The following is a 72,089-nucleotide window of genomic DNA, read 5'->3' as shown; positions in this document are numbered from 1 at the left end:
CGCAGCTGACAATGACCCTAATTATGTAAACAAAGCCAGGGTCTCACGCGGCGGTGATCACCCTGACAGTCGATCTCTAGCTAGCTACTTAACGGCCTGGATAGCTGCTGTCCTCAGCTCTACTCAGACACAAGATTTAGCAAAAACTCAACACAATACTACAAGTTAAAGTCACTTACTTAGTCAGGAAACAGTCACGATGCACATTCAGTAAAACACTATTCGCTCTGAATCTGGTTACAGAAGTCAGGGCTATATAGCTACTTTCTACAATGACCCTAATTATGAAAACAAAGCCAGGGTCTCACACGGCAGTGATCACCCTGACAGTCAATCTCTAGCTAGCTACTTAACGGCTTGGATAGCTGCTGTCTCTCAGCTCTACTCAGACACAAGATTTAGCAAAAACACAACACAATACTACAAGTTAAAGTCACTTACTTAGTCAGGAGACAGTCACGATGCACATTCAGTAAAACACTATTCGCTCTGAATCTGGTTACAGAAGTCAGGGCTATATACAGTGCCCTCCAAAAGTATTGGAACAGTGAGGCGAATTCCTTTATTTTTGCTGTAGACTGAAAACATTTGGGCTTGACATCAAATAATGAACGTGAGACCAGAGATCAACGTTTCAGCTTTTATTTCCAGGTATTTACATCAGGATCTGATGCACAACTAAGAAAATATCACATTTTGTTTGAATCCACCCATTTGTCATGTGAGCAAAAGTATTGGAACAGATATACTTAAAACATATTTAAGTGAATAAGACTTAATATTTAGTTGCAAATCCTTTGCTTTCAATAACTGCAGCAAGTCTGTGACCCATTGACGTCACCAAACCTTTGCATTCTTCCTTTTTGATGCTTTCCCAGGCTTTTACTGCAGCCTCTTTCAGTTGTTGTTTGTTTTGTGGGGTTCCTCCCTTCAGTCTCCTCTTAAGCAGGTAAAATGCATGCTCTATAGGGTTTAAGTCTGGAGATTGACTTGGCCAGTCTAATACCTTCCATTTCTTGCCCCTGATGAACTCCTTTGTTGTTTTGGCAGTGTGTTTTGGGTCGTTATCTTGCTGCATGATGAAGGCTCTGCCAATCAGTTTGGTTGCATCTTTCCTTAAATTGGCAGACAAAATGTTTCTGTAGACTTCCGAGTTAATTTTGCTGCTGCCATCATGTGTTACATCCTCAATGAAGATTAATGAGCCCGTCCTAGAAGAAGCCATGCAAGCCCAAGCCATGACATTACCTCCACCGTGTTTCACAGATGAGCTTGTGTGTTTGGGATCATGAGCAGTTCCTTTCTTTCTCCAAACTTTAGCCTTTCCATCACTTTGGTAAAAGTTAATCTTTGTCTCATCAGTCCATAAAACTTTGTCCCAGAATTTTTGAGGTTCATCTCTGTACTTTTTGGCAAATTCCAGCCTGGCCTTCCTATTCTTCTTGCTAATGAGTGGTTTGCATCTTCTGGTGTAGCCCTTGTACTTTTGTTCATGAAGCCTTCTGCGAACAGTAGATAGTGATACCTTCACTCCTGCCATCTGGAGGTTGTTGCTGATCTCACTAACAGTTGTTTTAGGGTCTTTCTTTACAGCTCTCACAATGTTTCTGTCATCAACTGCTGATGTTTTCCTTGGTCTACCTGTTCGACGTCTGTTACTTAGTACACCAGTAGTTTTCTTCTTCTTCAGGACATTCCAAATGGTTGTACTGGCTATGGCCAATGTTTCTGCAATGGCTCTGATTGATTTTCCATCTTCTCTAAGACTCACAATTGCTTGTTTTTCACCCAAAGACAGCGCTCCGGTTTTCATGTTGTTTTCACCTCTGAATACAGTCTGCATAGACAAAACCTATCTTACCCAATCTGAACCTGAGTGTAGACATTCAGTGGTATTTATTGATTGAATAATGTATGTAATAGGACACACCTGGGCAACAAAACACACCTGTCAGTCATATGTTCCAATACTTTTGCTCACGTGACAAATGGGTGGGTTCGAACAAAAAGGTGATATTTTCTAATTTGTGCATCAGATCCTGATGTAAATACCTGGAAATAAAAGCTGAAACGTTGATCTCTGGTTTCACATTCATCGTTTGATGTCAAGCCCAAATGTTTTCAGTCTACAGCAAAAATAAAGGAATTGGCCTCACTGTTCCAATACTTTTGGAGGGCACTGTAGCTACTTTCTACAATTACCCTAATTATGTAAACAAAGCCAGGGTCTTACGCGGCGGTGATCACCCTAACAGTGTGTGTCCACTGCAGCGACGCGAATCGCTTGCCATCGCTCGCCTTCCCACAGTTCACCACGCTCGGGGGCGTTTCAAACAGATTAATGTAGAATGTAGTACTCTAAAGTCACTGTTGTAGTTGTCATGGCCAAGTGTGCAGACTTGGGTTTACGTAGTTGCAACATCGATCAAAATACAACTTGTATACAAAATTCAAAACTGTTTAACAGACATACGTTGACATGTGTAAAAAACGTTTTACTATATTCCTCAGTCTCTGCTAATATGTTGATACGATAGGGAGTTCCAGCTGGGCTAGCTTGCTAGTTACCACAGACCGAAGTTACGTAATGTGACTAAACTGAATTTGAAAGTACAAGCACCCACAACTTCGGCAAACCTTGCGCCATGCATCTTTTTTTTGTATTAACATCTCTGTGCGAATACAGCTATGTATCATACAGGACTGGGTAAGCGGCCACACAAACAATGCGTTTCTCCTCCACCTTGAAACCTAGAAAGCTAGAAATGTTTACCATGGTTGCTACGTTACAAGAAACAAGAAAACACTCCGATTGGCCATCGCTTGCGAAAATCGCTCCTCATTTGCATAAAGTTGAGAAAATCTCAACTCTGTCGCGTCGCTACCCACAATGCACCACGCAAGTGGACACGCACTGTAACAGTCGATCTCTAGCTAGCTACTTAACGGCTTGGATAGCTGCTGTCTCTCAGCTCTACTCAGACACAAGATTTAGCAAAAGCACAACACAATACTACAAGTTAAAGTCAATTACTTAGTCAGGAGACAGTCACGATGCACATTCAGTAAAACACTATTCGCTCTATATCTAGACTGGTATATAATCTGGGACAATGACTAGAAGTAGTTTCTTTGAAATGATCTCACTTTTGACATAAAACTGGTACCAAGAGGGCAAAAAGCAATAATTTACAAATAAAATGACTTTATAGAGTTTCTGCAACAATTCCTGGTTATAGTCTAAGCCTAAATGACTAAATAACTAAACATAAAGTTAATAAAAAGGTTCAGGACATTCAATATTGTATTCCTCAATACCAGGATATTTATTGCTGATGCGTTTTGTACAAATACAGTACACGTGTGTGAACATCACAGCAAACAGGCTCACACAGACATCAGCGTCTGACATCTTTATTGAATCAGGCTCTGCTATAGTGCTGGGAGATATTGCTCCCAGTGGTAACAGGAGTGAAAATCAAGTTAGCTTCACCCCCATGCGTAGAGAAGAGAGGGCCTGTGATTCTTCCCTTTCTAATTCCTATTTCTCATGGCTGCATTAGGCACATCCCTAACAGAGTTACCGTACACTTCTCGTTTTTCATCTGATTAAAAGGGGAGGAGGGCATATAGATTTGGACATGATGCCCAGTGGTTCATTAAAACTAACTACATCTGTCTCAGTGTTGGGTCATGCAGGACAGAGATTTCTGGTGTCTGCCCAGATGAGGTCTTGTCTGACATTTTGTGCCTCGTTGTCTTAGCGCACGTACCAATCATTAGGCTAATGTTCCAGTCCTTTCTTAATCACATCATCAAAAGAAGAAAGACGGTTCTAATGTTAACCTTTTATACAACTGTCCCATTTAAAAGGCAAATGAAACCAGTCCAAGTCCTTGATTACTTTGTAAATCTTGACATTTTGTTGCTGTACACTCTCTTGTCGCTATATCAGTTGACTGTTGCAAGCTCATGAACTACTACTACTGATTTCTTTATTGCCTAAATCCACAATGTATTTACCTGTTCAATTCTAAGCAACAAGTCTACAAATACATATATCAATTGATAACAATGTGAGTTAGACCTAGGTATTTCCATCATTAGGAGTAATAAAACCTTTCTTTGGCCTGGAGGTGGGTAGGTGAATGGGGACTGGGGGAGGAGAGATTATGAAATTAAATGTAATCTAACCTTGGAAAAAGAGGATGATTACAGCACATCCTCTGATAATAAGTTATCTTTTCATCATTGATCTGGACAATAATTTCTACACCATACATGCAAAACTTAAGTGTATTTGCAATGGAACAATATCACTATGGTACCAGCACACACAAACATGTCTGGAAACTGGACTGAACCTCACAATTAAAAGTTCTCTAATGCTATACACGTCATAGGTTTTCACTGAGACGTGTTAATGGCAGCATGTCCATTAGTCTGTTTTTGTGTAGTCTATTTTTGTGTATTCGTTGGTCAAACTGTAATGAAGTCATCTGTAAGCAGATTGTCATCTCGATCTATATTAATGTGTTTGCGTGTAAGTGCCAATGTATATGTACATGTAAATGTGCCTTACCATATATGGAAGACATGCTCAGAACTCTTTGGTTGTTGACTTCCGTGTGACAAAGAGTTTTTATACTAACCAATGACGTACTGACCAAATACAGTGATTGTAAAATTGTATTATGCATCAACGATTGCGTAAAGCCCTGGTACTCTTCCACAGTGTATTCTCCCCTCTTTGTGACAACAATATAAACCAGTAACTTCTGTTTCACTATTTATTACTTTCCAAGCCGCCCTCCTCAAATCCAACGAAAGATTATTATTTTTATTGTATAAAAAATGTGGCCTAGTTTTCAGTTGTGCCTTGCTATGTTTCAACTCTGCCACCTAGTGGACAATTGATGAGGTGGACCAACCAAAATATCAACAGGGCTTCAGCAACGTTGTTTATTCATAATATCTGAATCTGTCTTCTATTTTCTCAGTATTTCCATCTCAGCTCTAATGGTTCTTGTCTTGGAGGATCTCCGACAGTAAGCCTGGAAAGAAGACAACCACATCATAATCATCACCGTTATCATTATCTTCTTTGTTATCATAAAGTGCATGTTTGTGGCAAACAGATAATTACTAGTCACAGTAAGCTTGTTTCAATGTGTGAGTTATATGGAAGAATTGTTAATTAGGTTGAAACTTTGTTTTGCCAAAGAGGGACTTTATTTAATCATACGTAAAAATGGGTTTGGACAATGCCTATGGAAGTAGTTAGTGCCATCTTATGGATTCAAAAGGAAATTGCATGTAGATACACAACTTTGCACAGACTGCCCAGGGCTTCAATGGTCGGTGGATGAAACAAATGAAAATGTGTTGAATAATAAGCTTTTTAAAAACTGACATAACCAAAATGGGGAGGGAGGGGGGCAACATTTCTTGTGGTGTCCCTGCCTCTGCACAAGAGTTAAGGGCCGGGTGTCCCAGATTCGTTAAGAAGCTCTTAACGCTAAAAGTGTTCCCTGTGTGCTTGGGAAACGCTCTTAAGGCCAATTTATACTTATACGTTTTTACGGACATGCACACAGGGAACGCCCTCTCTGACGAGGAACTCCCTCTCCGTACCCTTGGAGAGCCCCTTGGAGAGCTCTACCTGCACCTCCTAATTTTCCCAACTATCCGTCCGTCCGTCATTTTACGAATACCCCTTGGCTGTGATTGGTCCGTATTATGAACCGCTTGCGTCAGGGGCGGGGTTGCCGTGACCAACAAGACAACAGAATCCTTTGACCGCTATTGTTGTAAGTTTTTACAATTCATATTTCAGCTAAACAGTACATGTAAATCAGCATCTGAATTAAAATGTGACGAGAAATGGGCAGTGTAGTTGCTGAAAATGTGTTTATTTTATTGATGAAACGGCTAATTTGTATATTTGCTCCGACTTTTCGATAACCTAGCTAGCATCGCAGTGCAGCGCCACCTACTGTTCTGGCGGTGAATTGCTTTCAGCACTGCAAAAAAATGAAAATCTGTTCTAGTTAAATTGCCTTATATTCAGTATATTTACCTTGTCACACTCATTTTTGGGTTTATTTACTCAATAAGGATGGAGATATTTGACTTGTTTCAAGAAAAATCTTCTTGACTTACCTAATAAAACTAGTTTTAAGCAGATTTATCTTAAATTACCGTAGAAAAATTCTGTAGCCATATCAACAGCTATACCTTAAGCACATTTTACTTGTTTCTATACTCACTAAAACTTGATTTAAGAATGGAGGCCAACTAACTAAGATAACAGTAAGAATTAAGGGCAAACAGAGAATGAGAGCCTTGCAAACTCTGTGGATTGCCTTTCTCCTGTGCACATAAACCTGCATCTGAGTAACCTGAGTCATTTCTATAACTTTACTGTGGTCTGCAAGAGATTTACAAATATTCTTGTAGTTTAATTTTGAAGCCCATTTTGTTAAAAACCTGTGTTTAGACTTGAATCTCATACTCATGTTATAGGGGGCCCAGAGCCGCAATTTGTGAAGAGAAATGGACCATATAATGTTGCTTTGGTGTTACATTGTTGTCAGGGAAAAGCTGCCTGAATTGTTTAAGGTGATTCTCTATCATTTCTTCAAGTTTGTTTAAATAATATTTAAATTTCCCTAAATAGAATAGGAGCAAAAAGGATATGAGATATCTAAATTAAATCCCTGATGAACTGCACGTATACATTGTCCTTGATAGCATTGAAAATATAAGGAAATATCAGCATCTGTCCTGAAGACTGTTTAAGTTTGTTGTCAAGTTCGTTCATTTTCTCAAAATGTATTCATTACAATTCCTTAGAATGAGCATAAGTCTATTAATTCCTAAATATATTAAACATAATCAATGAAAATATAGGCTACTATATTGTTTTAAATATGGCTAGCTGTGCAACAAGCAAGATTCAAAACTCGTATGAGGTTGGTTTACATGCAATTTTTAGGAAGTGAAATAGTTTTGAGGTGGAAATGACGTCAGATTTTGCGCTTTCCCGACCGTTTCTCTTCTCCACCTTTTCACCTCAGCACTGCCTCTCAGGATCGTGACTTTTGCTCTGTAACGGTAAACTATCTGCAGTCATCCAATTTAGCTGCTAGTAATCTCTGTGCGTACTTATGTTTTACTTGTGCCGTTAACACCGTACTTAACTGATTTGAATAATCAAATCCAGTAATTCCGTCATGATTGAAAACATTTTCGTCTAGTTTGATAGCTAGCTAGCTAAATCTCATATTAGGGAGGTCAAACGTTCTGCTCTCAATGTAATCAAAACGGAGAGTTCCAAGCGTCAACAAATGCCAAACTGAACTTATTGCTCATTTAACATTGTGATAAAAAAACACATTTGTGATATTTAATGTACAGTACGATGTACGCTGATATTATCAGTACATTTACTTTAGAAAACAGTAGTCAATTTTCGTTTGATGACTGAGTCGTTAGCGTAATTAGCCTCTGTTTAACGACATATACGATAGCGGTCTGTGATACATCCGTTTTCAATCGTTAAAATAATAAACATGCCTCACATATCGATGAACCTTTTATGATTTATTATGACATTATATTACTAGTAAACAATTCATGGGTACAATTGTCCTTATATACCTGTAGTTTTAAACCAGTGTAGCTCACTGTAATGCTGTACGCGACGCGGTTTAGAAAAACTTGTAATTCTACTGCTGTTTAGGAAGCCAAATGGCGACAGTAAAATCTCGGCACTCCCCTTACAAAAATCAAAATTCCCAGATGAGTTTTTCAATTGGTGAATCAACCTGTCACTCAAATTAGAGCCAATCCCTGTGTGAATACCATCCCGTATGTGGCACAGAGGTTTTCCCATTTTAAGAGGTCTGTAAATGGCTGAGAGCACTTTGAGCCATTGCCTACTAACCTGAACTTCAATGCCACAGCCTCAATTTGATGTCATTGTGTTCATGAAGGTCTCCTCTACAGGACTGTGAAAACCGCAAACATTTCCCAGCTGGGGGATTTTTTATAATCGAGCTTATGTCCTAGGAGTGCCCCTGTTTAAGAGCTACATTTTGAGGGCTAACAAACTCCCCATCGCTCTACCCAGCCAGTTAGCTTGCCACGAGCATTCCTCTCCCTGCTTCACTAACAAAATATGGACAGATGTGCCTTGTTTTCGCTCATTTAATCCGATCGCCCTTAAAATCGGTTAACATATAGTGGAAACGTGCATCTACGAATCTGTGGTCTCAAATATACATAAAGATGAACATTTTTTAATTCCAGCGCGTTCAAACAGTCCCCTCAGTAAAGGTTGGCTAGCAACTTACAGCAGCAGCCTGGCCCAGACAGGTGGGGGGAGGGGCGCAAAGGGCACACTTAATAGTTGTATTTTGTTCCAACTCATTTTTTAGACAACTTATTCATTTGTAGCAGATAAACATCTAAAAACATTCGAGCTAGTAGGCCCGAAAACTAGAATTGATCCAATGCCTGTGTGAATACCGTCCCGAATGTGGCACTGGCGTTTTAACAGTTTAAGACGTCTGTAATTAGCCGAGTGGTCTTTACACCCTTGGCTACTAACCTGAACTTTAATGCCACAACCTTAACTTGATGTCAATCTGTTCAGAAAAATGTCCTCAAGAGGACTGTGAAACCGCTAAAATTTTCCAGTTGGGACATTTGAGTTATTTGAGTTTAAGTCCGATGAGTGCCTGCAACCATTCACTGCAACGCTTCATGGAACTCGACTCGGAATCTGAGCTTCAGGGACGCTTGACAAAAAAAGACAACATTTGGCGTGTCAAGCATTTTAGAATTGTTAATGTGATGTGTTCCCTTCGTATTTAAGACAAAATACTTCACAAGCAAGAGGTTTGTTAATGTAACTGTATACATATCTCACTCATATTGGCTAATCAGCTAACATGTTAAAGTAGTTTACATCCAAAGTCGCTGTTGTAAAACTAGCCTCTTTTTCACAAACTGCTGATTAACGGAAGTAGCTTTGAGGTAAAATTCAAAACCTTTAAAAACGTCTACATTTAGCAAATATTGTTGATATTATTGTGCACACGTATTTTAATATCGTAAATATGTCATTTAATTCCATAATTTCACCAGGAATAACTAATAAAAACGTATTTCAGGAAAAACGCTCAAACGGGTTTGTCCTCCCTACTCATATGGTCGATGCCTCAGCTAGGGTGGCTAATTTGCGGCTGGCGTCGGTGAAATAGGAACAGAGAGTATGTTGCCTCAGCTAAAGATTCGTAGCAAGTACTGTTCAAATTATACATACAAATGTGTAGGTTTTTGCCAGCTCCAAATTTAGGATGAACTATTAGCTAACTCTGCTGTGGGTCAGCGCAAATGCTATTTTTATAGCTAAGTATTACCATTGGAGTGAACGAGTGTTGCACAGTAAACCTGTACTAAAAGAGACACTCTTACATAGCTTCAGTGTTCCCGTGCATACATAGGAGACAATCACTGCAAAAGAGCTGCAGTTCTGGTGCAGACAGGAGAACCTAGCAGAACGCCATCTCCGTAGCACTCCATCCAGTCCAGAACCCGGGGTCCTGAAGTCTTGACTCTTACGATACTCAAACGATGCGATGTTAATATACCTTTCTGATCTAACGAGTCTGGCTAACTGTCGTGACCTCTCAGGTGGGCTATGGCTGCGATGGACAGCTGGAGAGATGGTTGTTCTGCTAGGTTCTCCTGTCTCTGCACAGGAAATGCAGATCTTTTGTAGTGATCGTTAATGAGTCTAATGACGAATCATGGTCAGAATTATGATGGCCCATGCTACACCCCATCACCATGCCTTTATTGGCTAGATAACATATAGATGACCATATAGATCACCTTGGCTAGATGACCATGTTTCATGTCTTTGACCTTTTTTGTTTTTGAGGCTGCAAAGTTTGTTGCAATGTTTTTATTTTAGTATACCATATTTTCTGGTTTGAGCAAATAAACAAAATATTTCCGTGTTGAAATCAAACTTTTGAGTTATCATTACTAATAAGTGTGTTTTAGTGAAAAACGATCTCAGTACTAATACAGATTAGTTAATTGTAATATTTAGCTACAGAGATTCAGTGCACTGATCATGTTAAGCAAAGACAACTACAATGTTTTAAGTTTTGCAAGGGGAGGGGCTCGGAATTCTGCCCTGCAAGTATGAATGGAGAGACTTTTAGATTTAATGGCTGCCAGGAACAGGATAATTTCTCTTAACAAGTCTTCCTTATATAAGAATTATCTACTTATTATGAGATTCTCAATGTACTTAAAACAAGAATTGTCATCTGGTTTTCATCCTCTCTCGACTTATTTTGAGCAAATTTGCCTCAACCTGGTTTGTACTCAAGTTCTTATTTACTGAAAAAATAAATAAACATCTTAAAATGAGTCAACAAATCTTAACAAGAATGCTCAAAAACAAGTGGTCCAAGCCTATATTGAGATTTTGAACGGTCTTATTTTCTGGATTTCTTTCAAGAAATCTTAACAAGTGTGATTATCTTGCTGCACTGGCAGATAATTTTGCTTGTTAAAAGAACATTTTGCTAATTATTTGTATTTTTTTTCGTATTTTTTAAAAGTATTTTTTTTGCAGTGAGCACGCAGAGCCGTCGGAGTAGTATAGATTCAACCAACCTGTCCGACTCCGTGCGTGAGTCTGTCCGTAACGGAGTCGGAGAAGTATAAATCGCTCTTAAAGGCCGAAATATGCTTCTGCGTCTCCGTTTAAGGATGGGCGGGCGCACGGATACACACGATACACATGGATAGACTGCGTTTATGGTTCTCCGTAGGCTGTGGGTGCTGAAAACAATTCACCGCCAGAAGAGTAGGTTGCGCAACGGTTTTTTGTTTAGACGTCGTCGAGTGTTTATTTACCCAGGTTACTGAGAAGTCGGAGCAAATTTACATATTAGCAGTTTCATCAATAAAATACAGCAATTTTCTGCAATTTTCAGCAATTTTCAGCAATTACACTGCCCATTTCTCGTCGCATTTTAATTCAGATGCTGATTTACATATACTGTTTAGCTGAAATATGAATTGTAAAAACTTTACAAGCAAAGGCAGTCAAAGGAATCTGTTCGTCCTGCTATCACAGCAACCCCGCCCCTGACGCAAGCGGTTCTTAATACTGACCAATCACAGCCAAGGGGGTCTCCGTAGCTCTCCGTAGCTACGACGGATAGTTAGAAAATTCAGGAGCTGCACGTCAAGCTCTCCGAGGCTCGCCAAGGGCTGACGGAGAGCTCGTAGAGGGCGTTCCACGGAGACAAGGGCGTTCCCATGTGTCTGTTTTCCGAAAAACGCAGAAGCATATATCAGCCTTCAGAAGCTCTTAGCGTTAAGAGCTTCTTAACGAATCTGGGAAACCCGGCAAAGGTAGGTAAAGTTGGAAGGTGCTTTGTTCATCCCGAATGGTAAATTGCCTCATTACAACAGGCAAGTTATATAAATAATAAAACTAAGATAAAACTTTAAAACGACAAAAAATACATAGAGCTACACAGGGTTAATTATTTACAAAACTATTTTGTGCAAATGACACAGAGGGAAACACACAGGTAAGCTCTTGTTATCCTATTTTTTTTTACCAATAAAGTTGTCAAGGCCACGTATAAAGTGAATCAACATTTGCATAGATTTTTGCATTGTGCTTTTAACAGATCCAGTTAGTGTTTAGTACCAAATCTGACTACCCCACTGGAGTTCAATGTTACATGCTGTATTTTGCCACAAGCTAGCTGCTGAGTGTTTGTAAGTGCCTGGGCGGGAGGTTGTGGTGCTAACACCAACTGCATGCTAAACTCATCATCACCCTGCTTGCCTTGGGCCAAGGAAGCAAGTGCTTGAGTACATGAGTCAGTTTGCATTTCTAATGTCAGAGCAAAATAGTTGCCCGGCGGTAACACTCAACGCTTTAGTTAATTTCTATCTTTATTTTCTGCCCCCATTCTAATCTCCTGTTCCTGAATTAATTACTCAATTAGCATAGTGAATTAGCCAAACGATTATGATGCATGGAAAACTTCCAGCATCATCCTCGCAAACACACACACACACGATTTGGGAGTGAGCTGAGTGAAATAGGAGGACAGGAAAAAGAACATACAGAGAAGCTGGGAGGATGAAAACCAGTGAATTAGAAAGCTTGCAATGGAATAAAGCATATTACAAACAATATTCCCAGAGCAAGAGTGATAGTTTCCTCAGTGTGAGATGTAATAAAATCTGCAGTGGTAATTTATTAGCTTTGTTTAATTGTAGCAGTAAATTAATTCCTATTTTTATAATGTTACAGAGAGAGTACAGAGAGAGTTGTAAGGGCAATACAAACTTGCTAATACAAACTTGCACACACAAACATACAAAACACATACAATACTGTCCCCCTTTCTTAAATGCGTGAAAGGGCACTTTGGCCTTTTTGAGGGGGGGGGGAGATAGTTTGAGATATTTAGATTTGGACATTCTACTTCCTTGAAAAGTAGTTCTGGGAACCCAAAGTTCCAAGAATGTGAACTTTGAAACAGTTTTATACTGATTGCATTTGTATATTGCTTATTTCTTATTGCCTACATGTTTTTTATTTCCAAATCCTAATTTCTCTTCTTACCTCCTGCAATGCCACAATTTCCCATTGGGGATCAATAAAGTGCCTACCACTACCATTGCTACTACCATCAGCATTTTTGAAGATGATTTGTAGAACACTACAACTTTATTATTTGACTCTTACTTTAATCCTAAAAGGGTTGGCCAAATTAGAATTTGGACTATGGATACATACTATATAATGTATTTTGCATTTGAAGTATGTATTGATGGCTTTGCAGCATTTCCCCCCTTCATCTTGATTTCCCTTTTTGTTTTTCAAGGTCAACTGAAATATGTTCTGCCTCTTCATGAAGATAACAGCTGCCACAAGAATGAAGTAAATTAAAATGAAGGTATCCCACTGACAGTCTGGCAGTAGAGTGGTTACAATGTTTTTGATACACCAACATTACTATTTGCTCTCTATAACTTTGAAATTGGCAAGTTGGGATCCCAGCCCCTGGCAGATGTGCCTGAGGAAAACTATAAAACTACAACATTTGACATTAGGGAGGCTGAAAGACAAATCCTTGCTGGTGTTGGTAAATTGAATTTTAGGGTTATTTTGAAATAATGTTGTTTGAGTGTGTTGTGGATTCTCCTTGTGTCACCATAAGTGGATGTCAAATCATTCAAAGATAACTTGAGTGAGAATTAAGTTTTCGATTACAGTGTTTCTGGCAAGTTATATAATAAAATAACAGTAATGGAATATTATTCCAAATGACTATGACAACGTAATATATTAAATAGCTAAAATGGAGAGAAAAAAACACTATCAAGTGCAGTAAAAGCAATCTTCTTTCTGTCATGCCGTGCCGAAAATGGACAGTCTGTTTTGTTTTAATTTAAAAACCCATCTATCTTGGTAAACTGAGTTTTCCACTCCTAATTGCAAATGTATTGCTTTTCTTTTTTTCGGGGAGGGGGGTGTAGAGAAAAAGTCAGATGTAGGAGCGTTGACATTCTTTGCCTGTCAAGGCTGTCACAGCTTGACTCCATTTCTGAGTTGATTAAAATAGAAGAGTCCATATCTAATTAAAATGCTTCTCTCTTTTAATATCAGAGCGTTAAGTAAAGGAGAGACAGGGGATATAAACAGCCTCCTGACAGATTGCTCATTTACTGCAACTACAGACTCCCTGTTGACTCGATGGAGAGCGTGTAAGGAGTGTGTTGATTTGGAATGGGTGTGCAAGGTCAAGGGTCACAATCCGGGAGTCCCCTAATTATTCATTAAAGGAGTGCCCATTCCCGGTATAAATGGTTCAGGCAGGAGGACTCAGTAGTAGTGATTGCTTCATACTTTATTACACACAATATAATACATGTTTTGCTATATGGTTCTGCTCGCAGTGGCTCCCTGCCGCACCCAACGGAGACACCGTCTCGACATCCAAGCAGAAAGCAGCGAACGCATTCCCCAACACAGAACCACATACCAGACAAGACAAATGTATGAGACTGCTGCATGTATGTGGAGCCCCTTGATGGTGAAATAAAACGTGAAACAAGGCGTCCGTGTCAACGGTGCCAACGCACCGCATGGAGGTGCAGTACCTATTGTGAATGAACGTTGTGTTAGCCATGCTTAACATAAGCAAGTGTAGCTAGGAGCAGACAGTGCCCCTAAGCTTTATCTATTGTGATTTAATTCCCACAGAAGCACAGCTTTGACGACACAACTGAGGCACGGCCTCGACGACTCAACTAAGGCACGGCCTCGACATCCCACGCTGACGGTGAATGCGTCACCTGACGCTCCACGTGCTGCTGTAATCCGCGCCCGGCCAGCCACCTGACGAAACATGAATAAGTGAATATCAAGCATGCAATACATGATACATGAACAAGAGTGAACGTTAGGTTATTAGGAGGTAGGGAGGGTAGAAGCCATCCTCCTCTGACCTTCCAGAACATCAGTGGCATTCAGTGTAATGCCAACTGAGGCACTGACTCGACATCCCAACTGAGGCACTGCATCGACATCCCAACTGGGGCACAGCCTCGACATCCCAAATGAGGCACGGCCTCGACATCCCAACTGAGGCACGGCCTCGACATCCCAACTGAGGCACGGCCTCGACATCCCAACTGAGGCACGGCCTCGACGTCCCCAACTGAGGCACGGCCTCAACATCCATAACTGAGAACTGAGGCACGGCCTCAACATCCATTACTGAGGCACGGCCTCGACATCTCCAACTGAGGCACGGCCTCGACATCCCTTACTGAGGCAAGGCCTCGACATACCAGTTGAGGCAAGGCCTCGACATACCAACTGAGGCACGGCCTCGACATCCCAACTGAGGCACGGCCTCGACATACCAATTGAGGCAAGGCCTCGACATACCAACTGAGGCACGGCCTCGACATCCCAACTGAGGCACAGCCTCGACATCCTGACTGAGGCATGGCCTTGACATCCCACACTGATGCTGACTGCGTCACCTGACGCCCCACGTGCTGCTGTAATCCGCGCCTGGCCAGCCACATGATGAAACATGAATAAGTGAATATCAAGCATGCAATACATTAAACATGAAAGATTGAACGTTAGGTTATTAGGAGGTAGGGAGGGTAGAAGCCATCGTCCTCTGGCCTTCCAGAACATCACTGGCATTCGGTCTAATGTAACGTTGAACTGTTGCAGATGACCAACGTCCCAACATTGTCAGCGTTGTTTAGGGTCCAGACCACAGCGCCGGCACAGGATTCCGAGCCTCCCGATGAACCAGTATCTAGTCATGGCTTTCCTGGCATCGGTGACGACGGGCTCGCTCATTGCAGTTGAGGTATTGCACCATGGAAGAGAGGGGACAGAAAGCTGAGTTCATCTGCCATGTAACAGGAGTACCCAAACCAGTTTTCACACTCTTACTATGTGTAAGTACCACCAGGTGCGAGTGTCTATGGTTAAGTCGCCCAGGGTGAGATTGGGCAAAGGTTGGAATGTGCTTGACCGACACGTGCATTCGTCGCACAACAGAACCCCATAAAACGCACCTTCTACCATTACCACAGTGGGTGTATTAGCGCATCCTGCCCGCAAAACCGACACCAAGTGTTTCATATAGGAAGTGTAATAGGGAGTCGCCTGTCATTGGGCCGTTGAATAGCATGCAAACTGACGGATTCCCCACACATGGGTCCAGACACCGAAGATGAACTGATCCTGCTATAGCTGCCTTGATTGTCGACGGCTGGAGCTCCGGTAAGTGAAGCCGTGAATGATGTATGCGCACATGACAGGCACGTTCACGGATGATGGGCGTACGGAGCCGCGCAGCAGACAGAACAATAATACGCCTAAGCACAATCATAGGATTTTAATGTAGCTCTGCCTATGCCTGCTCACATGTACTGAGCGACGACCTTAATGTAGCCCTCAAGCGTCCCGTTTAATCTAACAGTCTCCTGAAAGGCTGGGCAAACCAAGCTGTCCGGCAGCACTTCCGGACACAAGGCTCGGAGTCCTGGAATTTGAACGGGATAAAGCATCAGCTATGTTGTTAAACAACCAGGGAATAAATGTGCCCCCCAAACAGTTGCCCGTGATGCACATCCAGGTCAGACTTCTCACTACTTGTTAATCAATGCCACAGAGGATCTACAATTGTTGATTATATTCACTGTGGCCTCATTATCACAAGACAAAATAATCCTCTTCCTGCACCAATATTTACCCCACGACAGACAGGCTACAATGATAGGATACAGTTCGAACAGTGCTGTGGATTTGCAATCGCCTGTCAGAAGCTCGAGTTCCAACGGGCCACGACTCACTACCCCCTCTTTTGCGTCGCACTTCCCCTTAATTTGCGTTGAAACCCCCAAACCAAATGTACAAAGCCAGGGAGTTAGAGTTTCCACCTCATCATTATAGAAAACAACAAACCGTTCCAGCGCTCGCAGAGCACGGCACAGAAACGCAAATCGTATTGGCAACTCTCATCCAACGAACTATATCGTGCAGCGCCGAAACCGATAACGTCCAACACACGGGAACGACGACTGACCATGAGGAATAATGCGCATGCGAAATTAAATGCCCGAGCAACGACAAAAAATCACGTTTCGTCAACGCAGCGCCCGACACAGCCGCCAAAGAGAGGACAGCGCCCAAATGCCAAAACATTGCCTGAAACTGAAATGCCCAAATGTGGCTAAGATGGAAAATCGGTCACTACAAATCATCCGGCAGGTGCAGCACAAATTGCAACCTGCACCTGTCCAGCAGAACCCAACACAGACTCGGACAGAGTGTCTAAAATGCGCAGACTGCTACAACAGCCGAAGCCAGACGAGCATAGAAATACATCCGCTATCGCCATTAAATTCCGAACAGGTGCCACGCCATGGGTAACCACGCAAACGAAACTAACAGGAAGCACAGGAAATGGCGACTAATCAAACGGCCCCAACAGATACCACTTGCCGGATTTCTTGGTGAATAAAAGTTAAGTTAAACACACATAAGTGACAGTGGGCAGACAATTCTCCTAGCCATAAATGATGACCAGATATGTGTCCAGTTCGACACGCCTCTCGGGGAAACCTTCGCAATGGCCGCAAGACCCCGAGATACTTGAACTCCTCCGCTTGGTTCAGGATCTCCTCCCCGACCCGGAGATGGCACTCCACCCTTTTCCGGTCGATTACCATGGCCTCAGATTTGGAGGTGCTGATTCGCATCCCAGCCCCTTCACATTCAGTTGCGAACCACTCCAGTGAGAGCTGAAGGTCACGGCCCGAAGAAGCCAACAGGACCACATCATCCGCAAAAAGCAGCGACCCGATCCTGAGGTCACCAAACCGGACCCCCTCAACACCCTGGCTGCGCCTAGAAATTCTGTCCATATAGGTAATGAACAGAATCGGTGACATAGGGCAGCCCTGGCAGAGTCCAACCCTCACCGGAAACAAGTTCGACTTACTACCGGCAATGCGGACCAAACTCTGGCACCGGTCGTACAGGGACCGGACAGCCCCGATCAGGAAATCCGGTACCCCGTACTCTCGGAGCACCCCCCACATGAGCCCCCGAGGGACACGGTCGAACGCCTTTTCCAAATCCACAAAACATGTGTAGACTGGTTGGGCGAACTCCCATGTACCCTCCAGGACTCCGCGGAGGGTATAAAGCTGGTCCACTGTTCCACGGCCAGGACGAAAACCACATTGCTCCTCCTGAATCCGAGGTTCGACAATCCGACGGACCCTCCTCTCCAGGACCCCTGAATAGACTTTCCCAGGGAGGCTGAGGAGTGTTATCCCCCTAAAGTTGGAGCACACCCTCCGGTCCCCCTTTTTAAAGAGGGGAACCACCACCCCGGTCTGCCAGTCCAGAGGCACTGTCCCCGATGTCCACGCGATGTTGCAGAGTCGTGTCAACCAAGACAGCCCTACAACATCCAGAGCCTTAAGGAACTCCAGGCGGACCTCATCCACCCCAGGGGCCCTGCCACCGCGGAGCTTTTCAACCACCTCGGCGACCTCAGCCCCAGAGATAGAAGGGCCCCCCCCGATGTCCCCAGACTCTGCCTCCACGTCGGAAAGCGTGTTGGTGGAATTAAGGAGGTCTTCGAAGTATTCCTTCCACCGATCCAGGACGTCCCCCGTCGAGGTCAGCAGCGCACCATCCCCACCGTATACAGTGTTGACAGAGCACTGCTTCCCCCTCCTGAGCCGCCGGATGGTGGTCCAGAACCTTTTTGAAGCTGTTCGGAAGTCATTCTCCATGGCCTCGCCGAACTCCTCCCATGCCCGGGTTTTTGCCTCCGCGACCGCCAAAGCCGCGTTCCGCTTGGCCTGCCGGTACACATCAGCTGCCTCTGGAGTCCTACCAGCCAATAAAGTCCGATAGGCCTTCTTCTTCAGCTTGACGGCATCCCTCACCTCCGGAGTCCACCACCGGGTCCGAGGGTTACCGCCGCGACATGCACCGACCGCCCTGCGGCCGCAGCTCCGGTCAGCCGCTTCAACAATGGAGGCCCGGAACATGGCCCATTCGGACTCAATGACCCCGGCCCCCCCCGAGACATGATCGAAGCTCTCCCGGAGGTGGGAGTTGAAGCTCCTTCTGACAGAGGGTTCCGCCAGACGTTCCCAGCAGACCCTCACATTACGTTTGGGCCTGCCAGGCCTGACCGGCGTCCTCCCCCACCATCGAAGCCAACTCACCACCAGGTGGTGATCAGTTGACAGCTCCGCCCCTCTCCTCACCCGAGTGTCCAAGACATGCGGCCCCAAGTCCGATGACACGACTGCAAAGTCGATCATCGAACTGAGACCGGGTGTGCTGGTGCCAGGTGCACATATGGACACCCTTATGCTTGAACATGGTGTTCGTTATGGACAAACCGTGTCTAGCACAGAAGTCCAACAACAAAACACCACTCGGTGGGGATCAGATCGGGGGGGCCGTTCCTCCCAATCACGCCCCTCCAGGTCTCACTGTCATTGCCCACATGAGCATTGAAGTCGAGGGAATCCCCGGGAGGAGCGCTTTCCAGCACCCCCCCCAGAGACTCCAAAACGGGTGGGTACTCTGAGCTGCCGTTTGGTGCATAAGCACAAACGACAGTGAGGACCCGTCCCCCCACCCGAAGGCGGAGGGAGGCTACACTCTCGTCCACCGGGGTGAACCCCAATGTACAGGCGCCGAACCGAGGGGAAACCAGTATTCCCACCCCAGCTCGACACCTCTCACCAAGGGCAACTCCAGAGTGGAAGAGAGTCCAGCCCCTCTCAAGGAGACTGGTTCCGGAGCCTATGCTGTGCGTCGAGGCGAGGCCGACTATATCTAGCCGGAAACTCTCTACCTCGCGCACCAGCTCAGGCTCCTTTCCCGCCAGCGAGGTGACGTTCCACGTCCCTAAAGCTAGCTTTTGCAGCCGAGGATCGGACCGCCAAGGCCCCCGCCTTCGGCCGCCGCCCGTCTCACACTACACCCGACCCCCATGACCCCTCCTGCGGATGGTGATCCCACTGGAAGAGGGTCCAACGTTGTCTCTTCGGGCTGTGCCCGACCGGGCCCCATGGGAAAAGGCCCGGCCACCAGGCGCTCGCCATCGAGCCCCACCCCCGGGCCTGGCTCCAGGGGGGGGCCCCGGTGACCCGCTTCCGGGCAGGGGCAACTGAGAACCATTGTTGTGTTTCTTCATGGTTGGTTTTTTGAGCCACGCTTTGTCTGGTCTTTCACCTGGAACCTGTTTGCCTTGGGTGACCCTACCAGGGGCATGAAGCCCCCGACAACATAGCTTCCAGGATCACTAGGACACGCAAACCCCTCCACCGCGGTAAGGTGGTGACTCAAGGAGGGGACACACACAGAACCATTTTTACCAAATTACGTCATACCCGACACATTCTGCTTACTGCAACCTCAGAACCAGATCGATCGGACACAACGATTGACACAGCAGATTAAACAGAGAGCATCCTGTGTCGAACTAGCAATGCAGAGTGCAGCGATATCCTGTAAGTAAGAAGATGTGGCCTGACTGCGTGATATGACGAGTTGCTAGTGACGCGCTAGGTCTCGGAGTCTCCTGCATGAACCAGCTCCGCCTGATTATTTAGCTATTTTGCTTCATTTTACATTTTTCTCTTGGAATGCATTGTTCCATGCAAAGAAAATATGTCAGAATTGTTTTTTCTCTCCTCCGCATGGTTGAAAAGGGAGTTATTCTTGGACCTTGGCCCTCTTTGGTCCTGCCTTTTTCTTCACTCCCTGCCTAATCCCATGTCACATTATGTTCTGGAGGTAGATGGTGAGAGGAGTTTGAGGAAACACAAACTGTTGAATGTTACAGTTCATCTGGACTCAAATGTAAAATGGTCCATAGACCTTTCTCTATGTCTGTATGTTGTTTGTCTTTCTCTTTTTAAAATAGTGATGCTTTCAAAAGTGGCAACATTTTTTAAAGACCACCAAAACAACATGAATTTGCTTTTGGGGTGGAGGTAGGGTTGCCAACTTCTTCAACCCCAACTGTGGAACACTTTCTCCCCCCCCGCTAATGTATGCAAATTATGTGCCTGATGTGACGCTAGTTAGGGACTTCCATGGTTAATGCGAGCATGTCGCGAGCGATTTTTTGGGCTGATTTTGGCGAACACATTTTTTGGAGCTTTTAAACAAACAAACATAGCCGTTTGTCCAATTGGTAAAACGTTGTCTAGTGAAGGTAATTACGTTTACGTTTTCCATCTTTATATTGTCTCAAATTAGCTTTCGATCTGTCAGTGTCACTGTTGTGTGTAAGCGGCACTAAGGCCCTTAGGAAGGGCTGCATACGTTCATTTAGAATTTTCCACCGGAGCTTTAGCTAGCTGGCTAATGTTGCGCTCTCTCCCTGTGTTCAATGACTCAATTTATCAAGCTATAGCTAACGTTAGCTAAGTCTATGTCAACAGAGCTCCTGGGTAACTTAACTTAGATATACCAGAAATTATAAAAATGATTGAAACCATCATTCACCAAAAATTCAGTCAGGTAAATCGCTGAGGCCAGGAGTACTTTCAGCTTCTGATGGTGGTCTGCACTGGTGATGCAAGGCCCTTCGCGTTAAAATTTCCATGCACTCGCGCTCCCTTCTGACACGCGCACCTGTTCGCAGTTCACTGAATATGAATACCGGCTGGCGAGGCTGTGATTGGAAAATGGGACTGGAGCTGTCCCGGACGGGACAAATAAAAATCACCAATAAATCGGGATGTCCTGGACAAATCGGGACGGTTGGCAACCCTATGTGGAGGACCTCCTTAAAAGTTAAGCTTTTGTTCTTGTTCAGGACAAGGCAAGGTACATTTTGTAGTGACAATTGGCATGATCTGGATTTATGGCAGTTGACAAGTTTATTCACCATCAAGCTCATTAACATAGAAGTGTAATGAGAAAAGGTTCCACAGGGGGAAGAGACTCATTACGAACACATTTGAGCAGGATTCTTCATATCTGAGCAAGCCAAATCTAACAGCCCCAGCTACTGTGCAAAAGTCCCACATCAGCAGAGAAAACTTTGATACAGATAATTTAGGCTGCTATGTAGAACCATCATATTTATATTCCCTTTCCAGATTGTCTATTGTTATATTCGAGATCTGATAGGGGTGAAATCTGCATGCATGCATGTGAGCACTCAAGCGCACAATAAAATACTGTCTTTCCTGAAAACGGTGAATGTGGTCTATGACTTAATGACTATTTGCCATGTAACCTCTGTCATCAATGACTGGTGGAATTGCATTACTTCGTTGCTATAGTCAAGGGTGAATATTGTTGATGCACTCATTTTCTACATGAGATACTCTTACTTAGGACCCCATCTATGCACAGCCTCCATCTCCTAATGATGGACCAGGATATGAAAATAACCATTAATTTTGGTTCTGCCATGTATTTCAGTAACATGAGGGAAAATAAACCTTTGGAATCAACAAACAAATAATAAAAAAAATACTGGTCACTTTATTATTCTCTTATTCATTTGATAGTAGTTTTAGAAAGAATACCATTAATTTGTAGGATTATGTAATTATTATGACTGAAAAAAACAAACCACAATGTGTTACAAAAACAAACCACAATGTGTTACACAAAAACAAGAAAGGGATATCATATGACTCACTTGATGATGTCTTAACCAATAGCAGGGAGTCATGGAGTCTGGAGTGTCTGTTATTGTGGGTACGGAGGCCAGTAGGAGACATGCAGTTATGCACAGGAAACATTGCTCTTAGACTGGAATTCTACCAGTGGTCCCAAAATAAATAAAGAAAACACTGCACAAAAAAATATATCCAAAACATGCTCATGTAACATTACTCATTCACTCTCAAAACAGAGAGAATATTTTGAGGTAATAAATCCTAACTATCGATTTCGTCTACAAAGCCATGAAAAAATGGTAATATTGTTTGGAAATGAAAGAGAAAGAGGACGATATCCCTTAAATCCAAGGTGCATAAACAAAGCTGGCCTTACAAAACAGTGGCCCCTTGGAGTTAATGAGCGCTTTGTGTGGTCATTGAGTTTTATGATCTTAATTCTTTCGCATATATTGCCAACATAAATATGGCTCTTCACTGCGGGGCGCTCCATGGAGTGTCGTTAAGGCAAGCCTGAGCGGCAACAGGTTCGGATACACACATTTTTACTGCGATTCATATGAATTTTCTCAGCGTTGCCTTGTCAGGCTGTGTTTTGTGTGTTTGTGGGGGTGGAGATGGGGGGTTGGGGGCGACAAGCAAGGAGAGGACGCTTACTGTGAATGTGTTTAGAAACATAGAGTCCTGTGGTCACTCCACCATTATTTACATTCTCAAAAGGGGACTTTCCTTACCCAAAGACCAGTGACATTCTTGTCTGTAGGGGCCTATGTCTGTCTAGAAGCCTATGGTTCTACTGATAAAGGTTTTCATAGACCTGGCTGTGTAACTCACACCATCAGAGCAGATGTTTCCAACAACCTTGGACTGGCCCATTTTCTCTATTGTCCAGAACCCTAGAACCAGACTCCTAAGCCTTGAATTCAGGATGCATACTACTATCACAAAATGTATTCATTTTGATTTTGATAGGTGATTTGGACTTCCCTTAAATTTTCGAAATAGCCACAAATGCTAAGATATGAGAGTTGCAAATACAGATGTCGGATGATTGATGGTCTAAGATTCATCGTCATGCACGAGCATTCTCGCTAACAACATAACATTGCAGTCATTGCGGAATCCAAGGAGTGTCCGTCAGTCAATAAGTTACCAGCGAAGCCATCTGAATGAGATCATATGTTCTTCAAATAAAAATAGGCATTCTGGCTGCAACTTAGTTACGACTACTCCAGTACTATCGACGGCTACTGTTGATACTATCGAAGTAGAATAATCAAATTACCATATTATGGAAAATTGTAAATATGCAAAATGTTGAAAACTTTTGTGGGTGTCAATGTAACCTTTTTCACGGTTTCACCCGAACAGTTAATAAGTCAAAATTCCACAGATAAACAGTTGACACTGGCTAGAGTACAAGAGGCATGTAGTCCAATCACTTGTCTATGTAATCATAAACCCTGGCAACAGCAGTGTGGAGGGAATCTATAACCCGCCACCACCACCCCACGTCTTGCCAAGGGCTGAGTTTTGGAGACTTAAACACCCCACCAAGGCTTGATAGATCTGGCTTGAAAATCTCATTTGAGGTTGAGTTTGGCATCTGCAACAATATTTATCTTCTTTTCCTGTCCAAGGGTAATGGCTTAGAAAGGATGGATGAGGAGGCAGCCCTCTTTGCCTTCAGGTGCTGAGTTCTCACCAAGGAAGGTCAGTTGAATGTTTATGGCAAAGTATAAGGAAACACTTCAACTCCCAAAGTCAACATATCACTGCAGTTGATATGCATTGAGCATTAGCATGATTAGCCTGTCTTAGCCTTTATTTGTGTGTGCCTACATGTGTTGGGGGTTGTTTTGTTCTTGTTCTGCAGCAATTAAACCTATCAAATTTCAGGAAGAACAACACATTTGGCTGGCTGGGGAAAGCTTGGGGGGAGAAAACAAGAGGAAAAAAGTCCTCAGGGGCACCAACTTTTACCTGATGATGTTTGCTAATTAGGCTGCCAAGTGTTTCCTGGGAAAACATACAAGAAACACAAAAGTAATAGGCAAGAGCCTCTGCCTGAAGCTTATCAAGAAACAGGCAAGAGAAACCCTATTTAGAGATTGCCTTTTTACATATTTTTCCTCATAGAGAAAGAGATAGAGAAAACTGGATGAAAAATAAAGAGACAATAAAGATTCAGACGTCCAATCTCCAATGAGGAACCCTGTCTCAGATGTAATTAACCTTTTGATATGGAATGCTCTGTCTCGTCAATAAGCTGGCAATTAGTTTATTTTGCTATCATGTGATTGTAATGACTCTCATTAAGACGGCATGACCCTCTCTAATCAGTGCGTTCCCAGACACTTGATTCACCCTCTCGTCTGGTCTAGCAGACCGCTCTTTCAGACCCCCCCACCTCCGATATGTTTTCTCTGATAGCACTCACAATACTGAAGGCTTACAGAGGGGGTCTCCCATGGATGTTACTTCTGTGTAGTTAGCCCAGCTTCTCCTTCCTGTCCCTCTCTCAATTGCACACTCTCTCCCTCTTTGTCGGGGATTGACTTTGTCGGGGATTAGTCTTATCTGAAGAGAGAGGGGGGTCAAGATTTGACTTGATCTTTCACAGGCAATCTTAAAAGCCAAGGAAAACGAGGGCTGTGTGTACGTAATCAAATGCTCTGCAATGGCTTTGTAAATCGTTTCAGAGATATCAGTCATTCTATTAAACAACTGGATTGTGGATAAGTGAACAGCAAATCTTTTGTTCCTGCCAAGGATGCAAGTACACAATCTACTCCTGAAACAGTTGCAGACATTTCCCCCCACTTTTGTGAGTGTGTGTGTGTTGAGGGGGGGGGGGGGGGGGGGGGGGGGGGGGGGGGGGGGGGGGGGGGGGAGTTATAAAGTATATTTGGGTAAAAGTTGGACGGATAACAGTCAAAAACTGCAGAGAGATGTCTTTTCACACAGTTAAGTCTGAATGAGAGTTAACGAGGCAACATACACGAAATGTGAGGAACATTGGCCCTACGACAGGAAACCACAGGGTAGTAAGATGTGCAAATGGTCATCTCTGGGCTACCTCCGCTCAGTGAGGGCCACAGATGTCAAAATATGGTCTGATTTTACACTACACTGACTTAAAGGGGGAATTTCTGACCAAAAGAAATGTCAGACTTGGAAAAAAGCATTCAACAAAACCATGTCGTCGTCATACAATCTGTAATTTCTGTGTTCAATAACAACACTTTCATACCATATATTTAGAGAATTTCTTTAAAACCACTTTATTACAGACTGTGTGATTTTCATGAATGAGTTAAACTACAACTCTGCTAACCTAGTAAAATTAGCAATAGATGAATAGGCTGGTTGCTAAGTAAATTATTATATAGTTTTATAATACAGGCAGTAGTAACATTGTATATCCATTTGACACCAATGTGGCCTGTGTAACTGCAATATATAAAAGTCATGCAGTGGAAAAATGTACTGCTGTCTACAATATATCATTTAATGCTTTGGGGTGACAAGCTGCAATTAACCGTGGTGAAGCTCAACATTTATAAGCATTTCATTTAAATACATTTATTTAATTTCCAAAAAAGGTTGTTTTGGCTCTCTAAAAATGCCTTTTAAACAGAGTGAAATCCCAAAGCTTATTGATAAAGTCAAATGTAGCATGGGTTTTAAAGGTCAGGTTCAATGCTTTTGAAAAAGAAAAACAGAAACACACAAGAAAGTCACCTTTTAGATTCATATGAATGATTATCTAAATCATGCAATTCAGTGTGTGAGTTTGTTGTTGTAAGGTGACAGAAGTGTGGAAAGACTAATCTTTGCAGAATTCCTTGCAGACATGCACAGAACTTTGACAGTATTCCTTTGAGACTCTGGAGTCTCAAATGACCTACGAAATGGTTCTTCAGAGAAAGTGAAACAATGTCCCAGGATTCCATAAAGGCGCCAAACACGAACAATAAAATAAGTAAATTCCTGGGAGACACTCAGGCAGCGAAATAAACCGTAAAAGGCTCCAAGGTGCCAGCTAACACTCTGGGGTACCAGCTAAGGCACTGGTGCATATTCTAATGCTCGCAAAATTAAAATAATTTAGATATCTTGCTCATGTAATTACTCCAAAAGTTGGTGAGTTCGGCTCCAACGTGGGTGGAATAATTGCATGATTGAGTGGATGGCTGGTGCCTATAAACAATTAAGTGCCTGATTGTACAAAATGGGGTTGTGCTGAAAGAAGTGAGTGACGTAGATATTTAGACAACCTAACGTCACAAGGCTGAGATGGAAGTTCACCAACGTAGAGATAAAGAAGGAACATCCTTTTTATGGAACATCCTCCACAAATGTTACATCTTTAACAGTGACTGTCAGTACAATTTAATCTTGGGTCTCAAGCACGCCGGAGCAATGCAAAGCCAGGTTCAATGACCTCAGAAGGACTTTAGAGGGATAGAGTAAGGAACGTCTAGCACTGTACGCACAGCATATTTCCCGCATTGTATTTCTGTCAATGTGAAACCTTCAGTCATATGGAAAACCTCAAATCATTTGATATATCTTCAACTGATCAGATGGATAAAATGTATCTGCCTGCAAAATTCAAGTCTAACTAAAATAGACTGTGGGCCAAGTCCGTTTTTCTCCTTTAGTTTTCGATTTGATAGATCTCCTTCAGGGAACTGGTTAATTTTTTATAACTGTATAAATAAATTGTTGTTGAGCACATAACCGCTTGTTTCCAACGTCAATTGTTGCACATTAAAAAGATAACGTAGATATAATATCGCAAGTTAACAACAAAATGTTAACCGGAGTAAGAACCAATCAAAGCTCGTGTTGTTACCTTGTCAACCTGAGTTGACCAATCACGTCATTGTTTGAGTCGGTGCCCGAAGACCCGGATGTGGCTAGGAGTCGGAAATCGCTTTGGCTCTAAACTCAGCTCTTCTGCCAGACTTTTCCGTCTCCGAAAGGATGTAACTTCTCCGTTGTTCTGGCTACAGTGTATGGCTGGAATCGTACCTCTCTGAAGAAGTGTATTGTGACCTGTCCATCCAGGTAAAACGCTGCCATGAACCTCATTCATCACTTCATGAGTGTTCATGAAAAAGTAGGCATCATCCAGTCTTCGTGCAGATTCCTGTGTATACACGTATTTCTTGTGTCCCAGTTCAACTTCTGATCCAAAAGGTTTTGGACCGGTCCTCTTTCTTCTAATGTAAGTGTCAATATGGGCGTGAGGTGGTTGAAGAGATCTTTTCCTTGTTCTCTGCAGAGATACTGTCTCAGAAGTAGACACAACACACGTAATTGGCCTCTGAATTATAATACCATTTGTGTTATGTGTTGTTCCCTTTCCAGATAGTGTTTCTTCACCAAAGTCGTTGTTGTCCCATACAAGAGTTGCTTGAACTTGAACTGTAATGTTTGGTGGGATGTATGTATCACCTCTTTGCAATTGCAGCTCTGCTAGAGCGATGTCATGTTCCAGTACTTGTGAGTTGGAGGAACAGTGCCCTAGACCATTCAGTATTCCTATAAGCTGAGCTGATCCTGTCGTATGTCGTACAGCCATGGCTAAGGAGGAATGCTTTGGCATGAGCCAGCGTCCTCCAGATTCATGATATCTTGACACAATGACACAATCTTCCGATTGTTCTCCACACTAACATTGGCACACAAACCACCAGTTCTAAATTCTGTAGTCATACCTGTTGTCCAAGCCAAGACATTGTATAATTCATTTGGTACAATATTTGAGGCAGTGTCCATCTGAAGGTCTTGCGCTGTGGGTGGCCATGGCAGTTTAGGAGTAGTTTTGCACTTGGCCTCAATAATCTCCCTGAGTGACATGGCTGCATGATAGAGAAGGCTTGAGTCTTTTGTTCCTTGCCCTGCTCCAACATGACTTGGTTCTGTGTCATCTTCTGTGTCATCTTCACTATGGTCTGATAATGAGGATGATGGCTGTGTAGATTTTTCATGGATTACTTCATCAGCAGTTAAATCATCAACATACACTAAATAATTTATTGAACATTTCAGAAATCTAAAAAATGGATGTGACTTTTGAAGTCTGGCTTTTAAGGAAAAGGCTTTGTAAGTTGAAATGTCAACACCTTCTTTTTCCTTAACTATTTTCTTAAAAAGGCCATTTAGCCAGGACAGCCTTAACACCTCACGGTTTCTCAGCAACCTCTTTTCCACCACTGACTTGCAGAAATGGGTGTAGCCTGCCTGATATGGATTGCTTTCTGGATTTCCCTCTTGAGGAATTTTGGCCAGATGTCTTGTATAATGTCTGTAGCAGCTCAAATGATACATGGCCTCTGAAGCTACAAGATCCCTCCCACGTATGTGCATTAGTACACTTTCATCCCTCCGTTCCTCTGCAGCAACAAGTAGCTTACCGGCAGTTAGTGTTTCACACTGAGCAAGTTTTTCTTTTGACCTTTTTCTGCTGTGACTGTTAGTGATGTATTGGTTCTTTCTGCATAATAGGCATCCAACAGGCAAGAGATGGGAAGCTCTTTTTGGGAGGCTTGGGCCATCTGATGCAGAACGCAAAACCCGGACTTTGGATGCAGTGTCATCACTGACTTCCTCTGGCAGTAGTTGGGCTTTATCTACATATGTAGGGGACAGAACAAAGGGGACAAAGCATGTTTATCAAAGGTGGTTACTTTTAATCTAGTAATCTCAATGTTTAGAATGGGAAGAAAACCATTTAATGTCTTTTTTTAACTTTCCTAAAAAACAACAATGACTTTTGTGTTCAATTCATTGTCAACCTGTAATATAATACTGAATCCATGCTTTTTGCCCTTGTTAAATGTCCAGCTTTTCAATAAAAATTTTTAGATACAAAGTGTTCAAAAATATACATCTATTAAAAATCACATTGTGTAATTAAGATTCACTGGTAGTGTGAGGTTTATTTAACAAACATTTTTAAACCAACTACAATACACGTATAACAGTTACATGAAGCACCAATACAAAATGATCTTAATAGAGAATTGGTAGAATTTGTTTTTTTTATACATACCTTCAGTATCTTAAGCTGCCTTTTCTCTCCTACATGCTCTTGCAATGTGCTCTTTATTAGTGAAGAGCATGTAGCACTCCCTATGGAAGCCCACATTAACTGGCACATCTTGGTCTCGCCACGTCTCCGTCAAAGTAAATTCCGCTATTGCTTTTTCAGCAATCAAACTCTCAGCTGTGTTGAGATTAACCCATTTCTGGGCACACTGAACAAATGATGCCCAACTTGCTTGTGAGAATAGGGATATTTGGCTTTTTGTCTTCGAAGCAACATGTATACAGCACTTCATTGTTAATGTTAATTATGTCAAATAAGTTGCCGGCTGTCATCGCGTCTCGCTTTGATGTTTTGCTGTCTATGTAACATTAGATAACCCACAGGTGATCAACGGAGGTCTGACGGTAAGTGCTCAATGTATGTTATAGCTCATGTCATGTAACGTTAGACAAAAAGTATTTAAAAAAACTATTTTTAATATCAGGATTTCGTTCTAATCAGGGCGACGTGACAGGTTGTCAAGGAGACGGGGAATTTGTTTACGTTTTCTGAGGCGACGTTTTAGTAGTCCTACAAATTTGGCCTTCTAAAAATATCTTCATCAAATGTGCACATATCCACGTTGGAAACAATCGGTAAACTACTTATACAAATTTTTCCATGCCATCTGTAAACAAATTACTTAGTTCCCTGACAGGGATCAATGAAATTAACAATTTCAGGGTCCGGCCCACGGCCTAAAATGGCATATTGGGATGTAGGATTATTAGGGTGTGCCTGCCTTCGGCGAGCACAAACCATTGTTATCTCACATATATATTCTTATTATTTGTGAGAACAAATTCAGATCGTTCAGGAGATGATGGCTATGACTTCTGGTATTTCTCACTTTTATACTTTTTAAATAATTAAGGTTTTTGTGCAAATTATTGTCCCATTAAAAGTAATGGTAAATCCTTTCAAATCATTAAAAAGCTTCCTCCTCTTTCAAACTTAACTGCTTCAGCATACTTTCAGCTAGAGACACCATTCAAACTTTAAAATGTTCACAAGACATTCAGCTATTCCCAAATGATTCAGCTTTTTCAAATATTCAGCCAATGTTGAATTGTGACAGTTTGAAATACATGAAAAATGTAGCTCCTTCTTGATTTTTATGATTGAGCAGCCAGCACTCTGCTGGCTGCTCTTTTTCTGATATTCAACTAAATTGTCAAACAAATTCCTCTGACGTTCATATAGTTTAACTTACAGAAACAAGTTTTACCTTAAATTGTAGGAAAACTTGTCCTCTTGCAGCCAATTTAACTACTAAAGAGCTCACATTTATAGATTTTCAGTTTTGAGCCTTGAAGCGAGAGCAGCCTTTCAAATTCTCTCACTAACCTCAATGGAGAGGTGGGTAAAATTCGTCAGACAATTTCGAAAGTAGACGTGTTTTTAAACTGCCGGTAGAGTCGTATTTCTGACCGCACAGACATATAAAGGACATCTCTGGTTTCGGCAGAGTCTTGGGTCTCGGAAAATATCCTCATTTTTGGGATTGGACGTATAGTTTTGCGCCTACGTTAACTTGTTAGAGGTGTGGATTCCAGCTAAATGTGTTTTTTCTCTCTGCCCAGCTCGTTAGCGATCACAGCTGCGCCATCACCGTGGCAACCAAACAGACGCGCACCATGAAAGCAGAATTGGGTGACGTTTTGGAGACTGCCAAAAGAGTTGTACTTCTGACCGCACAGACACAAACATGATATCAATGGTTTCGGCAGAGTCTTGGGTCTCGGAAAATATCCTTATTTTTGGGATTGGATGTACAGTTTTGCGTCTGGGTTAACTTGTTTGAGGTGTGGATTCTAGCTACATTTCTCATAATCAAGCTAGCGCGATGGCTCTCCATAACTAAAAACGGTTCGACTTTTTTTCCACAATCGACCAAACAAGATATGTACTGTACATTGAGCTTAAAGTGTACATAATCTAGCTAGATCGTTTTTATTTTAGCAGGTTTTACAGAAATCTGCAAAAATCGAGGCTCACTGTCATAGCTGACCGTCACGAACAGCCAAACCAGGCCTTGGGTAAGTGTTTGGTGCACTGCTGGCGTTAATCCTACGAACAAACGCTAAGTAACTGGAAAACTTTTACTGTTATTTGATGATATTGAACACATATGTAAAGTAACTTGTCTTTACTCTAAATATCTTCTCCGTTTTCAATTTGAAGTTGTACATCTAGCTTATGTAGGAAATCTTCCATTGCATCCTCTCTAGCTTCACGCCTTCGGTTATTATTCAAGCCTACGGTGTTAATACATACCACTTTGACACACTTGCAAGAAATGATCCGCTGAATAGATATATCATGATCTTGTTATTTACGTATAAAAAAACTCACCAGGGACAACGACAACATCGGCAACCCTGCACTATGAATTATTATTTTGATGTAATCTTAAAGTGTCTGAACAGGACTGTGTGTGCAGTTACGCAAGATTAGTTTCTCCTCCGTCTTCAACCTGAAACCTAGATTCTAGGTTAGAAATGTTGCCAGTCTGTTGCCAATGACCAACGGTTGCTACCTTTTTCCAGCAAGTTCAAGTCATTCCAGTGTTGTCCTTTAACCTTCAAATTCGTTCAACCCAGACTTCAGGAACTGGAGCCGAGTGCACCAGCTGGGCGTACGCCTGGACGTACGCTACGTCCGACGTAGAATTGAAAGTTACGACTAACTTAAAGTTATGACTAGTGCACCAGTTAGACTTAAGCAAGCCCTCGCCCCTCGGCTTGAAGCAACGGCCCCGGTGGATGTAGGTGGTATTGCATGTACGGTTAGGTTTCCGACTCTTCCGGTCGTTTTTATTCTATTAACTCGATTCAACATTTACAAAACTATCTCCCCCAATAATTTTTGTTTGATTCTCGAACCTGGCTCATACTACTAGCTCTTTCATAGAATAATTTTTCCCGATTTTTGCTAAGTTTGAAACCAATCCGAAATGGGTAAACTAGCAACCCATTTATTTGCTTTGTCAATGAAAGTTGCCTGCAAATGTGCTGGCGGATACTAACAGAGCACGAGCACGAGCACAAAAGTTCACATTGGCTGATAGCCGATTTACATGAGCTCTCGGAGCTAGGGAAAAAAAGAGCCACTGTTTAAAGTTAGACAGGAAGACACGGAAGTGGAAAGATGGCCGCGTCCAGTCTCGCGATCTCGCTTGCCTCCCTGCGCCACTGAGCACTTTTTATAGAAATGAATGGGGACGCCATCTTGGAAGACAAAAGTAACTTACTCTAGTTATATTAACTCTATGGACTTAAGCCCTTTATGTGCTGCACCTGGGTGTACATTTTACGCCTAGTGGGGAGCAGGCGTAAGTTGGTAAATCGGACCAATATCCTATCCATGGTAGCCTAATTAGGGCTAACACTATTTTGATCGCACATGCAGCGCGTCTTGTTAATAGGCAACATGGAAAGGGCATTAAGGCGAGAAAGTTGTCCGTGGGAGCAGAAATCCACTGTTAATTTTGTTGTTGATCGATTTCCAGCTGATTGTTTCTGTTTGTTTGTGTTGATATTATTATACATTTCCCCGTGAACACGCTTCTATTCTCAGTATACAAACTATATGTTTTCTAATTTCTCTATCAGTAAAATGTATTTTCCTTTTCTTTTGTTTTTCTTTATCCATCGCTTGTTTTGAAGAGAGATAGGCTAGCTATAAAGTGCGCTTCGGATAGGCTCAGAGAATGTCTAATAAGCCCGTGGACTGGCTCTGATAGGCTCTTAAATGTGTTGCTTGGCAACGATCTACGCTTTCGCATTTTCACCAAGACGCGCATCTTAAGACCAGACGTAGCTTCGACCTTGGTCTTTCAAGCTTGGTGCACTTGGTGTAAATTCAAATCACAAAGTCGGACGTAGCTAAGACCGACGTAAGAGTTAAAGGAGACATGTAATGCTGTTTTTGGATGCTTTTATATAGGCCTTAGTGGTCCCCTAATACTGTATCTGAAGTCTCTTTCCCGAAATTCAGCCATGGTGCAGAATTATAGCCACTACGAGTAGTCCCACAATGAGCTTTCCTCAGAACGCGCTGTTTTGGTGTCTGTAGCTTTAAATGCTAATGAGGAGGAGAGGGGCGGCAACATGCGCTAATGTTTACAACGGATGTATCGCAATGGCTCGTAGCCCCCGTTGCTGTAAGATGCCTCAAATTGAGTCATTCTCATCTAATCACCCTGGTTTGCAGAGGTGCACACTCATAGTCATTTCAATGAAGAGAAAGGCGGATATCGCGCGCCATAACAGCAGAACGGTTATCCAAATAACAAAGAAGTGCACAACAGTGGCGTTACAGCGTTTGTATTCACACACATAGCCTACTTGATGCCATCTATCTTTACATAAGCAACAGTAACTCAGCTGTTAGCTGCAGAGCTAATGTTACAGCCACATTCTAAGGGTAGCAAGCTAGGTAACCATATACAGTAAAGCAACAAAATGATATAGTGTTAGTTAGCTTACTTGTCCAAGGTTTGTAGCTTGACCAAGTAGAGTTAGTAATGATCCAGAATTTTATTTCAGCAAGGCCAGTTTGTATTGGCTCAAGTTAAGGAAACAGTAGAGGCTGAAATGTTTGGCGCAGACATACAAAACTTTGTGTGAAGTTGTGTCGGCGCAATTCCAGCGAAAATCAAATTAAGATACTGGTTGCGCAGAAGCTTGGATGAAGGAACTAAAAAAATACTTTTGTTTTGATTTGCACATCCAAGCAATGAGCAACTGTTATGCTTCGTTTGTTTGCTCGCCATGATGTCTCTCCAGGAAAAACCGATATCGCACTCGCCCTTGCACGGTGGCAGCTCAGTTTCTCATGGGCGGGCCAAATGATCTGAGCGGGCAAAGCAGAGAGAGGGGAGGTAACCTTTCTCGTATCTACGTCACTTGGAGGAGATTTTCAAACAGAGCGTTTGAGCCTTCATTTTGTCAAAGGCGGAGAAGAACACGCAGGGCTTGGTTTACACTTATCGAAAATTCTAGCCATTGGGGGACCAAAGGCAGGCTAGGGGAACTCATATTAATGTTAAATAACCTCATAAAATAAAGTTTTCATGACATGTCTCCTTTAAGACCAATCTTTTTACGCCCAGCTGGTGCACTCGGCTCCAGGTTTTCTGCTCAATTTTCACATTTTCCTGCAGCTCATCTTTCTGAAATGTTCCCCTTTTTGTTTTGCATTTTTCTTCTTCTTTTCTTCTGTTTTCTGCCTTCATTTTGCTCCAGATCCTTTCAAAAAGACCTTTCACAGCAGTACCTTCCAACTGCCAGTACTTTTGCATTTTTCTTAACTTTTCTGTACTTTTCTGCCTTCATCTTGCTGCAGGTCCTTTATTACATACATTTCAGGCCTTTTGAAACTCCAGCAAATAATCTTTATAATAATAATTATATATTATATTATACATAGTTTGTATGCATTGTTCCTCTTCTTTCAGATTTTTTTCACTTTTTGTTTTGCATTTTTTTTTTTTTTGTTTGTAGTTTTAAGTCTTCGTCCAGCTCCAGCCCCTATTTAAAATACCTTTCGGGCGCTTTGAAGCTTCAGCTTATAACTTTCTACAAAATGTTCAGCTTTTTTAGCATGGTCAGCTATCCCCATTCAGGATTTCAGCATTCTCACTGCTGTTTCGCAGGAACAGCCTTTTCTAGTTATTGTTTCTTTTCGCCCCCCTAAGGCTCAGTCAATATTTGGACTACACTGACAACGGCTGTGTCAAAATGTTCGTCTTGGTCTCGATTGCGTTGCTTGTATTGGGATGCACGTTTTGTTGCACAGTTTAGGAGGTTACAACGTTTTTGTGGTAACAGAGTGCCTGTAGTCGACAAAGGGTAATGTGTGCTAGCTACGTCACCACGTCAACACACGTCAGCAACGACGCATGGATACAACGTGATAGAGACGTTCTAGCACGCAAATTGGAGCTTGGGTTACGAGTGAAAAATACCACCCCAAAAAGTCCCAACCATTTGGCTTTGTTGAGAAAGCGATTTCGAGTGGAACTGCAATCTCGGATTTTTGATTTAGGTCGTTAAAGTCTTTGTAAATAGAGCGAGTGCGGGTCGCCCGTGAGACCGCCTAGTCTTTTAGGCGGCAGCCATGCCAGAGAGCGTCATATAATAGTAGTATTTTCGTAGCTAATTTTGTAGTTTAATTTTACAATAAAAAACAGAAAGAGGGAAATTTTATGACGATATGACTATTGTGAAAACATCCAGGTGGTGAGATTTTAATGTAGGTTGCTGTAAAAACTTTGATTTGTTTGCTACGTGAGAGCCCTGTCGGCCTCCATTGACGATTGCGGCAACAACAACAGTGTTGTCGATCTGCGTCTGATGATTCTTTGTTTAATTTCGTACCAGGGTCAATTCTACATCGAAATGGAGAGCAGTGTTTTTAAGATTTGGCTATTGTGAAGACAGCCAGCGGGTCAGCATATTTTTGTTATTTGTGTAAAACTTGGAATTTGAGTGAGACTGCGTCTTCTTTTGACGTTACAGACTCGGCTCGCCCTCTGGCAGTGTGTAGCAGTAGGCTACAGTCCGTTTGGACCCCTTCACATTTGCGATCAAAATATTAGTGCATGACTGGTCTACTAGTCCAGCGATCTTTCCATTGCTTCACAATCAAATCCGTTCCACTTTATCAGTAGGGAGAATACTCATAGCAATAGAATTCCACTCCACGTTTTCTAAAAAAAACAGCATCATGCACGCAGATTCAACTCCCATATTCTTGGATCGACGCATCGCGCTTGTAGCTAGCACTTCAGACATGACGGTTCCACAGACGAGATGGACATAAGGAGGGTTTTTTCGACGAAGAGGAAAGTAAGTCAAAGTTGCCCAGTTTTCCCTTCAGTGGCCAAAGCACCCTTATGAGACATTCTCTGACTATAATAGCGTTAGTTAAGTCACAAAGATCCTTCTGCAAACATTATGATTATGGCTAGCTAGATAAGCAAGCTTTTTACCTACATCTAGCACTAGGCTATACCATACTTTATTTACCCATTACAAGTGGAACAGCATTTGTTGATTTCTTAATCTGGGTCTGAAATATGTTGTGCTTTTGGCCGTGTTCAGATTTAGGCGTCTGTTTCAGGCAGAAATAGATGACAAGGATGTTTTTTCCAAGTAGCTACGAAAGAAATTGCGGGTGTTTTTTTTATTGCCATTAAAACCGTGAGCTAATCTTCTGGAGTTAATCTTAGCTAACATGCCAGTTTCTCTAGTTTGTGTAACATTGTCTTCCAATTTAAATAAGGTTGCTCAACTTGTAATGTTGGAAATTCGCAGAATTGTATTGCAACATGTTAGTCTGTAACATGAAGGCAAAACTGATTCAACCATTAAAACCATATATCCTCTGAAAGCTTATACCATCAGGATGTTATCTAATGAGACAAGAGACACGTCCATCTCTCCATATTAGGATGCTGTCCATGCATAATAAATTCGGTATTGGTAAATGGAGTAGGCTATATGGCTGATACCTTTTTGGGCTGTGCCATTTAGGGAAACTGATTCAACCACCTAAACCATGTATTTTCTGAAAGCTTACATCAAGTTTACAGGATGTGATCTGTGGAAAAGACTACAGGTTTGAACACAAATTTGATCATTTCTGAACTGTCCAGTCATGCTTTAGGGAGATGCTTTTTTAATGTTGCCTACATCATTATTAGGCTACTAAACCTATACCAATTCTGAACTTTATATGCTGATAACATGATGTACATCTCAGAAATCTTCATATGAAAAATCTACATTAAGCTTATTATTATCAATATGAAAGAATGCTCAATGCATGTCTCCTGATATAGGTGGTAAAGATTGAGAGTGAGTCAGAGGCAGGGGCAGCATGCAGGGGCAGTGGAGACAGCTCTGTTGCTGAGGTGAGTGCTGAAAGGTGAAACGTAGTTGAAGATGTCCCATTGCTTATTGGGAAGTTTAGTTTTCAAAATATTTTAATGTCCAGCCCCTCAGTATATGTATAACAACTATGGTAAATAGTTGGTGAATGCACCAGAATGCGGGAAATTGCATCTACATCTCAAAACATTCTAGGGGAGAAACCCCCAGACCCCCCGCATAATGTGTGTGTCCCCACTCTCAAAATGCTGCTGACGCCTATGGCTACAGTTCTGTCTTCAATGCCACAGCTATGGCTAAACTTTATTATGTCTTATTACACGGCTGTTCTTTAATGCTGTAGAATGCTCCATTCACTTGAATGGGGCTTCCCAACGTTCTGCGGTGAACTATTTTCTCATATTTGACCGTTGCTATGCACATTTGACCGCTGTCAAGGGAAGTGGCCTTTTTGCCTCGGATTCACGTCTTTCGTAGCACTCCGCAAGTAGTCCGGTAACTTTTCAACCCCAGCGTACTCTGTTGCTTAGCGACGTCAGCTGATTTGAAGCCTAAAGAATGTTTTATAGTCTATGAAGTTCAACGTCTTTGGTGAACTATTTCTCTGCTGATCAACAATACGAATGGTAACAAATACATTGTAAAAAGACACACTGTGTTAAGTTATTTTTGTTGGCAAGTAGCCATGTAATAAGCGGGATAATGCATAGAACGCCGGTCATTATTGGGAAAATAAGCCGCTTCAGGGCTTCTGCTGTTCGTCCTGTCGGGGCTTATTTTCCCGATAATGACCGGCGTTCTATACATTATCCCTTACAAAAGAAACATTCTCATTTCCGGCGCTTTCAAACAATCAGTGAAGTGTGGATAGCAACGGCAACTAGCTTGCCTCTAGCAAACTGCTTTTGAATTAGCCATGTCCCCTTAAATTAATATCGAACGTATTTACGTTTTGGGGGGGTTATTTTCAGTTACAAGACGGTACTATTTGAATCGCAATTCCATCTGAAATACTGCCAGTGACAACGTTGTTACAGTAGCTTGTTTCAAAGGGGGTTCCTTGTTTCAAAGGGGGTTCTAATGAATTATGCAATATGAGTAGGCTAAATGCTTTAAATTATAACTAGAAGGGAAAACGGACCCACCTGCAACCGACGCAAGAAAGCACACCCTACAATTTCTCCAGAAATTGTACCCTCTCTAGTTACTCAATGTCATGTTTTGTAGGCACTATGATCTCAGAGTTCTGTCAGCAGAGACAGTGTGGCACTGGGGAGCCTCCATCACATGGCATCAAAATGTCATCTGACACATTTAGATAATTTAATTTTAAGATTGTGTTATTGTGTTAATAATATCATTATTCACCTACTTGGTAAGTGAATGCCCATTGAAATTGTCAGTAATAACTTTAATGCTTTTCTGATGATGACTTCAATGAGCATTCACTTACCAAGTGGAAACAACATTTCAACCAAATGGTCCCAACCTGTGCTGTGGGTGCAGTTCCCTTGTTTTGCTCATTTAGCTCTCAATGACATTGCCTACTGCCCTGCATTGACTTCTTTATCATTTCAATGTGACATTAATTACGCATGGCAATACTGTGACAAAAAACATTCCACAATTGATGATTGTCTATTAGTGCTCAGGAATTGGAAAGGCATTTTCATTCTCCCAAATATTGTTGTCAAACTCGAGACATCGACAGCATTGGTTACATATTGTCTTAAAGGGGGACTATGTACAGTATGGCGTGATGAGCCAGGTCTTTAATAGATAATTATTGTCTCCTTACAACTACCTGTCCAGCGCTTCGCGCTGGTTCGTTACCCATTTTGTAAAAGAATCAAATGCTGAGCCATGGTAATTGCGTACAGTAAGCATGAGTGACGCCACCTCTAACGTCAAGAAGAACATCTGTGCATTACAAACCATTGCGATTTAAACATTTAGATAGCATTTTTCTCAATACATTAATGTGCCCTGTTGATTTACATTCTATTGGATTTGTGGGTTTTGCATAAAAAAAGTCTGATGAATAGGCCATTTGGGATGAGGAGCAGCATGGCGCCTCAACACATCCTCTCGACACACCCATAGCTTGCTACTCCTCCTACAAATTTTGCATAGCATCTCCGGCTTGCATGATATTCAATTGATATTCAAAGTGGTTTGCCCCTGTGACCCGGAAGTGGTGGGTGGATCCCTTATTTACCAATGGAGATTCTGGGTTGGGGGGCCTACCTTTGAACATGTGTGGCACAATCAATGACTGGAAAATGGCTGGAAAACATTTGTGAACCTGTTTGGGAACTTGAACAAACTAAGTTGGACGCAGCGAATGCCAGCTAGCAACTGCTTCCATGACTGAGATAAGAAGCTGGGCCCTGAAGCTTACTGCAGCTGCGTTAGGGTAATGTCACTCATCCATTTCTCAGTATAATTAAGCAAGCCATGAGTGTTCTTAGTTGCTTGCCACACTGTGTGGTTACATCAAAGAGATCTTAATGCCCCTCTTGATGACAAAGCCTTCCCAATGTACTTGGCTTGCTATCTCTCGGCCCAGTGTATCAAGACAGTATGTGTACACTCAGGGCCTCATGTTACGCTTCCAAGCTAACGCTTTTGCGCCCATTTTAGGCGTATTTATTTCGTAACGTGCGCGTAAAAGTATGGCGAGGTATGTACAAACATGCCACACTGAGGTAAAAGCGCAGACTGCCTGTCGCGGGAACTGAAAATGGCAAATTGCGCTTTCACGTGTCATGCACATGCATTCACAGGAGGGTGAAGGGGAAAGTGGGAGTTTCCCTTAAAGAGATTGGAGGGGATACCGTAAAGTCCGCCTAATTATGTATTCCCCGGTATGTACAAAAAATGCCCGTGAAAGCACGCCTCTATTTTGCGGTGAAAATTGCACCTCTTAAAAGCAGGTGTAAACCAGGATTCAGGTTTCCTCGCATATGCCTCCTGGTGAAATGGCAGTAGTAATCGGAGCAAGAAGAAGACATAGGCCACAGAGACGAGCTGAAAGGATTTTTCCGCAAGGATCACACTTTTTCAGTTGAGTGAACACAAAATCATTATGCGTTACAGATTAAGCAGCCATGCAATATTACAGTTACTGGAATTGGTAATTTAGGTCCAGATGGCATTTTTTTGCGTCAGTGTGAACAAGCACATCAATTTTGTTTTCACAAAATCTTTGTTTTAGCTGTTTTGACTTTGGTGGATGATCCATGATAGAAAGTGAGAAGGAGGCCCATTCAATTGCACGTTTAAATGCTCTTGATTTACAGTATAGTGGGCGGAGAAAAGCGCTGATTACCCGATGAACTGCAGGTTTGGTAAATACAACGTAAACTGAAGTATTTCAGGGCGCTTTCTGCGGCTTGGCCATGGCGCTGATAACGCTACGTTTGCAAATGTACGTACATGAGGGCCTCAATGCCTAGGGAGATGTGCACAAATCATACACCAAATGAATGCAGTATCCGTACGAATGCAGGTGTGGCAGTCATCCTGCATATGTGTACACACGTACCTTTTTATCGTGAAGTATATAGCCTTTAGTTGGCACGGAAGATATTGAATGCCCATTTGATAGCTGCCTTAGACAAGAGAGGGAGAATTGTTGTGTCATCTGACAGCAATGTTCTTTTTTATATACCTGTTTTTGATCTCAGCTTGAAAACCCCTATGTGTAATGTTCCAAAAATGTTTCAACATTATCCAAAAAGAGTAGCTAAATATGAGGAGAGCGGTCTTATCTGGGTAAGTTTAACTTTTTTGACTCCAGTTGTCTATCCTCTGAGGACAGGTTTCACACAGACAGGAAAAATATAGCCTTTGCTTATACCTAAGGTGGCCAATAATTTTCAGTGGTTTTCCAAGACAAATACGATGCCATGCCAGAATTATTGGATGTATTTAAATTTTGGGTGTAACCAAATCTGAAGCAATTGTCCTGTAGAAAATCCTGGGAGAATCCTGTCCTAAACATACAATTCAGAAAAAAGGGGTATTGAAATATGGCAGAAGTTGTTGTTTGCACTACGGACTAACTCTAAGCAACACAACACAATTTTTCCTGAAACATAAACACTCAACTCAGGGGCTTAGGAGCATCTTGTACCCGTTAACAGCGTCAGAACTCAGTCCATCTAATAAAACAACTAAAGAAGCAGCTGATGGAATCGTTTGGTCCAAAGACGAAATGGTGCAGTGTTACTTCAAATGATCCTGGTCCGAGGAATGTTTTTGTTGGCTTCCAAACTTGGTGTCCATTAACCAAGACCATCTCTGAACATCAAAGACCAAAAGGCCTTTATACCACCACTCTCTGAGATGTTTATCTGTGCCCCAAATCTGGAATCTATACAACAAGGTGGAACAATACAGCCTTCTCTTTATCCCACTGTCCTCTCATACATGCTCACTTCCTGCTCACACGGTCAATATCCACTAGGTCATTACCACTGCAGCCATTAAACCGGTTCTGAGAAAGTGAGGATGCCAGCTTAGTAGTACGGACAAAACTTTAAAGCTTCACTTCCATAAACGCTTCGAGAGAAGAGAAAAGAAAAGTCCTAGTGTTTTGGCTCCAACTATGTTTCCAGATGTGCCCGGTGTCATAGGTCAAAGATAAAAGTACCAGGATGTGGTGCACCCCTAACTAGTAACCAGTTTCCAGTGTGTGCATTCCTCTCCAGAGGGGCGCGGCGAACCCAAGTGCCTGGCTTTTTCTTTTCCTCTGCCTCTCCCAGCAAGCGGCCTCATTTTGTGGTGGTGAATTATGACAGCACAACTTCATACATTGGTCCTTCGACAATGTTTACCAATGGCTTGTGGTGAAATGTTAAGACTGTTAAACCATAGTGTGTGGAAAAAAACAAGTGTGTGTGTCATAGGGGTGTCACAATACCAAAAATTCAGTAGTCGGTGCCGATACCAGTAAAATAACAAGATTCTCGATGCCAATTTCAATACCATGGTAAAAAAAGGATTTTCTAAGATTCCATGTACTTGAACTTGAAACATTTACTTATTTATAAAACATATTTTGCAAAACAGCCAAATGTCATAAGACATACAAAACATGTGCAACAGAGCATAGCACAACCTAATACAGTGCAATTAAGCCATTCAGCTAACAAGATGAACATGACTTTACCTTCTAACCAAGGTAGGCTATAGGCTAACGTTAAAACTACAGCATAGCTAACCTAAACTAAGTACATAAAATAAGCCATTGTAACACTAGTGCCCACCATCTCAAACATCCTGTACAGTAACGTGTATGACAGATTAAAAAACAGAAAAAGTGCATTCTTTGGATGTATTCAGAGTATTCGGATGCCGCGACCACAACGAACATTGATTTATTTTGTATGATGCCAGATGTTAGCATCGGTGCTGCTCTTCTGGAATGGCTCACCTTCAATTTTTCAAACAAATCCGGATGACGATCTTTCAGTTGCTTAGCTAAATTGGAAGTATTACCTCCCTTGATCTGAAGAACAAGGTAGCATCTTCTGCATAGTGGCTTCTGCGGATTAATTATAACGCCACGGTCATCTGCCTCAAACGCAAAGTAGGCTATTTCCAAACACAACTTATGTGCCTTTGTTGTAAACAAGTCGAGGTGGGGCGATTGCTGCGGCTGCAGTTGCCATCTTGGTTTTCTGAATGTAAACGTCGACTGGAACACTCTTGAATACTGCCCCCATCAGTTCCAGAAGAGGCGCAGCACCGATGCTAACATCTGGCATCGGCGCTTACGGTGCTTCAAAAAAATGGGCATCGTCGGTGTTTTGTTATTTTAGCATCGAAAGGTATCGTAAGTATCGGTTCTCGTGACATCCCTAGTGTGTGAGGGGGGTGGTGTTTTGGAGGTTGGGGTTCTGACTGTGGGGTCTTGAGGTTTGCACGATGACCCTCCCCACAGGGAGCCAAAAGTGGCCTTAAAATCTTCCACATCTCTTCAGAGCCCTATACCCTCTGCTTTCATTACCTCTATTAGCTAGCCCAGTCTTTGATTAGAAATCAAAAAAGGAAAGTGGGACACTGACCTGCAGGACTGGAGAATAAGTGGCAAGTGGTTTTATGATTGACTGCTAACTCTGACTCAGGACAGGGCTGTCTACCCCCTGCCTGGTGCAGAGCAGCAACAGAGACATCTCAAGTTCTGTGTGAGGAGAGGAGTCTATTACGAATATTACGTTGATTCGAAGGTCTCTTCCTCAAAATCTGGCCTAATTTAACCCCCCAAAAATGGCTAATACGATTATTTGAAGTGTGTCAGAAGGCTTAATAAGTGTGGAAATTGGCTTGTCATTTAAGACCTTTGAGTGGTGGTAAATTGTGTGATTACAGGCACAAAGCCTCGGCCTCACTCATTGTTTCTTTACATCCTGTAATCTGCTAAATGAAAAATGGCTCGGGCGTGTTCATTAGAATTCTAAAAAGTAGAGAAAATTGATATGACAGAGACAACTTTATTGCGGTATTATGATCGTAATGAGCTTTAAAGGATGTGCAAAGATTACATGTCCCAGGAGATAGCCCTCTTTCATTCTTTCTATGTGTCAGGGTTTCCCTCCCAAAAATTGTCCCTCCTTTCCTCCCTCGACCGGGAACTAGCTAACAGTAAGGAAATGGTGGTTCAACCAACCAAATGTAATTGTAAGATATAAATAGTATAAGAGAACAATGTATGCGTAGTTATCTTTTACCATTGTTTTTAAAACTGAATGCATGAGTTGCACGAGTATGAAGTAAGTAGGCCGGTATTTACTGGTTAGTGTGCGTGCTGATAGGAGCCAGAGAGACCACTAGATGGAGGTAGATCCCACAGAAGAGCATTCTTGAATATTTTATAGAGCCTGACAACAACACTGGTGGAGCACCACAGGACCTGTACAACATGACCCACAGAGCACCATGGTCACACCGAACATGTTGTACTAAATGCATAGATTATTAGTCAGCAACTAATATCCTGTACTGCACATATAGTTAAACAATATCTTCTGAACCTATTTTTTAAATACTGAAACTACATATTTTGGGGTTTTGTAAACCAAACTAGATATTCTTAGTTGACATATGACAGCATACATACATATCTCTTATTAATAAATAAATACATTCATCCCACATTCATGTTGAGGTTGGATCAGAGGCGTAGCCACGGGTAGGCCTGGGTAGGCACAGGCCTACCCAATTTGTTTTAAGGCCTACCCAAAGACAAAAATATCCCAGAAAATTATGCACCGGGTGCACATCGCAAGGTAAATATGTAAAAAAACTGAATAAATATGCCTATCCATATTTTTCTAGGCCTACTGAAAATGATTATTCTGGCTACGCCCCTGGGTTGGATGAACTAATGTTTGAGTTGTACTGCATGATATGTCTGTATGTGAATTATAGCCAGTAGTAATGAAGAACAGATTAACAAAATCCATGAAGAAAATAAAATGTTGCACACCAAAAAGTGTATAGCTACAAATGTTAAGAACAAATGTGATAAACAAAGAAAAGTAATCAAAAAAATTATGAAATGGCTTGATTGGCCTCAATGTGGAATATGATAATACTGTAGGCCACCTTGTACCACTCTAATGGAGAGAAAATTATACAGCTGATTCACGGATTGTGGAAGTGACATGCCATTCTTTTCTTCTCTGCCTTGACTCAAAATGCTACGCTTTGGTGTTAATGGTGGCTAAAAGCACACATTTTAGAAAGATTATTGTAGTTGGAGAATATTACATGTGCAGTTTAACATTCATTCAAACCCTTTCTTCCATTACACCCACCCACCCACCCCCACACCTCCTCCCTCCCTACCACATAGACAATGAGAAATACTGCATAAGCGTTAAATCTCTATACATTGTAATTTCTTATCAGTACACAATTTTACGAACTAAAGGAGAATCAATTTTCCCATTTGACTATGCTTTCCCATTGCCAGTAGTTTTCCTTTTTAACATGATACAGTATAATGTAGAAGTTTAACAAGGGAAAATGAAAAATATGATCTCCAATGGACTGAAAATGAAATGCATGTCAACAGATGTTTGGTGTTTTGAAAGAAAGCTAAGTCTCAAACATTTCTATTGATAGAGATCTCAAGCTAATTGAATCATTTAGCATCTATTCATAGTGACAGGTAATTTACTTAAGCATCAGACTAGGCAGAATATTGGTCATATAAAATAATGCTTTGTTTCAGTGGCTTCCATTTCCCCATTATGAATATTCATAATATTCATAGTTAACTCTGTTTTTAAAGACACTAAACAAGCCCTAAATATGTCAGGTTGTTTCTCTTCCCCTAACAAGATCAATCCTAGTCGTGGGTGTCAGAACGACTTTTTAAACAGAAAGAGAACAAGTGTAATCCCTAATATTCCGTTCCCCACAAAACAGGTCCAGCATGTTATGGTGTTTTTTTCAGTTCCTTTCAGATGTCTGTACGAGACAAACCAAGTCGCCAGATGTTGGCCCATACGTAACACTCATCGACACACTTTATTAATTAATCTTTGTTGTTGGAAAATCTAATTTGCTTCTACACTCCAATTCTCTTAAAATACTGAAATATTGATGTTCAAATATGTCTCCTGTCCGAGACAGTTTGTCGCGTGAAAGCAAAAGAGCATCGTAGAGATTGGGAACCTCTTTGGGTTTGAGTGGTTGTGTTTTAGTTTTTGTGATATGCCATTACATTGTGTCCCTAACTTGATTTTTGTAAGCAGCTGCCTATCTGGATCTTTAGTTTTGTCCTTCAAGGCCTTCATTTTACATATTACCCAACATCTCTGTGTCTGTCTGAGCTTAGACAGCTGAGCTGATTAAGAAGTTGGCTCTTGAACAATAATTTATTCTGCTCCACCATTTCGTCACATGCAATTGTTTCATTTAAAGTTTTTCCACCCTCTATTTCTCTTGTGGAAGTCACGCTAATTCCAATTCCCTTTTTAGAGAAGCTTTTTAGTCTTGCAAAATATGATGAATCTGATTAGTCATTCAGACTGGCCGCTTCTTTTATGGTTACATTAACTAACACAAAGAGCCCCCCTACAGGTTAAAGTTTAAATGTGGATTAGCAGATAAAGCCTGTCCTGATTAGGTTACTGTGGAGCCCGAAGAAGAAGAGAGTGTGAAAAAACATCACAAACATCTTCACTCTTTCTTTATTCCTTCCTTTATTTCAATCTTCATTTTCTTGTTTCATCCTCTCATACACCCTAGGTGGATATCAATTTTAAAGGAAAAATCTTTGTACAATTATGCAAATGTGGGCTATACACAATACAATATGGAAATGGATGGAAGAAGGAAAAAGGGACTCATTAAGGACAGATGGTGGAAGTACTAAAAACCATTTGTCATGGACAGAGGAAGACATTTAAGACAATGTCAAAACTGATGAGACATCTGATATGTTTTTCACACAAAACACTGTTTGTTGTCGTGATATAGTTCTTGATTATTTCAGTGTGGGTGTTGTTTCACAAAATGAGGTACTTTAGGCAGACTGAGATGTAAAGACACTGCATGCTTGCTTTGAATATATTTTTGTCGCGGTTCAAGGTACATTCTTGTCTTGATTTTTATGTTCATATGGGTCTATGCATCATTTGCTATTACAACCATTACAACAGTCAAAACAACAAGGCCTTTAAGAGCTCTAACAGCTCACTTGGATCATGTTAAAGTACTGCATACAAATACATAGGATTTGTTCTCCGTTATTATCCAACATCAGTGAGACCAATATGAATATAATTTGAAGGCCAGACATTATCAGAGCTAGTGCATGAGTTCTCTGGTGGTGTGGCTTACATTTCAATTTGTGTCTGTTCATCATACAACATGCACAGATGTACATTTCTAGTGGAGTTCAAAGGATGTGTCTATAGAGGTCAGACTTTTCATAAGTTCAAACACCCTTTGAGATGGCATTGCTTCGAAACACATACAAAGCAGTGGGGCTCTCACAATTAATAACTGAAGCTTTTCCTGTGCATGGTATCCTTCCCTTGTGTGTCCTATGTGGATAAGATGGTGGTTTATCACCAAGGCCAGTGCTAACCAAGGGAGGGGAAGAAAAGTATTTGCTTAACGGATTACGTTTGAAAATTGTACCATTCGTAAAACAGACAGTATGTAAACTCAACCTTGCAATAGTCCTGTGGGGGTGTGGGTGATGTAGACTTGCCTTGGCCACCGTTTGTTTAGTCTTGGTCACCCACTGTGGATGGCTAGTTCAACAACACTGTCTGGGTCCCTTTGATGTCCCCTAGGTTTTTGTCAACTATTCCTTGTCATCCATCTCAACGCTCATCTGAGCGTCACATGATGACCTCTGTCACAGACATAAAATGAGGGAAGGAGGGAGAGAAATAATCTAAATGTGATGAATGTTGCCTAAAAAAGTCCAAAGGTATCTAACCTTGTCAGCGGTCTGAGTGGAAAAGTATACGGTTTTACGCAATTTTGTTAAACTTCCATCACACATGTATAAAACCATCACATGCAAAACATTGGTATAAATATATGGAGTGCCATTATCTCTTTACAGTGCACGATGTTCATTATAGCACTGACTCTTAGATTACAAATTGTTAAGAAGAGTCAACTGAATTTCAGCAAAGGACAAAGTTTTATAAACTAAATGGCCATAATAACTTTACCGCAACACGTTTTTGTGTTTGATAATAAAAAAACAAAACTCACCTGGTAGAAGGTGTCAAAAAAGATATTTAAAGTAATCCCCCAATTTTTTCTTTTTTTGAAATGTCTATTATCATATTCATGACAGATTTGTTAGTATTCCACTATCAAAGTAACCAAGCTAGAAATCCAAACATTTTGAACAAAAAGTGTGTCAAAAACACAAAACAGTGCAGAGCAAACAAATGAAGAGGGTGCAAGACTTTCATCTTCAAGGCCTCCTCTTTGTTGTATTCAAGTCACTTTTTGTCAGTTCTCCAGCTATTGTGGTGGGACATGGAGGCTTCTAAAGGGTCTGGATTCTTATTAAATTATTTCTGGGTGAAATAGACACAGGCTGAAAGGAATCATTAAACTTCACCAGTTATAGGAATGCACTCAAGACATTGCCGTCTGCTCCCGAGATGAAAAGTGATGCATTTTCATGCTTCTCCACAACCTTTAATATGCCATGAAAAGATATGACATCAATCCCGGCAAAAACACAAGGGAGAAATGAATGATACCATTGTAGACTCTAAGACATCAATCATGCTCAATACTTTCGAAAAACAATGCAGTTTTGTTTGCGTTTCAGCGGTGACAAACAACACTTCTGACTGGCTTAACATTGTCAATTTCCATTACTCAAAACCTGAAGCAAATCAGAATTAAACTATGGCCCCGTTGCTAGGCAGCTGAGTTCTCTTGACATGGTGGTTAGTTTTTCTTTCATCGCTTGACAAGAGCGAATTGAAAGGAGTCTTGAAAAAGTTGCTTAAGGCGCTCAGGGGAGGGGGATAATTGAAGCTTCTGAATTGTGTGGCGAGTCCTTGTGTGGGGAAACTTTGGGAGCACGTAGAGAGAGTCCATCATGACAAAATTTTTACTCTTGTACACAAACTTGACCCCAGGACTTTCAGGGCGCAGGTTATTCACAGTTGATTTGCGTATTAGCACAATACTTGGTGTGACTTTGGGTGCCAACACAACAGAGGATAAAGAGACAGGTGAGTGTGTAGTGATGAAGAGGACGCCACGTGTACAATGTAACAAGAGTAGAAGTCCTTCACCTCACTTAGGCACAAGGGCTAGAGATCCAAGAGGAAACAGAAAAATATATGACTGAAGTTAAATTGATTAAATCATGCTTGATGGTGCATGCTGCCTGCCATTTAGATTTTATTCTCACACAAGTAACAGCTAATACAAGGTCACCCATTGTTAATTTTTTTGTTAATCTTTCCCTAAATATAGAGGGACCTTGTTAAGTAAACAGTGGAAAAAGAAAGGCTATCCCTTTAATGACCTGCCGAGGAGGCAGTCCTGTGAAAGTACACACCCAGTTTAAGAGGGAAGCAATTACTGCAGGATTAACATTCATGGTTATTTACAGTTGCTTTTGTGCTTGCTCCTACGCTCTGACTTCCACCGTGGAAAAAAAGAGAGCGAAATAGAGAGTGCAAAAAAAAGTACGAGAGAGAGTGCGAGCACAAAAAAGACAGAATAAGGAGTGGGGGCGCAGGAGGGGTTGTGTGTTGGGGGGGGGGGGCGTTGCTGGATTCACAACCGAGGAAGCTGGGGTGGGAGAATTGGGGTGGTAGGGCACAGGGGTGGGGGGCGGGGTGAGGGGGGGGTTGTTTGGACGCGAGAGGTACAGCGAGGTGGCTGGGTCTATTGTGAAGACACCACCACTCTCATTATGCCCTCTCAATCAACACTCCTGCTCACAGGAAGCCCCTGTAAAGCCCATCTGCCATAGCTAATCTACAGGCAGCCCCGTGCCTGCGTCTGGGCCCGCTACCCTCAGCCGCATTATTCCCAGATCCAAGGCTTCGCCAGGGATCAGCCAAAGCCCATTAAAGTAAATAATAGCCAGAAATGACAGGCTTAACGCGGATTGGGGAGGAAGTTGAAGACCAGTTTGAGCCATGAGCTCTGATTAATAGAGGAAAGCATTTGGAAGGAGAGAGAGAGAGATGTGGGACATTGGAGACAAAAAAAAACTCTACTACCAAGAATTCCTCAACCTCTGGGTTGTTAGGGCTAGCGCGCTACCGTCTGAGGCATTATCAAACATTGAGCTTCTTTTTCTTTGATGAAGTGAAAACATTATGGGGGTAGGAGTGATTCACTGTAGTGGGATGGGGGTCCAGTGGAATGGTGAGAGGTGCCTCGAGACCTCAGCTGGAATGTCGTCAAGAGTCAACTTTGATGGGAGAAACCGTCGTTTTGTGGAGGAGTGTGTGGAGGGGGGGAGGGGAGGGTTGGATTCATTGTGAAACATTAAGCATACGTGACTCAATTAAAATAGGAAATTACTCTCACCCAATAAATGCTGTGAAAGGCATGATGCACAAAAAGCCTGTTAGTTTACCAGATAAAGTTGTGGACATTTTACAAAAAAAATTGAGTCAACCCAAGATTCAATAGTAATATCCTCTCAAAAAGAGTGTCAACAACAACACCATCTTAGTCCTCTCAGTCCATGATGTTTCAAAAATTACAGACAGAAACCCATAGTGTCTTTAACCTTGTGATGACAGACAATTCTCACCTCTGGTCCCTGGGGACTAGCCTCACACCATAACACCCAGCTCTATGTTACTAATGGATTCAAGCATCAGAGCACAAACCTCTTTGTCAACATATCTAGTCTATCCTGTCAGGACTTCAGTAAATGGGAAAGCAGTGATAAAGTAATATTAGGTTTTATATAAGATAGAAAATGTGAATAAATATAATAGGTTAAGTATTGTTCAAGTTACAGTAGTGCTGGTTTTCACCATGCATGTTTAACATCTAAAAGAGCTTCCTCCAGTGTATGCTTGATTTAACATGCCCTGTCATTGGGCTGAGAGTCTGCCTGAGATTATGTTCAGCACTTCCACCTCTGCCCAACTACTGTTATAATGGCTTTTACAGTAATACGTTTGTGAAGGAATTAGAATGCGCACAAGAAAGCACTAATCATGCAAGTTTGTAGTGAGTGGTCATTGGTTAACCTGGAAGCATCTGATTGGCTGCTTGCCCTTGCCCTGGCTACTAACCCTGCCTTATGTGTAGACGTGCCAGTTTCAGGTTTGCATGGAAATGTGCATGTGTTCCTTTAAGAGTGTGCGCTATTGATCTATCGGTTACAAGACATTTTCAAAATGCTTTTCAGTGGTCTATAGCAAAAATACATGCTTGTGGTACCTTGGATTCAAAGATGTAATGAAGTATTAAAGATCTTCTGAATGTTTTATTGACAACTCTGTGAAACATAAAACAAAAGATTTTGGCCAGGCCCCAGGAGAACTGCTTGTGCTTGTTTTTTCCCCAGGAGTGTTTAATGGTATCGATTTTTATTGTTCCGTGAACTGTGTGAAACCTTTGACAGATATATTGAACGGATACTATTCTCTGAAACCTGTTGTGAAAACCAACTGATTTAGATGCATGCTCTTAAAAACAAAAAATGTTATGCCTAAGAGAGGATTGTCAAAAGGATTTTAATGAGCTTCCTAACCTCCCTGTTGAATTTTTGCTGTTGGATTTCCCATGTTGCGTATTTTCTTATTTTCCTGTCACCTTTCTTCCAAATCCCCTTCTGCAGCCTTCGCACCAGAAGCCAAGCTGGCTGCAGGGGCTCTGATGGAGTTTAGAGGCACCTTATTCCCCACTGATGCGACAGATGTGAGTACTTTCTTGGCCAGTAGAGGCCTCCCATGTCTTGTATAACTTCCAGAACAGTCTCTTGATTCATGTTGCAGACATGCATGAGCACAGGCCAAAGACATTTATTGGGAGAAGGGATGGGTGGCTTTTGATATATTATGTGTTTTAACACGTTTTTTATGTAAAGCTCTCCATCTTGTCCTGAAACAGCACAGGCAATCTAACTTAAGCCAAAATAGAGACATGAAAGATAAATCTGAAAATGAGCTGGACATGCACATGCAGAAGACCTTTCAATTTTTGAAACACTTGTTGACTCCCTTGGGAACAAACAAGTCACTCACCTGTTCCTCCCTACCTCTTCTCTCTAGTGGATTCTATGGTGTGAGCCACATCATTGCTTTTTGACCATGGACTCTTTCTCTCCTCTCCTCTGTGTCCTGGCTGATCCGTCCTCTTCAGTAAACTGAATACACATCCTTGACCAGGCTTGCCTAAATGAAGCCCATCGCCCTTCATGCGCCACAAAAGTGCTACTGTGTGTCACCCAGGGCTTTCTTCCCAGGAGTCAGCGGGATTTCTATATCCGTCGTCATGGCAACGCAGCGACAAGGGAGAAAAAATTGAAAGCTAACCTCTGGCTTCTGCCGGCTCCCAGGCCACATTGAGAGGACTGCTGAGTTCATTAGAGAACACCAAAAAAATACCCCCTTTTGTTTAACTTTGTCGTTTGTCTATGAAAGCCCTCTCTGAAAAGACCTGACCACAACTTCGCAATGTCATCTGTCAAGTACAGTAATACTTGTTGGGATAACAGAACATACAAGAAACAACACTCCCCTACTCATAATTAAAAATGATGCAAAATGATGTTGTGTCCTTGGGCCAGGCACTTCACTCTACTTGCCTCGGAGGAGTCCCTGTTCTTACTGTAAATTGCTCTGGATAAGAGCATCTAATAAATGTAAATTGAAAATTGGAAGCTTCTACTTTAGTCAGTTTATTCAAAATTCTGGTTACAGAGTGTCTAGCTCATTGCTACAATATAAACGAGAAAAGCACGTCTCTGGACCTGTAAAGCACAAATAGATTTTGGAATTTTTGATTAGATTATATTGCTGAAAGCTAAATTTGTTGAAGGCATACAACAAACACAATACCATCTTCTAAATTTCAATAACAAGAATATTCCTCTGCACACATCTGCCATGCACACCTGATCCCTCTTGAGCAGTGCATGAAGAGAAAATGGAGAGGTGTTCTCTGATGATCCTTCAATGGTAAAGGCCTAGCTACATTAACTTCCCAGATGTCATGGAAGGAAGTAGGCCGCCCCGAGGAACGGAGTGGAATAGTATTAAAGACTTTGGCGTTATTAAAATCAAATCTGGACGGGCTCACATGCCCCCCTCCCTTTAAATGACGATGGCAGTCAGAGACATTCGAGGCTATCGGAGGGAAAGGGAACACCATTTTCTATTCATTTGGCACCATGCCCAGATCTCATTAAAAAAAAAAGAAGAAAAAAAAACTCTTCCTGTGGCAAACTTTGTCCCAGCCAATTAAAAGATGACGCTGGCCCTCCTTCCTCGTTCTTTAAAATGTGAATAGCTCACAACTGCTTGATTACCAAGCAAGAATGGGTTTGTTTTTCACATCAGAGCGTACTGGTTTGCTCATTCAAATACTGTGTGATTTCTCCACTCCAACAATATCAAACAATAAGAATACATAACAGCCTAGCATATGGAACCATATTCACTTTCTGGTCTGTTTACCAATCATGTGCTTCAATGCAATACCAAACATTAAATTAAATTGTTCAGTGGTAGAATTAATATTTGTTGAGATAAATGGCATGTTCTGTATTGTTTCCTTTGCTCCCAGAGAGAATGTGTAAAATGTAATAAAGGGATTCCCGAAGGGTCGACTTTGATCCGAGATTCTCAACACAAGCTGATGACCCTATGGGAAAAGAAGATCTATACACTTCAACATGCACTCCAACCCAGTCTTTACATCTCAATTGTTCTGTTTTGCCAAGAGAGTATGGCATTGGAAACAGCTGCACTATTTTCTATTTCACCCCAAGGCAACATTCTCTTCTTAAAGGAGTGTTGAGCTGTGCCTTATGTGGAAATATCTTCCTGCATTCTTTTCATACAAAAATCTCCCTCTGAAATACACAATGCCAAGGCACAGAAACAGACAGCTGAGTTTGTTATTTCGGTAACACTTTAGAATAATGGTCCGTTGTTAATGAGTAGCTATGCATGAAGTAATAGGTAGTTCTATATTAACACTGAATTTAATACTATTAACTAATATGGAACCAAGATTAACTAAGCAGTAAGTAATTTCGAATTTAGTACAAATGTAGTTCCTTGGTAGGTATTTGATTATTACTAAATAAATCTATCCTCATTGAGAACTACTTGTGAACTATGACCAATTAAGAAAGAATAACCAATAAATTAACCATTAAATTTTTTACTCTTAACATGGTCGTAACATTTCAGAAGCTTGTGCCTGAAATGAGTTCTTTGTGGAAACCAGTTTATGAATATTAACGTTAAAACACGCCCCTGTATGATTCTAGAATATCGAATTGTAGAATTAGTGCAAATTTCGAATTGTACAATTAATGCGAATTTCGATTGCAATACTATACAGTTTGTATGAGGGACTTTTTACAAGCTAGCCGACAGCTAGCCTGGCTTTACAGCTAGCAACAACTGTAGCTAGTGTTTTGGGCCATGTTCCTGTTCTCTGATTTGGGTTATCTAGCAAGTTATTTTACAGTCCTGCCATTTGTTCTTTCTTCCTTCATCATTTTTATTCCTTTGGAATTGTGTTGCTGTTGTATTTCGCAGTAGTGGCCAATGCTAGAATCGTGAGTAGTGAGTAGGCCTATAGACAACTTTACGCGCCAAAACTAGGGGGCTGCCATAACTCTACAAATATGCAATTCATTTCCGCCGGAAGTGGTTTTCACAGCGTCTGCCGGTGTAAACACAGCGATACGTCTATGCTAGGTTGGGATCACGGTTCTACTACTTTGACATACTTGTCGTTTGACATTTACTATTGGATAAGTTGCCAACGTTGTGGCATGTACTTGTGGATAACGTTGTCGCCATACTTTTAAGTACATTTAGAGTAGATTTATAGTTATAAAGCTTTTACCAGTCCATCATTTTGGAGCTTTTAACATTGAGCAAAGGAAATCTCAGAAGATGACTTTTACTCTCAGCAAAATGTAGGCTAATTATTTGGCTAAAGGATGCCACACGTATCAGACAGAAGTTGTTCAATAAATTCGTAGCCCGACATTAAAACCATTTATGGTCGGTTGACCGATCGCGTTGTTGTACCCAATCAAAGGAATAAACACACAGGAACATCATGAACATTCAAATGGTCTTGCCAGTTGTCCTGGCAAAACATGTAGCATAATGTTCTTTATTTATTGCCAGGACACGGTACAAGTAGGCTAGCCTAGGCATACGTAAAATTGAAAGCTAACGCTAATTCGTTTGGAATTTCTAGGCTATACTTTTGATGTTACATGTTGATGTTCAGCCTATTCAATTTAACAACTTCAGAAGGACAAGACAGGCAGTACACTGTTATCCTTATTTATGTGGCAATTTTCACTGCCTGAAGTGCCAACGTATCTATTCTTCCTATGAACCCGGTTATGCCAACGTATCTATTCTTCCTATGAACCCGGTTATGATGAAACTTTAAACAAGCACCGGTTGGCTACACACCTCATGGCGGGCTTATATAGATGTGTGTATTGGCACTTTGAAAGGTTTGAATTATTATATCCACATATCAATGTATAATTATTAAATCCACTGCAACAATAGGACAAAGGAACACCAACAAAATGTGAATATCCTACAAACAATACTGTAGTATAGCCTAACAGTAACAGGCTAGAGGCGATTCTAGAGGCGATTCTAGGTTTTAAAACTGGTCGTAGCACTCTATCCAACCACTCGTTCAGGTGCTTTCTCGAGTGTTTGCAACCAACTACCGCACACATCGTTCCCGAACCACTTTTCTTCATATTGTAAATGTTATATCCTCTTTGTCACTGCGATATCAGTGCTTTGTCGGCACAACGGATCTAGCTAGCAAAACAAACCCAGCCCGCCAGAACGGAAGTGGATTGCATATAGGGGAGCAGTTCAGGAAGTAGAGCGGAAACGGCTCATTAACTTGTCTATACCTTGAATTGGGTTAGGGTTAGCCATGTCCTTACTTATTAAATATTTAGCCATTATGTTTGACTCAGTTTATCGTCACAGTTTGTTGAATGTGTTGAATGTTTCATTCCAAAATACAGATTTTTTTGTTTAAATGCTAGGTTTCATCATTGTGCCAAACAAAGATTGTTTTATTCAGACATATACAAATAAAATGCTTTATTCTTGCATGCCCATGTGCATTTTTGCATTATGTAGGATTTTCTTTTACGATTTCATGGAAATCTTCCAGTGCATATAATAAAAAAAAATATTATCCAATCACTGCAGTTTTATGTTGTAAATCTTGTGAGGTGACATGTTAGGGAGGTGTTAACATGTTTTTCACTTTGAAATAATGGTCCAGATTACAGTTACTGCGGGATGACAAGGTAACTCTTGAGTAATTAGTGAAAAGTTAACATGTTTGTCACTTTAAAATGGTCCACATCACAAGTAGTTACTGCAGGATTACAAGGTAACACTTGAGTAATTAGTGAGGAGTTAACATGTTTGTCACTTTAAAACAGGGCTCTCAAGTGTCACGCATTGAGAGTGACAGTCACTCATTTCGGTCTTTAGTCACGCCCTCCCGCCACACATTGTATTTCTCACACCGAAAACAAATATTTATAATATATTTAATATGCCACAGCACCCAACTAAAATTCCTTGGGCCGCCCCACTCTCACTATGGAACCGGTAGTCAAGCGCGTCTCCTTAGTCAAACCTGCCACTTATCAGCCAATCAAAAAAAAACGAAAGGGTCTATACAATAGCCAATCGGAAAATAGCACCATTGTATCTGGGTAAGATTGAATGCAACAACCAATGGAAAAAAAGCATATCCTGTAATTTTTCGTGATTCTGCTACGTCTTCCGAAAGTTTTGTTTACCTACAAAGCAAACCGTTGGATCTTGAGCATCACTTTGAGCACAGTCATGATCTCCTGTTTTAATGTTACAACAAATTCACAACTTGTTTGACACAAACAATGACAACTTGACTGTGGTCCACATCACAAGTAGTTCCTGCAGGATTACCAGGTAACAGTTGAGTACTTATTGAGGAGTTAACATGTTTGTCACTTTAAAATAATGGTCCACATCACAAGTAGTTCCTGCAGGATAACAAGGTAACTCTTGAGTAACTAGTTAGGAGTTAACATGTTTTTCACTTTAAAGTAATGGTCCATTTCACAAGTAGTTCCTGCAGGATGACAAGGTAATGCTCAGGTAATTAGTGAGGAGTTATACTGGTTTTCACAAGTAATAGGCCTATAATAAGTCTAATTTTATATTTGACACATACGGTACAGGCATACATTTCTGTGAGGCACTAGTGATATTCTAACAAATATTGTAATCTGGAAGATTTGGTTTTGCGCTTATCGCAACATAAATGCAGGATGCTAATTGTTTTTCACAAGAGAACATCAATGTTTATATTCATATCCTAAAGAGAAGTCCTCCTCAGGCGGCTACTGTAACATAAAGGTAGGTCTTTGGAGTCTGAGACATTGAACTGACGCTCAAGAGCTCATAATAGTAAACTAATCCAATTTTGACAGTGTCAGCATCACTTCCTAATTATTAAAAATGTTAAACAAATTATCATTATTTGTATTATACCTTGTTAAAGTTTGAAATAAACAGAGAACATACATCCATTCTTTGGTAGTATTTGAGTAGTCAAAATCTCAACCTGTAGTTAACGTATTTGGGGATATAATATTCATAAACTGGTTTCCACAAAGAACCCATTTGACGCACAAGCTTCTGAAAAGTTATGACCATGTTAAGAGTGAAACAACCAAATTGTTCACTTTTTAGACATGTTACTTTTGTGATTAGTAATTAATTGGTTATTCTTTCTTAATTGGTGATAGTTCACAAGTAGTTCTCAAGAGGATACATGTATTTAGTAATAACCAAATACCTACCAAGGAACTACCTTTGTTGTAAATTAGCTATTACTTACTGCTTAGTTAATCTTGGTTCCATATTAGTTAATAGTATTAAATTCGGTGTTAATGTAGAACTACCTATTACTTCCTGCATAGCTACTTGTTAACAACGGACCATTATTCTAAAGTGTTACTGTTATTTCTAATGGTATATGGAGATACAGTACTGTACCTGTATCTTCCTTTTGATTATAACATATGTTCAAGAATCCTATTAGCAGATCAAACAAATAAATACTACCAACAAGTGTAAATGTTGTTCATATTTGCAAAGTGCCATCCAGTAACTTATTGCCCCTTCTAACTTAATTTTTGCAGATAACATTGTTTTAAATAAACCTATCTTAAATATGCAGCTCAATGATTTCGACAAATATGCAGCTAAATGAATACAACGCAACTCTTGAACTGACACGGCTAACACTGGTTATAGACATACACTTTTGAAGTAGGTTTTAACTCTGACTTACTTACAGTAGGCATTCCATGCTAGGAAAGCTAATACCGTAGTCTCTGGGGGTCAGTTTGGATGACTTGTGAGTATGCATACACAGTATGCATAGGTCAGTGCCCTGATCAAGCAGACGATTTTTAACTACGTCCGAATTTCATGTCATTAACTGTTTAGCGCTCGTTACAGGTAACGTACTTGCACATTTCTACATTGGAGTCAGATTTTACGAGTCAATCTCCCTGCCATCTAAGCAAATCGTTTCACAGCCGGGGACAGACACAATCTGATATATTTTCCCTTTGACCATGCCTTGCCAGTGGCCTGTAAGACAGCATTGGTCAGATCTGTACAATAATGGTGGCCTAGGTCTACTCTAGATGGTCAGCTCCCCTGGAGAGATGCCGACCAGGAGCAAGACTGGGGGAAATGGTGGTGGCAAACAACTGTGAAAAACAGTGACAAAGAAACTGAAAACAATAAAAGCTATGCCACAGAAAGTGTTAGTGGTGAGAAAGGGGTATAAGGACAGGATGATTAAGCAGAGGTGTGATATGATGGTATGATGATATGGTGGATCAGTGTGAGGTCTGCTCCCTGCAGCGTCTGTGTGCGTGTGTTTGCTATGACTTTCTTCATATTCCTGAAGGTCATTCAGAAAGTGGAAGGCGAGCCACACTGAGCCACAAACCATAACAGCCCCCCCCCCCACCATCACCACCACAGACACACGCACATGCTTACCCGTCATCTAGTCCACAAACCCAGCTTTCCTCCCAAACTGTATTTTGTAATTTCTGCACATACCTGTTTGTGACACACGTGTTTTGTAATAACCAATCAGCAATGGCAGGAATAGCAAAGGAACCAAAAGAGACCTTGGCACCAAAGATACAGTTTCTGTTCAATAGCTGTGTAGTCTTTCTCTACTGTGACAAGGTGAACACACTTAACTAATAACTTCCTTCACATTGGATGCACTTTGACAAATGGCCTCCTCTTCTCAGAGCTAACAACATGTGTCTGAGCAAGACAAGACCCTACGGAATGGTTGGCTGGACAGCTGCTTGACGGATGGATCTATTTGAAACTTGCTTTGTGGTACCTACTTCTGTCCTGGGCATGGGTTCTACCCTGTACTGAATGCTGACAGAGCACTGTTGGGATGAAGGAAGGCCGAGGAGGAAGGCGACAGCACTTAACATGAATAACATTAATTGAGTAACAAGGTAACATGTCCATGAACGCAAGCAAATGCATGGTACAGAACAAAGCCCATTCATAAATACTCATGCACGCACACACACACAAACACACACACACACAGGAGGAAGCCCCAGAAAAGATTCAGCCAAGCATCACCTTTTGTACTTGCTAGGAACAATGGCTTGACTACACAAGTACAACACCCAGCTGATCTGCTTTTCCTTCAAATCCGTCTCTTTGGTTGCTTGTTCCTGAGACCACCATGAAACACGAAGGCCGCTGAAAGGCTGCCTCTCGATAATCAGCTCTGAAGGGGGTGTAAAACACAATTCATATCTCCCCTCTACTTGGAAAAGCGACCACTGGAGCAGGAAATGACACTGGATGTTTTAATCTTCAAACGATGGGCACCATAGTCCCTCAGGCTAAATGGCAGTTTGCTCAGACGTGACTGAGCAGTCTGCTTGCTCTGAGAGCTTGCACACTAGTTTAAGCTTTTAAGATTTTTTGTGGGGTAAAAAGTCTACGTTGACATTCATATTTTACACTGTCATATTTGTTTGGCTTCAAATACACTATTACATGTCTGCCTCGGCTTAATTTTTGTATTTTAGGCATTAAATGTCTCAGGCAGTGTTTGAATTGAGATGCTATGACTTGCGGGTCTCAGGATTGAACCGGGGCACTTTGGGAAGACAGGCAGACGGCAGAGTCTCTGAGGGCCCAAGCTGGAGCCTCCTGCCTTGTCCACACTATAAACACCTACCCCCCTGGTACTTGTCATCCACGGATGCCTGCTTCCCTCCAACAGGACTCACAGGGATTTAGCGAAGGGAGAAATGACATGAGAAACAATTATATCCCCACCACCCCTATTTATATCCATGCCCTTTCAGATTATTTGTTCCTATCAAGACTGACACATCGCCCTAGTCCTGCAGACGATTTGGACAACAGGGATTTCATGTTCACAGCCAAGAATGGCTTGCGGAAAGAGAGAAAAAAAGGTCTGTGAAAAAAAGTGATTATTAGCTTGTGAGTATTAGCTCAATTTATCAACGTCAATAACAGAGGAGAAAGCAAGGCAAAGAGACATGCATATTAATAGAAAATAATCAGATTAAGTCACTGCAGTTTGACACTTTGTGAGATTGGCACTTTATCATTGGAGACAGACATGTAAGATTGCTTATGTACACTGCAGACCGTCTAATCTGAGAACACTGCTTAATTGTGTGTTATCACTCTCTGATTGCCATGGCATTATATTAAATGGTATGGTAATTACTCCACAGATTGTGGTGTAAATAGCCTTGGGCTACTGCTCCCATAAGAAACGAGGTGGAGTGAGGGCAGAAAGCTGAGCATCTGGGTAGAGTTGCATAACACTCCACAGTCTTGATGCAAGTTATCAGGTATGTCATATAGACACCATCTCAGCTGCATTTTCGGAAGTGCATTTCATACTTAACTTTGAGGCCTTTTTCCAAACGAAGTAGGCCCAATTTTCCAGAAAAGTACTTTCAACAATTATCATAGCTAAATCTTTTGCCAAATTTACTTGATGTCGATTTTAATCTTATTTGAAGTTAAACATGAAAAGAAAGAGGGATTTGAGAGCCCTCATGGTGTCACTCTTACCCAGCTCACTTAACAGATGCATTGTGGGCCAGCTGGCGGCCTCCTCCTTCATCATCGACCCCCCCAGCCCCAGAGGAAGCGAGACTTTGAGAGCTGCCATCAAATGTTTTCCACGTTTGTACAACATCTGATAAATGTAATGTACTGTATGAGGGGCTTTGTGTGTGGGGGGTGAAAGGGGGTCTTCCGTGATTGCTGGTAATAACTGACTAATAGAATAAAGCAATAATGCACAGCCTCGGGGCAAGAGTTCTGTACCGACAATTTCATACTGCAGATTTATCATGGTGGGAAAATTTGCATTTCAGTCTGTTCCCTTTCCCATTTGAAGTAGGTCTATCATGAGCTAGTGAGAGAAAAGCATGTCATACTCAGGTCTATAACGGCAAGATAACTCCATAACTCCGATCCAAAGCCCCACTGACACAGAGAATACAATCTTATACTGACAGGGGACAATAATTATGCTGATTTGCAGCAATGTTTTCATATGCAGTTCATAAACAACAGTGCTATTAAAATACAATTTCAGAAGCTGTAATTTCGGCAAGTATTGCGATAATGTTGTTTGTCAAAGTGAAACTGCTATTATAATTAGTTCTGACAGCTTTCATGTAAGTTAAGCAAAGAATGTATACGCTGTTTAAGTAATCTAATCAAATTCCTGCTTTTTTACTTTTGATGTGCTTTTTTGTTGAAGATTGAGAGCAGGAGAGAGAGAGACAATCTACTGACTAAAAGACATTGAAAAATGTAACAAATGTTTGTCTACAAGTCAGTCTATGCTTCTCTTTACTTATTTTCTACTGAGTTCCTATTTCTTTCTTACTGAGTCAATGAGAGGACTGAATCTAAGCAAATGGTACTCAGAGGATAATTTTGCTTACAATGTTCCCGCAGTGTATGATTGGAATATTAATTAGGCCCATCTATGACCGTCAGATAATAACAATGTCAATGGGCTGAATGGAATCTGTGACCTGGAAAAAGCCTATTCACAATCTCCAGTCTGCCATAGTTCATTCTTTTGGTAGCAAACAGAAGACTTTTTCACACTCTTCCTAAATGTCCACATTGTCCTTTTGCGAGGAATTGTGGTGTGAGTCTGTAAAGAAAAAACACATACGTTTTTATGGGCAGTGCAAGTTAACATTCACAGCTCATTTGGGACATTTTTCTTGAATGAGCCAATTTAGATACCTCACTTGTGAAGGTTTCAATTGGGGGGTCACAATAAACGTATATCTTCCCGGGTCTTGGAAAGTACTTCCTGTGTTTGGGTTTTAATGACATGGCATGGATCAGAACACCAAAGCAGGGGAGACATCTTACCCCACCCATTGGCTCTGTTCATTTTGGCCTCTGTCCCTCAGCATTTGCGAAACTAACACTTCATTTTAAACCTCTTTTCTTCTTTTTGTGTCAATATAGTTTTTTTTTACAAATATCGAATTTAATTCATTCTTAGACCATCCACCAATCCACCTACATTCCAATTTGAATGGCATATTTTTCACCTCACAAATTTATCGTGAGGCATGCAAATTGTAGGACAAATGATTAAGTGACTATCACATTGGCCTGTATTAGCAGCAGAGAACATTCAGTATCTCTTTAGAAATTAAACCCATTACAGCACACAGTTGAACCAGAACACGGTTGGATCTTGAATTAATAGTCTCGGCTTGGGTTTGCCCTATTAATGGGAGAACATTACTCACTGTATGTCTCATGGGACATTCTGACGAAGACTGGATGCTTCCCTTCACAAGGCAGCGCAATGAACTAGCTGTTTCATTTACCAAAATCCAAACACTTAAGAAACACAGTAAAGAAGACACTACAAGCAACATACTGACTTGGAATACTAAAAGGTTTTGATGGTCACAAGGTTCATTGTGGACACATTTCCCAAGTAAACAGTGGATACACTTTTTATCTGTTCCTCTTGAGGTAGTTATATTTCTGCTCTATAGAGGTTCCTTCTTTTTGATAATACTAATTTATAAAACATATGTATTACTTTGTTCTTGAACAGGCAAAATAGTTGGAGACTCACAGAACAGCATGTTTGGAGGATTTGTAGAAAACATGCTTGAGTGGGAGGCTTGGAATTAGAATCAGGACCAATAAAAAAATGAAATAATTTTCCTTTTTCAGCTGAAGCTTGCTGGGGTTGCAATACCGTCACGTTACCCAAAAACCAATGGCACCCCTGCCGTTTAAGGAGGCTTCTACATTTGCCTTACAATTATGTTCAGGATCAACACGGCTGTTCCCTCTGAGCTAGCTTACAGCTATAAAGTTGTTCCAGACATTTGAATTAAGCATGCTGATTCCTCGGCTGAATCTCAGCATCCAAACACCTCCCACACCTCTTACTTATGCATTACTCCCTGAATACATCCGCCAAGGTAGATCCAAACACCACTTGAGGTATGCTAAAGAAAACCATCCCTCGCTTTACAAACACAACACGCATACTTATGAATTAATAGACAATTAAAACAAAATCTTCAAAAATGCTTTGAGCAAAATTTCTCCGGGATTAACTCCCCGGGAAGCACAGGGCGTAAAATTCATCCCATCATCCCAAGAAATTTAATTTCTTTGAATCCAGTAAAAGAGGCATGCTGTCATCTCATTTCATGAGCACTCAGCATTGCTGCAGAGTTATCAAGTTGACAGGCTGGTTGAGTAGTGGCAGTGGACTGTGGTGAATGAGTTAAATCAAGCCCTTAAGAACTCAACCCGATGTCGTCACAAAAGGAACAAGGCCAACAACTCACGCAACGAAGGGTAATCCAACAGTGAGCCAGTATGGCAGCGGAGATTCCTGCTGTTCACAGAAAGGCTCGAATAACTCCTATGAGCACCCAAGGAGAGCAGAGGACAGACAGTGTCATACATCAGTACATAGAGAGAGAGGGAAGTGGAGGTTAGGAAAGAGATATGTATCCAGGGATGTGTTAGAAAGATGTTCCATATTGCAAATTCCAGACCGTTAATTTTGAAGCCATCAATTCTGTCAATGGTTGGATTTATAGACTGTTGTTGTGATGGTTCTGTATCTGACTAGCTGTCATGAAGATGGGTTGAGTCTCTGGGTTGTCAGCTGTGTACCCATCTGTATCCACTTGCTACATCAAAGAGTCTGGCTTCACAGAGCTAGGGTCTTGTTCCAATAAATGTGGTTGATGTTTCAAAGCCACAATGCAAACTTTGAACGTCTTCACATAGTTGTGTGTAGCTGACAGGTAAATAAACAACCATAACAATTTTTTTTTTTTTATAGTTCACATTTGGAAATTCCCCACCCACCACCCCCACCCACTTCAGGACCTGGGTAGAGGGGGTGACAGCTCTGACCACCACCTGTTTTGCTTGTTCACGCTGTCATTGGTGCCTTGTTTTGGGCGTGCAGAGTCTTTAAGAGTTTATATATGTCTTTGAATCTCTGTTTGATTTTAAGAATATGCACAGGATCAATGAGGAGCAAAGACTTCAAAGCTCTGGAGGGCTTTCACCTGCTGTTGGTCAGTCTTTCAGAAGTCTTTCCAATCCCTCACACAGACTAAACACTGTAAGGAGAGCAAGGCGTCAGACTGCCTTCATGATCAATGGGGCCTAATTCTACACATAGGTCCCACATAAAGAAAATTACCTGGCTAAAGGCCTGCAAGGATATTAATGACAAAAAAGCCAATTACCTGGCAGAGTAAGTGTTGCAATATCACAACCATGATATCAGTAAGGGCAATATGGAAACTAATTAGCTTTAAAGAAAATACTCTGTCTTTTTAAGAAATTCCTTTAATAACCCTTAAAGAAAATAAGGAACCAGTTCAGTCTGAGCCGGCAAGGCACTTTAAATATGTATTTCTCAAGCCAGAGATTAATGCATAATATTCTTCATGAAATGTAACAATGTTAATTGTTAATAACTCAGATGTCTTTAATAAGTCACTCATTCTCAACTCTAAACATTTATAACGTTACCTTCTTCCACAAAGCAAGCAACCTAAGTGGCAGAAAAGTTCAAAGAAGCAGATAGTAATGCATGTTATGGAAATAAACCAACGGACGATTATCCCTTAAATCTCATGCTACCCTAACACCCTCCTCAAATTGGCTGTCACAATGAAATGACTATCCTTTATTACATTTTCTCATAATCCTCCACAATTTATTACAGGGGTTGGCCCCAATACAACAATGACAAAACTCATTTTTATGTGAGTCCCCTCTGCATGGTGTCTGTGATGGGAGAATAACAAATTATTTCCTATGCAGAAGGCTTTTTAGAAAGAGGAGGGGGGACAACTGATGCCATTATTGTTAATGACTTCAGTGTTTTGTTTTGGAGGGGGGAGGGAGCTAAGGGCCAGCATGACTTCTGCTTTCTCACCTTAATCAGTCAATGCAGGTGCATGTGTAACTGCAGGTTTGTCACTGGCTAGCCTTCTCTCTCGACACACACTCACACACACAAGTAAACATTTGGAATCTGTATAGACGTTTGCTAGGTACAGAGAGAATATACAAGCAAGTGCCTAATTTGCATTTGTCTTTTCAAAACCTTTTGTAAGACAATAGAGAAATACGTAGGGGGCTTTCAGACATACTATCGCGTACAGGTGACAATGATGTGGGGATGGTAACAAAAAGCTGCCAGAGCCCACCGCACAAAGGAACATTTAGTCAGTTACTGTTTTCTGCAGGAACTAATGATTGAAGGGTGTAAGAATTATATGTGTATTACAGTACAGGATTAGACCTTGTAAAACATGTTCTGTATGAGCTTAACTAAGTGAACAATGACAATGCAGCTCACTATTTATGTTGTTGTTCTGATGTTATTTATGGACAATTACCCGGAAATTACATTTTATCCTTCAAAGCACAAACTGTGCTCACTTCCCAGCTTTTACAATGCATGATTTAAAACTAAACAAGCCTTTTTCTCCTTCAGCCCTCCATAATTCAATTATGCTCTTAACAAATTCTGATGTGACAGACCATCGAAAAGAAGTATAAAAAAAGCTCACTCCAGATCCTAAATGAGAGTAAATTACTCATCAAGTGATTATGAAACTGTTAGTATTTTAGAAATCAGGACAGTATAGAGTAAGGAGGAGGTGGGGGAGATTTGGGGGCAATTTGCAACCAAGGGACAAGAAGAGTTGGCAAGTTTAAATCCCCAATGTGAAGGAGGCTTCTTGCAAAAGCTAATTCCAGTTAATAGAGCGGTGAACAAGCCTCCTTACTTCTGCCACCATGGATAACATCTTGACTCATAGGTAATCAGACTGACATTAGCGATGGGTCCAAAAGTGACATCTCGTCATCAAGAATTTCCCTCATTGGCACAGAAAATTCCAGGCTCCTCACCTCTGACTGCGTGGCCCCCACATCTATTAACCTTATTGATTTGGAGTCCTGCTGGGCCCCTCCAGAGCTCCCGCCCCCCTGCTGCTGGAATGAAGTGGATCAATCCTTTGCCGGGGGCCACAACTCGATAACAACCCGCTGTACCGAGACCACTGTTTACAACCTGAAATTAATACTCACATTCTGTAGGTTCTCTTCATACTCAACTAATGCTATTTAACCCTTTTTTTTTTTTAAAGCTAGCCAAAGTTCATCTTATCTTCTCTTTGTTGATGTGTTGACAGTATGTTACAGTATGTTGTATGTTTCATGGGTGTCATGCAGATTCTGGAAGAATATGAATATAATATTCTGATGCAATACACACTAGCTTGCGTTAATGAAAAATTATCCAATTGTTTAGTTTTGATTATATGGAACATTGATTTAATTTATACACACCTGTTTGTCTGTGGTACATAAAGTATCTAGAGGATCACATCATTTACGTCAGTTATCAGTGACTTAAATGCTTCAGATTATACATCTGAAGCATTTACGCTTCAGATTATACATTTATCAAAACAGTGAATTTGCACTAACAAAGTACACTTCACACTAAGTATGCACTCTTCACGTAATCAAAATATCCTGCCTTCTAATTTTAAATTCAAAGTTTAATCAATGCAAATGCAATGCAACAAAGTCTACTGTTTCTACAATATAGACTATTGGCATTATAACATTTTATAATCTCGTTCAAGCACTGGATTCTGTTGATTGTAATCAATTATTTACATAATTAAAGAACTAATCAGATGCGTGATTATGTTTAGTTTTATAAAAACAATAGATTGCAGGGTCATCGTGTTAATGCTATCCACAGTGGAGTAAATCATCAATAATGGATCAGACAGCACATGCACTGAGGGATACATACATGTGTAAATTCACAAAATGAGAGTGGACGTTGAGGAACTGCTCTTGAAAAAAACTGGGAGGGTTTCCACATAAAAACATGAGTGTACTTATTTATGTCAATATATCCAGTCATTTATGTTTAAATTAAAATAATCTGTTGTGAAAATAATTTTCAATTACTTATTCACGTCTGATAGAATCCTATACTATGCTATATGTTGTTTACTTCTTAGCAAGTGTTTAGGGGTTTGGTTTGTTTATGTCAAGATGTCATGACAGCCCTTCATGAACAGTTACAGAACAATAAGGGGATCATATAGCTAAAGGTTTAACATTCTCAACCTCTTACGTAATCCCAGAACAGTCCAATTACCAACATCTTTACTTCCTGTTCTATTCCTTGAACAGCACAAATATAGCATCAATCACACCATTAATGATATGTTTGAGAGGAAAATATATTTTCAGCTGATTTTCATTGAATCACATACACAGCCAAAGCTGCAACGAGTGAAATTCCATTTCTTTTTGAAGTGGACCCTTTAGCAAAAGGCATCTGTGAAAACAATCCACTGTGTCTTTAAACTTTCAAACGCATTCTTTGAACAGACCAGCTGTAACAACTAATTCTTAACAACAACACTTCTAAAACCTTACAAGGGTTCACTGATATGTACTGTAACAGTCATATGGGTTTAATGACGTCTTTGGACTGTCAACATTAAACTACATAAATAAATACTTAAAAAAAGATGTGTTAGGTAATGATAAAGTCTTGTTTATCTCATGATTTACAACCTCTGATCACTAGTGCTTTTGGAAGTACACAGAATGCCTAACCATAGAAAATACAACTGTGTTGAATAAAAAAGAGCCCATACTGTAAACTCAATTTGATAGAAGCATAAGCATCAGTGTCTGCAGTGGCTGGCCTTGTCTGGGACTCATCGTCAACCCATGTCACTGAGGCCCAGCAGGGGTAAAAACGTACACCCAGGGCAAATCTGTAAACACCAATTTAATCTGCATGGAGAAAGTTACTGTCATCAGCATTGACAGCAAAAGCCTCTGGGCCATGCTGACATGCAAAGAGTCACTTCGCAACCCCCCCCCCCCCCCCCCCCCCAATATTGCTGTCAAATCCCGACATTAAGCCATTATGGACGTCAGAAATCTGCCATTGAGAAGTTCTTTTCTCCCTGCAAGTCAAGACGGCAGAATGGATTTCCACAGTGCATGGTGGGATGCTTGTGATAAAAAAGGCAGACATTTTCATCTTTACATTAATTGCGAACAATTTGCCGTTGACCTTTGGTGAGAATAAATGTGACGCTTTGCAATTCTCCCTTACATAATTATTAATATTTCTTTACATTTGAGAACTTTTGGAAGAGCAATTATGAAATGGCTTGTATTTTGTGAGGGGAATCATGGAAAATCTGCATATGCGTAATTGTAATTATTTCATGCAAGCTACAGTACATCAACTTCAATTTAGCTTATTTCTATGATTCCTCTCAAAAACGTTCAAATGAATGATGCACATTGGTGTGCAGATTTTGCTGTCTTTTAGGCTCGGCTCTTGACAAACTGAGGCAAAGTCAACACCAGGGACGAACATTTAACAATAATGACAATTACCAGCGGCCCCTCCCCTGTTTTTCAAACCCTAACATCCTGATTTCATGGGTGACACTTAGGGACCCCCATGGCTCTCTAATGGGCGCCTTGGGGCCTAGGCTATAGTCATAGCCAAGGCTTTTCATCACTGATAACTGCTGCAGTACAGGAGCACTGCAGGGAGAAGCTGATACAACTATATGGTCCTCTGTATAAGGCATAAGTACATATCCAGCACAGAAATGTATTTTTCAAGCTTTAAAATATTTCAAGGTTTAAGTTAAACTAATGAGCTATTGAGGTGGGTCTTTCTTCATGTTTTTTTTAGCTAACCCTTGTTATAAAGTATTTTTCTCTGTTGCAGCATCTCTGATTTGGGTATGGCTCCATTCATGCCAGAAGTGTCTCACCACCAGTAAGAAACTGATGTTGGTAGACTGGTAGCCTCTGTGTCCATGGTTTGCGATCTGTCAATCCTTGTTTGGGGTCATCCAGCCCTGCAATGGCAGGGACTTACACGGTTCAGCTAGCTTGGCCCAGAGAGGGGGTCTGTAGCAGGCGGGTTTGGAGGGGGGGGGGGGGGGGGGGGGAGGGTCAGGCAGAGCGGGGTTGGGGGGGGGTTCAGGCAGAGCGGGGTTCCCCGTTGCACCCCTGGGGCTCTCAGTGACAGACTAGGGGCTTCAGGACAGATTTGGGAAAGTGATATCAACGGGGGAGCATGGGGTTGTGTCCAGCCCTAGAGAGAGCAGCCTAGCAGCAGGGGTCTTCCCAGAATGCATTACTAACAGCTAATTTACAAACCAGGAAAGCCTTGGCGACTGGAAAGGATTGGACTCCTCTGAAACCAACGATTAGCTTGCTATGCTATGTCTCTATAAAGCACCTCTCAATCTTAGTTTTCTTTGGCTGGCTAAGGATAAAGAAAAGCATAGGATACATCCTTGTGGGACGATGGGGCAAATACAGGGATCACCTACTTCTTCACCGCAGGTCTGTGTGCTTTGGCTGCTTCTCAAGAACACTGGTGGAGCACATTGAGAAAAACGACTCTACACAGTTATGCACTGTCTGACCTTTGAAGGTTCTGTCTGCCTAAAATTACAGCAGTGATTTGATTTATTTCACATAGCCTATATTTGCAAGCAAATTTAAAGGTGACCCCATGGATCCATAATTTACTTGGTGGAGTCACCTCTCCGGGAGAGCAAAATATTGCACCACCCCTGCTGATTAACCCATTTACCTTATATCACAAGAGAGGCCATCGCGGGAGCCAGTTTTGCTTGATGCCGGCAAAAATAATTAGATGACGCCTCCAATTGTCTGGTCACCCCCTTTAACTGAGTCATTCACAGTGTCAGTCTAATTGAATGAGCTGAAAAGGGAAGGAAAACCTTGACAATTCCATAATGTCGTAAATCTTCCATAAATGTTATTTGTTTTAAAAGTGCAGTGAGTCTCATGCTGTTAAATTCCAAGGGCCTGCTGTTGTCGATTAAAAGGACAGTCAGCTGGACACCCCCTTCCTACTGTGTAATGGTCAGTGGCCAGCCCAGCTACCCCTGCTGGTTTAGGAAAATTAACACTGGGTAAGACCCCCTTTACTGTTGTTTGTAAATCACTATACAATAGTCAGCTCAGGAGGCCTATGTCAACATGTAGAAAGGACCTGATCAGGAGTTTCAATTTTGCAAACCTTCCCACTGTACTGCAATGTCTACAGTAAAGTGAGGCATAGAAGCAAATAAGTCAAAGATTTCATGCCTTTATTATAGAGTACAGTGTTGTTGTACTAAATGACCACTGCAAGCCACACCTTTTATTCAAAGCTCTATCATTAAAAGGAACACACAAACAAAAGATGATCTTAAACATGTAAATAGACCAAGCTAGCTTACATGCTTGAAGGCTACATGAAAATTGAATTACACGGGGATAAAGTATAATTAGATACAATTTAAAAGTGGATATATTCTAATTATCAGTGAAGAAGCTTAAGTTGCTTTGGTCCTTAATTGAAGTTCATCATGAACAGAATGTGAATCTGTCCTGGCATGTTACAACCAAATCTAAATCTTAATTAAATGTTGTAGTAAGAAAGTGAATAGACGAGCTCTAATCCATTTAAGGGAGGATGGTGAAGGGTTATTAGGGACGCTAATTCGTTAATCAGAACTTTGTACCGGTTTTCTCGATTATTTCTCAAGTGAACTATATTTGAACCATCCCAAAGGGGGTGTATACGAACAGCCACCAACTATTGAAGATGCACATTTAGACCAGGAAATTAGAAAAGGGATTGACAGGACTAAAATAAGATAATCATATTCTCTTTTCATCTATTTCTTTCTTAGTTAACATCTTTTTGTCCCACTCCTCTACTGGTGTTTCTCATTGAAATAGGATCATCCCACACAAGTACCTCAAACAGGTAAGCCAAGAGTGGTCATCTCCACAAAGACTCCCCAGGAGTCAAGTTCCTCAGTATAGCTTTGCTAATGACATCATGATGGACAAAAGGCCTATGGCCTGACTACAACCTAAACTTCAAAGTAGGAAAGAACTAAGAAACAGAGAAAGAGAGATAGAAAAGAAGCTTATAAGATGAGAAGGCCACTATTAGCACACGTTTCCTAATAGGAGGGCCATCCACACTGGTGACACAGCAAGCCTCTTGGATTTCAATCAGCCGGAAGGCAACACAAATATATGCACAGAAATGCACAACAAAGCACATTGCTTTTAAGCCAGCAATTGAGTTTCCTAATACAGCTCCTGAAGGCAAAATGTGCTATTCACGATGCTTACCGGCAGAAAAAGAAAAGTTGAGGACACATCCTTGACTAAATCCTCTTTTCAGGCATAATCCACCTAGCACTCTTTATTGCAGGACTCGAGAGAGTAACATCTGATCTGATCCCAGAGGATTATTCACTAGTGTGTACCTCTGACTTGATTATTTTCCTGTTCCAGAGGACCTTTTCAATC

At 41.4% G+C, this 72,089-nt stretch overlaps 1 long non-coding RNA gene across 2 annotated transcripts; it reads left to right on the top strand.

Annotated features, from left to right (window-relative positions):
- Positions 1 to 27,198: 27,198 nt before the first annotated feature.
- LOC124470134 lies at positions 27,199 to 53,926 on the top strand. Of its 2 annotated transcripts, none has more exons than XR_006956375.1 (3): positions 27,199 to 27,354; positions 51,608 to 51,687; positions 52,041 to 53,926. It is a non-coding gene; the product is annotated as an uncharacterized LOC124470134 (long non-coding RNA). The 2 variants fall into 2 exon arrangements; XR_006956374.1 differs by having other exon boundaries at positions 27,199 to 27,514.
- The last annotated feature ends 18,163 nt before the right edge of the window (positions 53,927 to 72,089 follow it).

Source organism: Hypomesus transpacificus, chromosome 8, assembly GCF_021917145.1.
Source record: "Hypomesus transpacificus isolate Combined female chromosome 8, fHypTra1, whole genome shotgun sequence".
NCBI classification, from domain to species: domain Eukaryota; kingdom Metazoa; phylum Chordata; class Actinopteri; order Osmeriformes; family Osmeridae; genus Hypomesus; species Hypomesus transpacificus.
The sequence above is the reverse complement of the archived record's forward strand: the minus strand, read 5'-3'. Positions and strand labels throughout refer to the sequence as shown.